The sequence below is a fragment of the Helianthus annuus genome, chromosome 7, assembly GCF_002127325.2.
Source record: "Helianthus annuus cultivar XRQ/B chromosome 7, HanXRQr2.0-SUNRISE, whole genome shotgun sequence".
Lineage (NCBI taxonomy): Eukaryota > Viridiplantae > Streptophyta > Magnoliopsida > Asterales > Asteraceae > Helianthus > Helianthus annuus.
In genome coordinates this window covers 34,997,763-35,069,851 of record NC_035439.2, presented here as the reverse complement: position 1 = coordinate 35,069,851, position 72,089 = coordinate 34,997,763, and the positions used below count along the sequence as shown (strand labels likewise).

Genomic DNA, 72,089 nt, shown 5'->3' with positions numbered 1-72,089 from the left:
ACTGCCGATTCCTGCTTCGCACTTACCAACCTGGAAGCTCCGGCGTAGTCATTCAACCTGTAAAGTTTTAACAATTTTAAGACTTTTCCATACAAACTTAAAATACATGAATAATGCCGATTCCTGATCCACGATTACAAACTTGGGATCTCCGGCAAGTCAGGTTTTTCAAGCAAAGAAAATGTCCACCCAAGCCTGACCAGCCTTGGGTGATTTCAATTCAAATTTTGTTGGGGTGTAAGTTGCTTTCTTTGTAGCGTAGAAGTCTTTTACCCCTTTCACCTTCCTATCAACCATTTTTCCGAAAATTTTCTTTACATTCCCATTAAAAGCTTTCTCAACATCAAAATTATCCTTTTCAGAATAATCCTGATTTGAGATATCAGTCTTTCCAACTTTTCTTTTAAAATTCTCAGTCCTCAATGGTGGAAAGTTCTCGTCATCCATTGAAGGAACTGAGTTTTCATCACTCTCATCAAACTGTGGCTCCTCTGATTTTGTGGAATCAGATTCATCGCCAGATTTTACCTCAGATTTCTTAACAACCCATTTTTGGTTGTCAAGTTTTACACTTCGCTTGTAAAATCTCTTCGAACATTCACCAACTTCAAATGTTGAATTTTTGAAAACTTTAAATTGTTCAGGTGGTGGTTCGGTTTTATCAACAACAACTTCTTTCAATTTTCCAGAAACTCCCTGTTTTGTGTTTGTCGCTTTCGGACAGTTCCATGCAATGTGACCAGCTTCATTGCATCGGAAACAGGTTCTGATTTCTCTCTTCACGTAAGCTCCATTCTTTCTCTTCTCGGCTAGAAATTCTTGATTTGTTTGTTTCCAGAATGAGCTTTTTGCTTCCTCTTCCGAGCTTGTTCCTGAAACAAATTTTGTATTTGTTTTAGAAAATTTTCTGTTTTTATAGTTTTCTGGTGGAGTAAAACCAAGTCCTTTCTTTTTGTAGCTACGATTTTGGTTTGGTTTCTTTTGAAAACCCGAACCAGAATTGTAACCTTTTTTCTTGTTTAGACGTTGTTGAACTCTTGAGGTGTAAAATTTAGGTTTTACAATAAGATTTTCATCTTTTATTTCAGAAATATTAATTTCTTTTAGTTTGAAAAACCTTTTAATCATTTCTGATTTAACACCTCTTATTGGAAACTCTTTATCAAAATATAATTTGTCAGAATCATTCAAAGTATATACTACTTCAAACTCTTCATTATTCAAATTAGATTTTGACAACAAAAATTCTATACTATAAACCCGTTTTCCCGATGATTTCGAACTCTTTTCAGACGAACTCGAACTCCTGACTGACTGACACGAACTTTCGGACTCGGACTTTGACTCTGACTCCTCATCCTTATCCAACACCTGATCGACCACTCGTTTTATCAGTTCGGACTCATGATCTGTATCGGACGCTGTGAACGTGACGTCAATATTCTTTGGTAAAACATCGGTTATCTTGGATTCTAACTTAATATTGACCGCCTGTTTCAGTTCTTCCTCGTTAGGTTTTCTAGGCGAGTACCCTTCCCAAATCGGAGGCGGACACTTATTATAACAGACACCCTGTTTCTTACCAGTATCCGTTCTCTTCTTTGGCTGTTCATCTTTAAATGCCTCGAAACCTTCAACTGTTGGATAAATTCTATCGATTACGTAGTCACAACCTTTGTAACTTTGCAGCAATCTTCTGATTCTTTCATTCTCAGCTGCTTCATTCTCCAACTCTTTTTTTAACTTTGCACATTCTTCTATGTACATGTTGATCTCTTTCTGCTTTGTCATCATTGTTGCATTTAGCATCTTCAAAGCTTTCTCTCGTTCAGAGTTAGTCTTTTCCAGACCATTCACATGCCTATTCAATACATCATACGACTTTTTCAAGTTTTTTACATCAAATAACAACTGTTCTTTCAACTTTTCTAACTCACTAAACCTCGCGTCTTTTTCTATACATTGTTTACAAGACTCTAAACACGTAAGACAAGGTTTTGTGACTTCAACAATCTTTTCGATCTCTATGATTTTTTCAACTTCAACAACTTTCTCAGCTTCAGTCACCTTTTCTGCTTCAATAATCTTCTCATTAACACTATTATCATCAGTTGGTGATTGATCAAACTCTACTAATTTGTCAGAACTATCATCCGAAGAACCAGAGTTAGATGATGTTTGATCAAAAACGAATGCTCTTTCGGAACTTTCATCTGAAGAACCAGAATCAGTTGATGTTTGATCAACAACAATTGATTCTTCTGAACTTTCATCGGATGAAACAGATTTTTCTTCTTGATTCTTCTTATTCACATCATTGATCTCCATTTGTTCTTCAAGCTTCTGAATGAATTGACAAATTGACAATCTAGAGTATTCTCCATTTCTTTTTAAATCCAACAGATATGTACCCCATTCTTGTTGAGGTATGGAATTGGCTAATCTCTTAACCCATTCATTTGGATTTTTCTGAATACCCTTCTCAGACATTAAGCGAACAAGATGACTATACCTCTCAATGATACTCTTTGTACTTTCTCCTGGACAACCTGAAAACAAATCAAATTCTTTCTTTAATACATTTATTCTATTAACTGTTTCACTAGTCATATTAAAGAATTTTAAGTCCATGATTCGGAAACACGTTTATCGAGACAGTCACTTAAAATGAAATATCAAATTCAAACTAGATCCCCTTTCAAATGAAATGATTCACCTCGTGAAACACCTGAAACAAACAAACAAAAACACAATCAGTTTAAAACACTTGTCAAAGCAACTAAATCAAACTGATACTCTGTGCGAACTGAATCACTCGAACTGATGAATATTTTGTGCAGACTGAGGGTTGACAGACTGTGCGGACTGATATGACTCGAATCAGTTTCAAGCAATCAGACTCAGTACGTGTGAACTGATGGACTTTCGGATAACGTGATAGACCTTTGAAAATTGTGAACTCCAAACCGTACAAACTGGAACAAATTTGAATACAAATAGACTGAAACACCTCTTGTCATCTGATAGCTTTGAACTTGGGCCGTAACTGGGCTTGAACCAACACAACCAAATCCTTTACCCAAGTGCCGACAATTATATATTATAAGACTATGAGCCGACAAGATATATGTTTCAATCTTCATTCATTGGACCGCAATTATTTAACATGGGATAGGGCCTATCGATTTTAATGTGGCTGATCAAAAACAAATCATTTGATTGGACCGATACCCCTTAGTGGGTCGGTGGCAACATTAATTCAACAACTTTTAATGGACGGTGAACAAAAGCCTGTTCCATTTATATCATTAACCTGAAACCCTTACTGACAACAATCAACACTTTTACATGCTCATTGGACCACCCCCTTCCATACACATAAACTGAGCCGCAATTTGAACCACACACTTAAACTGATTACAATAATTTGGCCAATCAGTGATTCACAAAAATTGAACCTATGTTGAGAAGTGACATAAAAGCGAACCACGATTTGTTTTTTATGAGCGAACCTGTTTCTGAAATTTTAAGCGAACCAACTTATTGTTTTGGAGCGATCCTCAACTGTTACACCTAAGAGCGATCCACCATGTGTTCGAATAAGCGATCTAAACAACTAATATGGAGCGATCCAGAAGCTAATACCTATGAGCGATCCATACACTGTCCATATAAGCGATCCAACTCAATTTTGACCAAAAAGCGGTTCACATCTGTTCAAATAAGCGAACCATACTTTTTGACGAAAAACCGAACCGAAAATCCTTGATTTCTCCTAAACGGCTAGGAGTTTCGATCTGAAACTTGGTAGGGTTTTAGATCAGATATATGCGCACAACATATCCAAAAATTAGCCAAAACGGACCGTGAAATCTTGGTCTGACGTAAGAAAGAAGGTGTAGAAGAAGAATATGTGACGAAATCCAGCAAATTTCAATAGAACTCCTCCTCCTGAAGCTCTGATACCACTTGTAGGACCGGTTTTTACGCCGTTCAATTTGACGAAAAACGATGAAAAACGTGAAAAATGAGTAGAAGATGAAGAAATCGATGAAATCGGATCTGATTTGACTCTGAAATCGCTGAAATCTGTACGAGAACGATGTGTTTGATTAAGCAATCGAGCTCCTAGCTCTGATACCAATTGTAGGACCGGTTTTTACGCCGTTCGATTGCGTTACGAACGTTTCACGTGCGGAATCCGTGAACGAACGTGACCGAACACACGATAACGTACTACTAATGTGATTCCATTGCTGAATTTGACGTGTACGGTACAAGAATCACAAATACAATACTTTCTCTCTCTACTTTCTCTCTCTAGAAAGTCTTCTCTCCAAGTCTTCTCCAAAGTCTAACTCTAAACCCTCGCGTCTTTCTCTATACATTGTTTACAAGACTCTAAACATGTAAGACAGGGTTTTGTGACTTCAACGATCTTTTCGACTTCAACTCTCTTTTCAACTTCCACAATCTTCTCAATCACTTTGACTTCTTTTATCTCCTTTGCAGCTTTCTTCTCTTTCAGTTTCTTCAGTTTTTCTGCAAAGTAAAATTCAAAACTATCAGAAGATAAGTGAGTTTTTCCAATATTAATCTGTTCAATTTCTTCATCACTATCACTTGTTTCTGATGAACTGTTTTCAGAAGAAACAAATCCTTCATCTTCACTCTTCTCTTCATCAGATAACACTTCCATCCATTCCTTCAGCATTTCTGGCTTTTGAATAATGTGTGCAATAAATGCTTTAACATTTGAATCAGCTGGGATATATTTGTCCCAGCTAAATCCTTCAGCCATTCTCTCATCATCATGATCAGCAACACCAAAATAAGCTTTCCTGTTTGCATCCTCGATCATTCTTCCATGTGCCGTTTGAGGTTCCTTTTGTTGATGCGGTTGATGAGTGATTTGCTGATAAATGGTTTTCCTGTAATAATCATCTTTCCCAGACGATTCTTTTTCTCCTCTTGGCTGCTGATTCTTGCACTCTCTTTTAAAGTGACCTTTCTCCCTGCAACGAAAACAAACAACTTTAGATTTATCAAATCCTAAGTTAGAAAGGTTTGCATCCAAGAAATCAGTTCTCCCTGTAACCAATCTAAACTTTTCAGCTCTCCTCAAAACACTCGCCAATGCCCATTTGATATCCATCAATTCTAGCTCCTCTGCATCAATCTGGTCATAATCTTCTTTTGTCAGCATTGGATTGCCAATTCTTCCGGCAATCAACCCTTCATAAGCTTCCAATGCAGTAACCAGTAATCCCATATGATGCTTTACGACTTCTTCAGAATAATTTTGACCGTTTTGAAGATGTAGAGCTACATTGCACTGAATCGAATGTCCATTTCCAGCAGATGCACTTTGAACACTTGGAGGATTCACTGTTGAGAATCCACTAGTGTTGACTGATCCTTGACTACTGGGCGGAGACTGATTTCCAGCATTAAATGCAGTTTGTATCTTTGGACTGGCTTCAACAGTTTGAACATTTCCTTTATAATACAATTTGATATCTTGTTGATGAGTAGAACTGTTCATTCTGGCAATTTTCTGCTGTTCCAAATCCTGTGCCTCCAGCTTCTCGATAAACTGTGCAATCGACAACCTGCTAAACTGTCCGGAATTCTTCAACATCATCAGATACGTGCCCCATTCCTTTTGCGGTAACGCATCAGCAAGTTTTTCAACCCATTCAGCTGGAGTTTTTGTATTTCAACTGTGACATAGTGCGAACCAAATGACAGTATCTTTCAATAAGAGTCTTGGTCGTTTCACCAGGCATACACGCAAACAATTCAAACTCTTTCTTTAGTAAAGCTGCTTTACTTTGAAGCATCTCAGTACTTCCCTCAAACTTCTTCTTAAGAGCTTCCCAGATAGAGTAAGCATTGTCATCATGTTGAAGCAATACAAAGATATCTTCCTTTACTGCTTGTTGTAACAAATTAATCATCATTTTTTCACCTTTATAACACTCTTTCTCTTCCTCACTGAATTCAGAAATTATTTTATCAACTCTCATTGCATTTTGTGGTCTAACATATTCAGTTTCGATGCTCTCCCAAGCTTTTAGATGATTCGCCTGCACCCAATTCTCGAACCGTTTCTTCCATCCGTGATAATCTTCAATTCCCATGAGTTTCGGGGGCTTTTGCATTGTTCCGGTTTCATTCTCCATGTTGAAGTTCTTAGCAATATCGGATGGACTAGCAGGAGTTGTAGCGAACGCGTTGTAAAAATCAGAATCCATGCTTCACACTTATATCACCTGATGATCTTGAATTCGCCAGACGATCGTGAAATACCTGACGTACACAAATAAAATACAATCAGTTTAAAGATTTATCAATCAATAGAAACGAACTTGTACTCGAACTGATGATTAATTCTGTGCGGATTGAGGGTTGACACACTGTGCGAACTGCTGAACTTTCGGACAACGTGATAGACCTTTAAACAATTTTTGACCTCCAAATCGTACGGACTGAAACTATCTTTCACACGATTTCACGCGACCAGAACACACTGACGAATTTGAACAAGCTTTTAAGCCGACAGAACACACCTGGTTTACAAAACACAACTTGGATTTCCAAACACCTTATGCGAACAAGTAACACTTTCAAACACAACTGATACAAATGAATTTTCAACCTAATGACACATATAGGAAATGAAACACATATAATGACTAACTATTGGGCCGACAAGTTTTTAATGTGTAAAAAAAATACACATAACCTCACACTTCATATGGGCGGCAAATATAAATGTCCTATAGATGTCAAATGATAAAATTCTAGAGGTGGCTAATTTTTTTTTTTTTTTTAAATCCTATTGGGCCATGAAGATTAGTGGTGCGGCATAAGGACAGGGTCAAATTTTATAAAGGTTCGGCAATATTAACCAATGAAACTGGTGTAAATGATGGGCTTCTGATCTTAGTCAACAACTCTTCATATGGGGCGGTGCAACACAAAAACTGGGATTGGGCCTTTAACTGGTGGGCGGCAATGACAATTGGTTCAACTGCAATAAATGGGAGGTGCACTAAGGATGTGATTTGAGTGGTCAACTGGGCGGCATTATTATTATACTACAAACAATAATGGGTCGGTGGGCTGGCTAACAAATTTTTTAGAGATAACAAGTGGGCGGCAACTTGTCAGTGGGCCAAATATTGACTAATGAGCGAACCAAGATGGTGTTTGAAAAAGCGATCCACAACAGTGTTTTTGAGCGAATCAATATTGACTAGTGACACAAGAGCGATCAACTTTGGAACCTTATAAGCGGCCCACAACCTTTGACCTATGAGCGAACCAGCTGTTACACAATGAGCGAACCACCATGTTGATCAATAAGCGAACCATAATCACTATTTTGGAGCGATCCTCAACTGTTACACCTATGAGCGATCCACCATTTCTTCGAAAAAGCGATCTAAACAACTAATTTGGAGCGGTCCTGAAATTTTGACCAAAAAGCGGTTCAAGTCTGTTCAAATAAGCGAACCAGACATGCAGACCTGCAACCTTGACGCGATTTCGAACGAAAAAAACTCGATTTCTCCTAAACGGTTTGGAGTTTCGATCTGAAACTTGGTAGGGTTGTAGATCGGGTATAGGCGCACAACATATCCAAAAATCAGCTGAAACGGACCGTGAAATCTTGGTCTGACGAAGAAAGAAGGTGTAGAAGAAGAATATGTGACGAAATCCAGCAAATTTCAATAGAACTCCTCCTCTTGAAGCTCTGATACCACTTGTAGGATCGGAATCTGACCCGAACGAGTCAATCAGAGGAGTTTGATCAGATACAGGTGCGGAAAACAAGTACCTGACGAAGAAACAGCTAGATCTTCACTTAATTCTCTTTACTGATTGATTTAACACTTTTTACACGCAATTCTCACACCGGCAGCACCTCGGTATGGAAATCTCAAAGTTGCAAATGTGGACCTCTCATATGGTATTTATAGGTAAGGTGGACCTCTTATACGGCATGTCCGTATAAGCGGTCCAGGTAGGTGTGAGGTGGACCTCTTATTCGGCATGTCCGTATAAGCGGTCCAGGTAGGTGTGAGGTGGACCTCTTATTCGGCATGTCCGTATAAGCGGACCAGCACTCTAAAACACCTAAACTCTCCAGTTTTCTCGTAAAACGTGCCCTAATCTATACAATACAATGAAAGACTCGATCTAAGACGAAATCAACAGATGTAGTGCACCAACAGTTATCATAGTGGATCTACGTCTTCTGCAAATCGTTCTGATGCGAAGTTTTCATGCAATATCGCGATAGATTTAAAGAACGCACAGAATTTTGATGAGGAGTCGGCTAAGCAACAGATGGTCTTTTTGGCATCTGTGCTAGAGTCTTATGAAGGGTTGGTAGATGGTAAGATCGGGAACACAAATCTGACGAAAGAAGATTACGATCAGATAGACCCCGAAGAAATGGAGCTTATCGACATTCGTTGGGCAATGGCAAGTGCTGTTCGACGTGCTCAGCCTTTCATGGAAATTACCAGGAGAAAGACGATCGGTGGTCCGTCTACAAAGTTGGGGTTCGACAAATCCAAGGTGACGTGCTTTAAGTGTAAGCAGAAGGGTCACTTCAAGCGTGAATGCAGAAACGCGTACGCAGATGAGTTAGAGAATCCATTTCGAGATGATTACCACAAAAAGGCAATCTATCATCAGAATAAATCCGAGCCGCCTAGATTGAAGCAGGCTGAAGATAACAGAGATAAATCGAGGGCTCTTGCTGTGATTTATGATGATGAGGGGTACGATTGGAGTAAGGAAGTGTTACCGGAAGAAGATGCGGTTGGTTACGCATTCATGGCGAATGATGATGAACCGATTCCATGGAACGATGATCGTACTGATGAGCAGAAGTATTCTTATCGAAAAATGATTGCTGAAAACAGAATCTTGAGGATCTCTCGTGTTTATCTGGAAGCAAGACGAGCAAATAGATGGGATCCAGACAGGGAATGCTATCTTGATCGGTATGGAAACATTGCGATTGATGACAGCACACTTGATATGGAAGCCATCATCAAGGAGATAAAAGAGGATGATGAGTATTGGCAGCACAAGTGGTGGGGAACGCCAACTGAGAAGATGATTGAAGAAGAGAAAGAGAAAGAGAGAAAGGAGAAAGAGGAGAAAGAGATGAAAGAAAAAGAAGAGATTGAGAAAGCAAAGCAGATTGATACTGGCTTGATCGATACTACGCAGGAGTTGACGTCTGAGAACCTGGGAAAAATGGCTGACAAAGTGCTAGCTGCGAAAGCACTCGAGGTAGACCCTAATTCTGTTACTGAGTCAAAGGGGCTGGTCAGTCAAATTGTGTCAACAAATGTGTCAGGTAACAAGATTGATGGAAATGCTGACTGCAAAAATTGCACCAAACAATGCAATTTCTGTAGCACTGTCACGTACCTTAATAATGAGAAAATCAAGAATCTGGCAACGAAAGTTAAAAGTGTTGAGGATCAGATTCTTGGTCGTGACAAAACTGTAGAAACTTCAACCGAACGGATCAAAGAATTAACAACTCAAATTGAAAATGATAAAATTGATCGTGAGAAAATAAAATGTGAAAATGAAAAGTTAATTCTTGAGAACCGTCAAATTTCTGAAAAGTTTGAAAAATTGAAAAGCATTGTCAAAGATAGTGATGATCGAAATGGCAAAACATTTAAAGAAAACGAACATCTGAGAGCTGTGGTGAGAATAAAAGAAGAATCAATTAACAATCAACTGGATGAAATTGCTAAATTGAAACTTAAAGTTCAAGAAGCGGAAATTGAAAATGAAAGAATTCAGTTGAAGTTAAACAGCTATAGCTCAGCAAGCTTTGTTTTGCAGCATATTGTTCCCAAACCTATAGGGAAAAACAAAGCTGGCGAGGATGTGTTTTCTGATGGAACGGGTGTAGGGTTTCACAAAGTTCCACCGCCAATCTTAGACAACTACACAAAAAAGCAGTCTAGTTTGGTGGAAATTGAGGAAGAAAGTGATGTTAAACTTCCTGAGAACATTGATGTCATGTTCACGTCTTCCAATGACGAGGGTGTCCAAAGTGATGTGGTGAAAAGTATGGTAGACAAAGTGCTTAAACCGGATTATGACACTTCTGAGGAGGATGGGTGTTTCTTGGATAAATACATTCCGAAACAAAAGTCCAAGAACAACTTAGATGAAGAATCAAACCTTGTCATGTACAAGATGATGGGTTCGGATAAGTTGTTTTCGGATTCAGAGTTTCCGATCGAGAATGTTAACATGAACAAATTGACAAATGTTTTCAAACTTGTTGAAGTCGAGTTGTCAGCAGTGAATAATCTGAGTCGAAAGACAGATAGGGTTTATAACAAGAAATCGGTTAATCCACCGCGTTTTTACAATAACAGAAACAACTGGTCGGGTGGTTATCAGGGGGGTAAACCGTATCAGAAAAAGAATGTTTCAAACAAGAGGTTTGTCGAAAAGAAAAAGTTTGTGAACAGTTCAAGTTCACTTGCTGATGAAGAAAAAGAATTTTTTTCTAAATCAAACAAAGAATTTTTTGAGAAGAGAGCTTCGCAGGCTCAGTCTGAAGGCTCGAGTCGAGTAGCTGATACTCGTACTTGTTTTAGGTGTGATAAGGTTGGTCACATTGCACGAAAGTGTACATATGTGAAGCCTAAGACTGAAGCTGTGAAAGCTCAACAAAAGAAGGTTGATGTGAAGGGTAAAGCACCGATGTGTGTTGAGAAGAAAGTTGTTGAAAAGAAAAATGTTAAAATTGACAACTTAAAAGTGAAAAATGAACTCGTAAAAAAGTCGGTAACTCAAAATGATAAATTTTACAAAAGGGTTGCAGTAACTCAACAGGTGTGGAAACCTAAAATTAAATCAAAAGTTGAGAAGAAAGTTTCAAATTCTGATGCGAAAAAGGCTGAAGAGACAATTACTGTTGATTATGATGCAAATTTTCCGCCTCTTAAGGCTGAAAATTTCAAAATTCAAATTGCGAGAGTCAAGGTTGCACCTAAGGCTGATGAGGCCTGGGTGGACTCGATGTTTGACTAAACAGTTTGAATTGCCGGAGCTTCCTGGATTGCGAAGCATGAATCGGCATCTTTCTTGAAGTTGTTTAAATGATGATTTGTTATGTGCAGGATCTTCCAAAACTTGTATCCAGGTGGATAATGGATAGTGGAGCGTCAAGTCATATGACAGGGAAGACCGCATTGCTGTATGATGTGAATAACATTAACGGTGGTTACGTGGGTTTTGCGGGTAATCAAGGAGGAAGGATCATAGGTGAAGGAACATTGTCAAATGGCATTATAACGTTTGAGAGAGTTAACTACATCGCTGAGCTGGAGAACAACCTGCTGAGTATCTCCCAGATCTGTGACAGGATGTATACTACTCATTTCACCGACAAAGAATGTTTGATCTTGAAACCAGGATTTGTGATACCTGAAGAGTGGATCATCATGAGGGCACCAAGAGTCAACGATCTGTACGTGTTGGACATGAGCGTCGCTACTACAACCACGGGTCAGGCTCATTGTTTTGTGTCTAGAGCAACGGAGAAAGAATCAAGGTTATGGCACCGAAAGATGGGGTATATTCACCTAAGGAAGATGAATCACTTAGTGCATAACGACTTGGTCACAGGAATGCATGTCAAAGGTTTTCATCTGGAAGGGGAGTGCATAAGTTATGTCAAAGGCAAACAGAAGAAAAAGTCACACCCTATAAAGCAAGTCAATTCAGTTTCAAGACCTTTGGAAAGACTTCACATGGATTTGTTTGGTCCAGTGAATGTCAAGAGTATAACAGGAGATTCCTACTGCTTGGTCGTGACTGATGATTATTCCAGATTTTCTTGGGTTATGTTTTTGAAATCCAAAGACGAGACGTTTGACAGCCTGGTAGCGTTGTTTAAAAGAATTGAGAATTTGTACCAGAGGCCGATCTGTAGAATTCACAGTGATAATGGTACTGAGTTCAAAAACAGTAAGATGGAAGAATTTTGTGATCAAAGATGTGTACTGCATGAGTTTAGTGCTCCGTACACTCCGCAGCAGAATGGAGTTGCAGAACGCAAAAACCGGACGCTAATCGAAACAGCCAGAACGATGCTTGCAGACTCTAAGTTACTAATAAATTTCTGGGCTGAAGTTGTTTCTGCTGCATGCTATACTCTCAACAGAGTTCTTACTGTAAAGAAGTTCAACAAGACGTGTTTTGAGCTACTCAATAAACGCAAGCCGAATTTGAAGTATCTAGAACCGTTTGGGTCACCCTGTACGGTGATAGAGCCTAAAGGAAAGTTTGGTCCGAAGAGCGTTGAGGGAATCTTTGTAGGTTATTCAAGTCCTTTGCGACGTGTCTTCATTCCAAACGAGAAGCAGATTATTGAGGTAGCAAATGTTGAATTTCAGGGGTACACTATGCCGCCACAGAATCCTGGTGATTCATGGCGATATAATTATGACAAACTTTGGGATTTGTTTGACATGAGAGAAGAATCAGAGGAAGAAGAAGATTTCTTTGATGAGCTGGATATTTTGCGAGAGTATGAGTCGCAGCTCAGGTTCCCAGCGGAGTATTCTAGAAGACCTCGGGAAACTTCAAATGACGATGAAGCAGGTCCTAGTAATGTTGGTGAACATGATGATGAAGTTGCTCCTGGTAATCAATCGGAGTTGAATGATGATCAAGAAGCTGATAACATGCCAGTTTTTTACCACGGTGATTCAGATCTTGAGGGGGAGCAGATCCAGTTGTCAAGTCAAACAAACCAAGTTGGTGAACAATATGCAGAGCAAAATATTACTAATCTGGAGGGAAATGTAGAAGTTCCAAGCGAAGTGATGCCGCGAACTCTTTCTTATCATCCAGAGGAGTTAATCATAGGAGAATTGCAATCGGGCGTTCGCACGAGACGTCAAATTGACCAGGGCTTAACATGTTTTTATTCTACAGTAGCACCTTTACAAACTGAATTTTCATTAAGTTGTTTTATCTCGCAGGTCGAACCGAGAACTTACAAAGAGGCGCTTACTGAAGACTCTTGGGTCATAGCGATGCAAGAAGAGTTAAGTCAGTTTGAAAAGTTGGGGGTGTGGAAGTTAGTTGATTTGCCGGATGGTCAAAGAAAAATCAATACAAAATGGGTTTTCAAATGTAAGAGGGACGATAGAGGAGTAGTTGTACGGAACAAAGCTCAACTCGTTGTTCAGGGCTTTAGTCAACAGGAGGGGATTGATTTTACCGAAGTCTATGCTCCTGTCGCACGACTAGAGGCTATCAGAATTTTCCTAGCATTTGCGTCTTGGAAGAATTTCAAAGTATATCAGTTGGATGTCAAATCAGCGTTTCTTTATGGGAAGGTCAAAGAGGAGGTTTATGTTGGTCAGCCGCCGGGCTTTACTGACCCAATCCACAAGAACAAAGTTTATCTGCTGGACAAAGCGTTGTATGGTCTACATCAGGCGCCGAGAGCCTGGTACGAGACTTTGTCTCAACACCTACTCGCTAACCAGTTCATACGTGGAAAAGTGGATGCCACTCTCTTCACTAAAGTCGTTGATGGTCATCTTCTGATAGTATAAATTTATGTGGACGATATAATTTTTGGGTCAACGAATGAGAAATTGTGCAAAGATTTCGAACAGGTGATGAAGCAGAAATTCGAAATGTCATCAATGGGGGAGATGAAATTCTTTTTGGGTCTACAAGTTGAACAACTTCCTGAGGGAATTTTCATTCATCAAACGAAGTACGTGCATGATATTCTAGAGAAATTTGGAATGTCAAATTCTACTCCAGCTGCTACCCCACTTGCGACTAATCATGGGATTCACCCAGATCTCACCGGAGACAGGGCTGATGAAACGTTTGACCGTTCCATGATAGGTTCTTTGATGTATCTGACTGCTTCACGTCCTGGCATCATGTACCCAACGTGCCTCGCAGCAAGATTTCAGTCTAACCCGAGAGCATCACACATGATTATTGTCAAGAGGATATTACGTTACCTGAAAGGTACTCCGTCATTGGGGTTATGGTATCCTAGAAAAGGCGATTTTACGCAAGAAGGGTATTCCGATTCGGATTTCGGATGCTGCAAAGTTAACCCGAAATCAACAACTACAGGATGCCAGTTCTTTGGTCCGAGATTGGTTACCTGGCAGTGTAAGAAACAAACATCTGTGGCGCTATCTACATGTGAAGCGGAGTATGTTTCTGCTAGCAGTTGCTGCTCTCAGATCCTGTGGATACAGCAACAGATGCGCGACTACGGTTTGCAGTTTCTTAACACACCTCTGTTTGTTGATAATGAGGCCGCAATTAATATAACTAAAAATCCAGTACATCACGCTAAAACTAAACATATCGAAATTCTTCATCACTTTATTCGCGATTGTTTCGAGAAAAAGTTGATACGAATTGAGAAAATCCACACTGACGAACAAAAAGCTGATTTGCATACCAAAGCTTTTGATAAAAATCGGTTTCAATACTTGTTAAAACTTAATGGTATGAAATTGCTTTCGGTGTCGGATGGGGTTGTGAGCGTTGATGAGAGTACTGTTGCGGATGAAGACGAGAAACAATCTGCGATGGTTTGTCGGTTTTTTACATGTTTTGGTATTTAGGGGGAGATAGATAGTTATACATAGTTTTATTTTCAGAAAAATACAAAAACAGTAAAAAATGCAGAAATCCAAAAACATGATAAAATTGAAAAAGAGTTTGTGTATATAGGGAAAATGATAGTACATCAGCTAGACAATTACAGTATGCTAAAGATTTGGAATGACAAAATGAGTTAAACAGTCTCAATAACGATGTGTCGATAGGTTTTCGTACATTTAGTAGATTTATTCGGGATATAAACCTAAAATTTCAAACTTGTGAAATTCGTGGGGAACACTACTTGGATATATAGGTAACCCCTGAAATCTCGTTTGAAAGGTCTCGTATTCTGATATACTAGGTGTTTATACTCTATGATGTCTGGGGTATTATTCTGGGACTTCTGCTGAACGGTAGTTCTGACCTAGTCCTTGGCTAATACTTTATCCAAAATGCTTGAAATATAGCATAAAGCCCTCAGCTGATTAGACAATAAAATTGATAATAATCTGTTGTAGCTGAAAAGATCCTCTAAAGGGGACATACTGCAAAGTCGAAACTGATATCTCTCTGCTGAACGGAAGTTCTGACCTTAGATCCCTCAGTTCTCGCATTTAACCCCTAATTTATGTACAGACATCATTGTAGTATTCTTGCCTGTAAGACTGAATATTGAGATTCTGGATACGGGAGTATATTCAAGAGGTGGGACACATGAATTGATCTAAGTTCTTAAGACACTTAAACGGTATCCTGAATAGATTGAAGTTTGTGTGAGAATTTAAGATGGATCAGTATATCGACAATCGAGGTGAATTGTTTAAGTCTGTGTATGTAATGTAGCTTAACGGTACTTGTAATCTGTCTGAAAAGCTGATATGATTCCCTGACACGCTCACCAAAAATAAATCTGTAAATAGTTTACTTTCTACAATTTAAGTTTTCTGTATTTCATTTCTTAGTTTAGATCACATTAAAATTCAAAAAGATTTTATTTCTGCTTTATTTTAGACAAACCAGAGTGGAAAGTTGATTGTCGGATTCTAGAAAGATGAAGCAGGTGCAGGAGATTCTGAGCTGAAGAATGAGGAGAGCTTATATTGTTGGAAGTTTGATTGTTTTTTCAAAGTCACAAACAAGTTCATTAAGTTGATACTTGTTATTTTCAGAAAAAGTTGAAAATGATTTTACTAAATCAGTTTGATTCGTCAAAAGATCAACCAGGGTCATTAAATTGAACTTGGTAGATTAATCAGGTGTTCAGGGTCATTAACTTGAACTTGAAAACTTGAGTGGATTTCTTAGAGCTGATTAAATTTGTTTTTATTGTTTAGAAAAGATAGATTGTAATGTTATTGGTTGAGTAACAGGTTTGGAGACTTCATTATACCCACGGAGGCAAATTGTCAAAGCTTGAACCAGATATCTCAGATCCCAGCATACTGAGAGGGGGAGTCTGTGAAAGGGGGAGTCTGGATCAACAGATAATGGGAAGTTTGAAGTTAGAGCTAGGAGACAATCCTGGAACTTGTGAAAAATGCTTACGAAGAAAAGACAGAGTTGGTGAAAAGATCAAGACTGAAGACTACGGATCTAAAGGCTGATAAAGACTACGTCAACATCCAAGGGGGAGTCTGTAGATGCAGAGGATGTCTGTTGACTACGTCTACATGAAGTTCTAAGTCAAGATTGGTCAACAGGGGTTTAAACTGTCATATTTAGAAAGTTATGATTTGGGTCCGCTTTTATGGTCATTTGGTAGAGGTCCGCTTATAGGGTTCATTAGTGGTCCGCTTTTAAGTCAATATGTAACAGGTCCGCTAATATGACCTGTCATATTAGCGGACCAGTATGTCATATTAGCGAACCATCATGCCTATATATAGGGTTGTTGTATCAGCGGATCTGTAATGCGTATGTGTGTGCTTAGGAGCCGAAACTCGGTCAAAATTCATTCAGAAAGCTAATAAAAGCAGTGGAATTGAAAGGACAAGCTGTTGTAACATCATATGTACTGATTCCGCCTTTATATGTGATGATGAGCTACCTTGACTGACGTTTTAGGGTCAAACAATGGTCCAACATTGGGGCCGGTTCTAGCAAGGGGGGGGGTAAGATGTAAAATGTTGTGGTAAGTGGTAATTAGTAAGGTGTTAGATGTAAAATCTAATGTTTAGTGTATACCATGTATTAAGTAGTGTGTTATAGTGCTCGGGAACCATAACTAGCTCAGAGAAAGTGAAACAATGTTTCTGATAATATTTTAGTGCTCCGGGTAGTGTCCGGTTGTTTGATTAAATACCGTTCCGTTAAAGTGCTAAGTTATACCGTATAGTGTCCTTTATGTAACTTTTTGTGACACATTTAATTCCCGACACTTAGGAAAGCATACAGGACCATTTTGCCATATTTTTGCACATTACTAGCATGTTAAAATGCTGAATTTTGTTAATAAATGCAGAATTCTGCATTTTGAATGGGTTTTAGGCACTTTCCGGCTCCCAAACTATCACCTAGTGACGCAGTTTTATGGTCCTTACTTCCCTACACTCCCTACTAGTGTAGTACCTTATCCCTGGCTCATACTGGGCCTCAAAATATTGTCTGTCTATGTGCTGGCATTGTCAGCATGTTTCTGAATTATCCGCTCACTATGCTAACTATGCTTTGTGCATCAAATTTGTCACTACAGTTTGTGTGTAATACATGGAGTAACAGCATGAATTGTGATGCATGTGTATGTATGTAACAGAAATCAGAAAGCAGTTAAATCATTAGTTGAAATCAAGCACAGTCATTAAGCACAAATTTAATATTAATTAATTGTATGGATACCTGTAATTGTGAGGGTTGTCACATTCTCCCTCTGTTAAGAAAATTTCGTCCCAAAATTTTAGCTCTGCTACTAGATGCAGGGGTCTTGGGGAATAAATGTGGGTATTCCTCTTTCATGCGATCCTCCCGCTCCCACGTGAATTCTGGCCCATGTCGTGCATTCCATTGAACCTTGACGAGTTTGACACTACTCCGGCGTGTCTTGTTAATCTTCCAATCCGTAACCTCCACGGGTTCTTCAGTAAAATGGAGTGTATCGTCAATGTGAACTTCGTCGGCAGAATTGACCACTGTTTCTTGAGTTGGACTCTTTTTCAAATTAGATACATGAAATGTATCGTGAACGCCATTTAGTTCAGCAGGTAATTCCAACTTGTATGCTACGAGGCCAATCCTTTTCAGGATTTTAAATGGTCCAATGTACCGCGGATTCAACTTCCCACGCTTCCCAAAGCGAGCCACACCCTTCCAGGGTGAAACCTTCAACAAAATCATGTCTCCCACCTCAAATTCCAGAGGTTTCCTTCTTCGGTCCGCAAAACACTTTTGACGATCGCGAGCTGCTTTAATGCGCTCTCGGATCTGTATAATCTTATCAGTCGTTTCCTGGACCAATTCCGGGCTAACAAGCTGCCTATCACCCGCGTCAGCCCAGCATAATGGTGATCGACACTTGCGTCCATAGAGAGCTTCGAACGGTGTGGCCTGAATGCTTGCATGATAACCGTTATTGTACGAAAATTCGACCAATGGTAGGTGAATGTCCCAACTTCCACCTAAATCCATTACGCAAGCTCGCAGCATGTCTTCCAAAGTGTGAATCGTTCGTTCACTCTGTCCGTCTGTTTGCGGGGGAAATGTAGTACTCAGATTCAACTGTGAACCAAAAGCTTCTTGGAAGGATTGGTAAATCCTTGACACGAATCTTCCATCTCTATCACAGATAATTGAGAGAGGCACTCCATGTCATGCAACGATCTCTCTCATGTTCAGCTCAGCTAACTTGCTGGTGTTGTCTTTTTCCTTGATTGGCAAAAAGTGCGCAGATTTCGTTAAACGGTCTACTATTACCCAAATCGTATCATGGCCCTTGGGCGTTGTAACAACCCTCACTAAAATTAATATTTAGTATGATAATTATGCAATAAGGAAACCCTAATTAAGTTTAGTATGATTAATTAATCAGTTAATCAATATTAATTAAGCTAACAAGATTAATTAAGCTAAGTAAGGTTTATTAAAAATAGATATATATGGGGTCGTATAAGAACGTTTAATAATTAAATATATTATTTTATTTCCCTTACTCCGTTTTTAATGAAACTTAGGTTAAAACGTAGATAAAAATATGCTCATTCTAAAGACATATTCGTCGTTTTATAAAACGTTATATTTTAAAAGTTATGCAAGAAAAACGAGTGAAGCAGCTGAATTAATATATATAAGCAAGCTAGCTAGCACGTCAAGCAGGTAGGCAGGCACGTCACTATCCCACATCGACAGAATTAGGTTGAGGTGCTTGCTTGCTTGCTTGCTATAAATAGGAAGCTTAGGATTCATTTTTCTTTGCTCATTTCTCTTCTTCTCTCTATACGTTGGTGTTCTAACCAATAATCACCGATACGATATTCTGTTCGGTCGATTCAGGAACCAACTAACGGATGCCAAAGTATTATACTTTATGAATTTCGAGTACTACTTTGTGAGTTCGTTAAACGGATGCCAAAGTGCTATACTTTGTGAGTTCGTTAAACGGATGCCAAAGTACTGTCTGAATAAGACTACATTTTGTGAAGTTCGTTAAGGTTCGAATCTCGTGACTATCGTTGAGGTTTGATTTGGGTTTTTACACAAATACGTATTCCGTTCTGTTAAGCTATATGTTTAACTACCGAAAATACTCCCCACCACACACACGCGAATCACTAATTAGTATAGCAGGGTGCTGCTACGATACAGGGTATTAACTCGATCGCTATTACGATTCATTTTCCGACCGATCAATATATCCAATGGATGTTTAAGTGCCACCCACATTAGGGTTATACTTTGTCGTTCGTCGTTAAATCGATGGATGTTTAAGTATCGCACTTTGTCGTTCGTTGTGAGAATTTGATCTCGTGAGTTATCGTAATTGTTGTATTAAGTTACCTACCTAGTTCGTGTGCACTAGGTTACAAGGCTAAATCAATAGGCTAAGCTTTGCCTGTATAAATCTGCAATATATCAAGGCTTATCTGTAGACTAAACTTTGGCCGTATGAATCTGCATGTTTATAATGTGAGTCATTCTTCTTTTTAAATTGTTTTCTCACAGTTTGTGAGTAAGTATTAGAATACCTCAAATTATTTTCAAGGTTATAATTATAGGGATTAAGTCTTTGTAATCACCAAATTACAGCTGGTATGTGGGGTATTGTGCACATTACTATTTTTATCACTCTAGGTGAGTGAGTATCACTCTATGTGAGTGAGTATTGCTCTGTGTGAGTTAGCCGTCACTATTTGGGGCAACGGGACCCAATAGTGGTATGACCACAGTCACAGATCCGGTCGAGTGACAAATACCCATTCTTGATAATTGGTTGATGAAAACATTGTAATCGCTCTTAATACTGTGAATTATAACAAATCTGTTTTTATAAAACCTGAATGAACTCACTCAGTATTTCCCGCTGACGAAACCTTTTTAAAACGCGTTTCAGGTAATTACAGTATATTGGAGTAAGAATTGGATCCGGCACCGAAGGCATCAAGAAGTGGCTTATTTTATTAATTAAATCAAATTAAGAAATATTGTTTTTATTAAAAGCTACCTTTGAAACAATGGAATTTATTCCATCTATTTAAATAAAATCCGGTGTTTTCTAAACTTTGATATTTTCCTAACTCACGGTCCTGATGAAATTTCCGCTGCAATGTTTTTATAAATAAAAATAATCACCGGTACCACTGGACTGCTCACGGCACCCGATTCCGTCCAGGGTGGGTCGGGGGTCGTGACAGAAGGTGGTATCAGAGCCACTGCTTTAAGCCTATAAGTGTTGTGATAATAATACTTAAGCTTAAATAAAAAGAGTTAGGAGATTTCTATTAAATGGTAGCACAGCTGATAGCAGTTAGACTTGAACAAAAGAAAAGATGCCTGAGTATAAGCTAAGCCACTAGTTTACATAATTAGGTATTATAATAATACCTAAGTAAAACGGAGAATTAGAAACTTAATATTATTTGATTGCACTCCGGATGGTATTTAGACTTGAACTTAAGAATTTTGCCTTAAAATAAACTTTAAGGTAAATTACTTATATAAGTATAATGTAATGGATACTGGTATAACGGTTAGCAGGCAATAGCACTTACTTGCTATTTATTCTTGCTTATTGATATTATTTGGTCTAGAATGAGATATGTTATGGGAATACAAATTTCCTTGATTCTGGATAAAAGCCCTAATAAAAGAGGCACTTTTTAAAAAGATACTATTTATGGGAAATAGAAAATTTTCTCCGGCAAAACTGGGTATAGAGTAGCAGACTCTCCAGCTTGTCCGGACATATTGAGATTACCGCTCCGACGCGAACCGGATAAGACGGGGTAAATGATATGTCAAATCAGTGACAAGATTTCCCTAAATAGTATCATGACGAAATACCTGAGTGGTTCTTGGAAATATGAATCTGTTAAATACATTGACCTGATAAATGGTATGTTTATTTCAGCATGTGAAATATGTGATTATATAGATAGGTATATCTATAAGGAAAATCCAAAAAACCATAAGGATTGACAAATTGAAATAAAGCACAAGCATCCGTGTCTAGAATTCTTTATCAGGAATCTCTTTTCCAATATCAAACATTATTTTGTTTGATCATTTACCTCGTAACTCATACAATGAGAACCCTTTAAAGATGGGATATCATCGAAAGTATAAAAATTTACAATGCACAAGTAAGAAACATATAAAGTTGTGCTAATGCACAAGAAAACACATGAAACTTAAAATATACGTCCACAGACGTTGAAATATATCACACACGACTTTCCAAGGCAAGAACTTTGAAAAGTATAAATTGGGCACGATGACACCAATACTAATTCTGTCAGTAGAAAACTACTAATCAAAACGAAGCACTTTGCCACGTGATCCTACAAACGATCTACATTTCGCTGAGGTACGTTGGAACAAGATTTCACAATCATCGGTGCATAGTCTAACCTGGGTCATAATTATTAGCACTACAAAAGAAGTCATATAGTTTTGCAAATTCCCTATTTCATTTCATTTCATTCGACATTCCTTGGTACTGTCACGTAACAACGGTTATCACACAAAATTCCAGATAAAAGTTCTTATATTCCTTTCGTAGCAATTCTGACTTCTGCCTATAATAAGTTGACTTTCGTGTTCTTTTAATGGTCATCATACCATAAATAATTCTTTCATAATAGCAAATATTGATCCATTTCGTTTCTTGGTAAATCCATACGATACACATGCACTATTTGTTGCGCATGTGGTTCATTTGAGTTATAAGACCCTAGGAAGGCTTCATTCCAAAATTATTGTTTTATCCAACCTCAAATATCATTTCGCTATACTTGATCTTTGCATTGTAAACCGCGTTTTGCAAAATGATTACTCTTTGATATTTGATCGATAAATTTTTTTTTTTTTGAAAAACTCGATTTTCTTTTTGAAGGTTATACATGGTTTCTGTTGTGATCATGTCCGAACTTCCTTATTAAAACTCGTTTTATCCAAACCCAGTTAACTTGCTCTCAATACGTAATCAATTCGAAGTCCCATATGATGGATTGAAACCATCATATTCAAAATAGTCCCAACAAGCACTTCAATTCTCTTGAACCATAACATGCTTGTTTAGTCTTCGAATTCATCAAATCGTTTCTTTGATCACGATCCCTTTGTGAAGACATTTTCAAATTTGAAGATTGCGCTAATCTAGGATTTAATTATTTATTTATTTATATTGAATCCGCTTTGTTGATTTATTTTATAACACAATTGTGTGCTAAGATAATGATCCACCATTTCATATCCTAATTCCTTAGTCCTTACAACCTAAATCGAGCCTTTCGTGATATTTCTTATCTTATCATCATTGATCGAAAAACATTATATAAATTTAATTGATTATATATAGAAACTTCCAATATAGTATTCCTGTATTTAAAATTTTTGTTAAAACCATTAAGGTAAAGAATTTATATTTTTACGTATAAAATTTTGTTTGAAGTATATTCTCATTTAAGTTTATGCATTTATTATTGGTAATTAATATTAGTTTTATTAGTAATAATATATTAATAGTAATAGTGTTAGTATTATTTTTATATACCAGAGTTATTATCAGGGGCATGTATTGAATAGCCTAGCCTTAGTTAGGCATGGACTGGCCACCTATGCTTAAACAAGGCAGCACTAACCAATACCCAACCATGATAATAACCAGTTAAGGAGAAGACATATTTTCATAAAACAAATACAAGAATTAGATGAACGAATAAAATTATTTAAATAACTATCCAAGTAGTCGTGGACAAGACATTTTATAAACAATTGTTCATCTTGATTAATATTTCACAACCATTAAAAATATTCTTTTATATTAAAATATCAAATGTTATTTACGCAAGCCAATACTTAAATATGCTTGATATTAAAATAAACATTTATTATTCTACTTCTATGATTTAAAATACCATAATCTTATAGTTAAACACACTTGATTTTAAAAATAATAATCATAAGTTCTAGAATATTGGGTAAACCTATATCATTATATTGTCAAAATTACCACAGGTTTTGATATTTAAACCTATCTATATTTATTTATTATTCTACCTTATGATAACATAAAAGGAAAAAGGATTTTAATAAATCAAAATATCACCTATCTTTAATCAAACATTTTGATTAAAATCATCTGAATACAATTATAAGACAAAAATACACTAACTTTATTGTCTTTTCATGTATTCTTACAAATCATCCATCTCAGCACATTAGTTTTCTCATATCATAATCTAATATCTGACAAAACATTTTCATGTTTTCATTTTGCTTTGACCCGGTCAATCTTAAGTCTTCCTTAGGTACCAATCAAGGTAAGTTTTCTTCTGACAAAGAATTTTACTAATTTCAAAAAGTTCTTCACATTCATTTTAAGAATCTATAGATCATATATCTTTTGGCTTGAACCCAATCGCCTTGAAAAAATATATATATATATATACCATTTTATCTTATTCGTTTAAACATTTCATCTTTTGAAATATCCAGATTCGCCTCCTTGAAACTCTCAAATTCGAAAACAATAAATTTATTCGGTCATCATTGAATTCTTTCAATCATTACAAACACTTTGTAGCGTCCGAATAGATTTGTAGCCTGTGCTAAACCCTATTCATACGCCATTCGTTTGATTTGTCATATTCTTGGTACAATTATGTACTCAGATTACAATACACTAAATTCTATTGTCCAGTACCATTTAAGTAAACGATATTGACTTTCGGATAATCATTGACAAATCATTTTCCATACTTCCATTCACAAATAGATATTTATCAATTCAGAATCTCCCCTAATTGATCAAAGTAAGTTCATTTCGGATATTGAATCCAATTGTTTCTATAAATCATTTCTATTTTTAAAATTCATACCCCTCAAAATATCTTTTGATTCCATTCCACGCTACATTATTCCTCCTACTTAAAAGAAGAAACATAACTCCAAGAAAATATCATAGTTCAAATCTCGAGGACGAGATTTTTATTAAGGTGGGGAGGATGTAACAACCCTCACTAAAATTGATATTTAGTATGATAATTATGCAATAAGGAAACCCTAATTAAGTTTAGTATGATTAATTAATCAGTTAATCAATATTAATTAAGCTAACAAGATTAATTAAGCTAAGTAAGGTTTATTAAAAATAGATATATATGGGGTCGTATAAGAACGTTTAATAATTAAATATATTATTTTATTTCCCTTACTCCGTTTTTAATGAAACTTAGGTTAAAACGTAGATAAAAATATGCTCATTCTAAAGACATATTCGTCGTTTTATAAAACGTTATATTTTAAAAGTTATGCAAGAAAAACGAGTGAAGCAGCTGAATTAATATATATAAGCAAGCTAGCTAGCACGTCAAGCAGGTAGGCAGGCACGTCACTATCCCACATCGACAGAATTAGGTTGAGGTGCTTGCTGTCACACCCCGAAATATCAGAGCTGGCGTGACTGGACCGGTATCTTCATTGCACAGCGGAAGGGTTTGAGCTAAGACTTCTTGAAAATGAACGCCGCTAAGTACTCGAATTCCCATGGGTTCTCCTATTCCAACCGTTCCATAGTTTTGAAAATGCAACCTGAGAAAGAACATGCGAAAAATCAACATAAAGTTGAGCGAGTTCATAGTTTGTTTTGAAAAGATTTAAAATAAATCTTTTTGATAACCGGTTTTAAAGTTGTTGAGAAAATATAGTAAAATTATTTTCTTGGCATGATATATGAAAAACTGTGAGGCTAGCCCACAATAGTCTTTGTGCATTGCACGAGAGAGAATGGGTCAAGCCCAAACGAACCTTTGTAAGCAGGATCAGCGCTTCCTCTTACTTAGGTATAACTTGAAAAACGTTACCGAAGTTTGTAATTCATGTATTTGTGAGCTTCCATCAAATGAATCTTATGAATACATGAAAGTTTTAGTGTTGTAAATGGGTATGTAAAGCGTCTATGAACAGGTTGATCGTTAATGTTTCGCGAGGACATTAACGTATGCGGCGACATAGGAATTACTCAACCTGTGTAGACGGTTTTAGTGTCGAATCACCTCGACTGTGTCGAATCACCTCGACTGTGTGAATCACTTCAACTGTGTCAAATAACCTCGACTGTGTGAATCACCTAGACTGTGTCGAATAACCTCGACTGTGTCGAATCCCCTCGACTGTATCGAATCACCTCGATAATGTCGAATCACCTCGACTGTGTCGCCCGTACCCATTAGAAAATCATGCACGTTTCGTAAATATGCGCGTGTTTTGTAAAACCGGTATGTTTGATCGAAATTATTCGTAAACCATTTAAGTTCCTTGAAATTCATTCGCAACACGGTTTTGAAATATGAGTTTTCGTTCATCGAAAAGTTGTTTATTTTTGCAAAACTTGCATGTCTTTCCACCCCCGAAAACATTTATAAAAATGTAAAACAGTAAAAAGTGGGGGTTATGAACTCACCTTGTTATTCCTGTGCAAAGCTAGCCTAGCGTGATTCCGTAGTGCCGTTCCTAGAACGTGAAGTAGCTAGCGTGCAACTATGACGTTCCTACGAAGGAATACTTATAAGTTTTCGAATTAAGTCGACGTAGTTAAACTACGTGCCCGAGCTCTACCGGGTCGTTAATAAAACGACACTACGAAGGTGTTCTCATTATGGTTCAAAATAACCAACTATGATTATTTGATCTCCTTTATATTCGGGATAAAACTAAGTCTTGAAAACGACTTACTTTTCGAATGGTTTAGACTATATATATATAGACATATATAAATATAAATATACTTATATGAGGTCGTGTTAGTCGTCGCGACTAGAAGGCGTAGACGAAATAGTAATATGACTCTTCGTAGTTTTCGTAAGTCGTAAATATATATATATATATATTCATGAAGTCTTGACGTTTGAAATGAATATAACCAGTATACTATTGTTATAAAACATTCAAAAGTATTCACGTCGTCGACATTTGAAATAACTATAAACTGCTATATCTGTTTTATAAAAGCGTGCGAAGTCGACGCGTGAAATAGATCCTCGGATTCGCGATGAATATAAATAATAATATTTATTTTACAAAAGTATTCGAGGATATTTCGAATTGTTGGCGTTTTAAAATGAATGTAAATAATTATATATACAAAAAAAAAAACTTACGGACTACGCCATTTGTAATAAATAAAAACGGTTATATTTGTTTGATATAAGTATACGAGTGTGCGACGATTGAAATAGAAATAAACAATTATATTTGTTTTGTAAAAGGACCGAATTTCGTTAGTTAGTATCTCGTTTTATAACTCGTGAAATGTCGCCAAAATAATTATATAGATTTATCTTTATTTTATAAGAAGCATTCGAAATTCGATAAGTGTCGTTTTAAGATCATAAATTATGTGTCGTGTTTTGGGATTTTTTTTTTTTTTTTTTTTTGAAAAACGGACAGAGTTTCCTCTGTTTTTGGAATAACCTCGACAACTCAAGTTGTCGTTATTTGTCAAAATTCAACCATTACTCAACAAACATATATAGGTAATTTTTGTCAAGCGCCAAAACATAAAAAGAATAATTAATGTATAAACGTTATTTAATCGGATCGAGCTCGGTTCACGTAAACCGACTAAAATATATACCAACGTATGTATAAGAAAGTTCAACGCGTTGTTAAACTTTACCGGGTCTTGCGTTGACTGAGTTTGACCCGACAGTTGACCATCTTTGGCCAGTTTGACCAACGTTGACTTGTTGACCGAAACCCGCACTTGAATCTGACCGAGTTGCACCATACCCGAACCCGAACCAAAATCTGAACCGAACAATACCGTTGACTGTTGTTGACCGGGCGTTGACTGCCGTTGACTGAGTTGACTCGAAACCAAACTCTATGATGTAAACCCAGAACCGAACATAACTCGAACTTGAATCGAATCAAAACAAGACAAAAAAAATAGTAACCATCTCCCTCGTCGACACCGGTTGGAGACCTCTGACGTCCCTCGAACCAACACAGCCGCCGCATAGCACCGCAAAAATAAGAAAAGAAACGTGAGGGAGAATTTTTAAGAAACAAGTTTTCAAAATCTGCAAATCGAACGAAAAGACGGGTGTTCTTACCGGAAACTTGTCGGTCAGTGACAAGGACCGCCGCCGTGAGCGGCGTTTATCGCCGGTGACGTCGGCTCCCCGTTTTCCAGCTCAATCTCTCTCGATCTCTGTCCCTCTGTGCTTGAACCAAAAAATCCGACGACACCCCACTCGCCACCACTGCCACTGTTGCTACAGAACCACCTCCGCCGCCGTGGACGACGGTGTTGTCGGTCGCTCCTTCTCTTTCTGCTCTCTCTCGCTTGAACCGACGCTCACCACCACCCGATGGTGGTGGTCGTTGCTCAACCTGCCGAAGGGGGGGGGTGGCCGATGTTGGGCCTGTGATTTGAAGGAAATAAGATGAAAAAGGAGAACAGGCTCCATGTTTTCTTGTGTGTGTGGTTCTTGAGTTGCAAACAAGAATGATGAGAGGGACAAGATAGCGGCTGGCAACAAAATGAGGGGCTTCTAGGGTTTGAAAGCTTTTTATAGTTAGGTTTAGGTTAGTGGGCTTTTGGGCTTGGGCCCGAGGCCCACAAGCCCAATCTCGCGTGTTTTAAGTGGCCCATAATTTCTACAAGACCCGTTTTCGAATCCCGAATGTCGTAAAAATGTCGTAAATTATTGTTTTAAAATAAGAAGACGCAAAACAGTGTCGGTTGTCGCATTTGACGCTCTCGTTCGTCGCTTACGCTAAAAGTCGCGTAAAATTGTGTCGTTGCCGTTTTAATCCGTTTTCCAATCCGGTTTCGACTACGGATATTAAAATTTAATTACGAAGCTAAAATATATCGTAAAAATTTAATATTTGTCGGCGTTGTCAGTACTTTGTACGGTGTCAGTTCGTTGTCGCTTAATATCCAGCAGATTTCCCTTAATTCACCATACGCGTTCTGAAACGTCCGATAAGCGTTCCTAGGCATAACAAGGGCCTAATTAAGTTAATACGTGCCTTAAACACTATTTATTATCACCTTAAACACTTGTTAATTGCGTAATTAAAAGGCGTTAATTACCGGTTGTCACATTCTCCCCCTGTTACAGAAATTTCGTCCTCGAAATTTAGTCTATGTTGTCTCCTCAGAGTTGTGTCGTTCGCAGGTAAGTCCGAACAATGCCAAGGTGAATAAACGCGTAATCAAAGTAAGACTTATTCAAATTATTTGAATGTAAAGACATTTTGCATAAATGAGAACCTAATGGTTCAACTGAGTTTTTTCTAGGAACCTATGTCAAGTGAACGAAGCGTAGCGATACTATCACCAATGTGACCAAGTTGATAGAGTTCAACAAAAGAGGAAATTCAACCAATGGAATTCCAAATGAACGTTCACAAACTACAAATCAATTTTTGAAACAATAGAATTCACTAGCAACAGAAACTGGTGTTGGTTGTTGTATGATTGAAACTCGAGTTTAACAAGTTCAAATAAATAGAGTCATAAAAATGATTTATCAACAATCGAACCGTTAAATGAAAAAATTAAGGTGTTGGCAGTACCGAGTTGCAAGGATACACCGAAACGAAATACAACCGAACCTCGTGTATCATTGTCTTAATACATAATTGCATTAAGACTATTCAAACGATGAGTCAAACGAAAAAAAAACATAAATAGTTTCCAATGAAACGGTTGACCGTGATTAGCACAAGCTACAAGTTTATACCGACACCACAGGGTGTCGTAGTGAGTGAAATAATTCAATAATAATGGTGATCAAGAAAGTATCACCGTGTTTTGCATGAAGCGCTCGATCATGATTAGCCCAAGCTACGAGTTTATACCGACACCACAAGGTGTCGTAGTGAATGAAATAATTCAACAATAACGGTGACCGAACAAGCATCACCATGTTTGAAATCTGATGAAAGGTTCAATGAAGTAGATCTGAATATTCGGCTCAAACAAATCTAATAGGATTTTCGATTGAAAATGAAACAAATAAATAATGTTTTTGAGCGAAGATGAAAAGTAATGAATACCACAAAAAGTTCGCTCGATGGTGAAAGAACTGCTAAGAGGTACACCAGAATATTCAACACGAACTTGTGTACCATTATCCTAACACACAATTGCATTAAGACTGATTTAATACAACAAATCGAACAAGCGGATTTAATATCAATAAACAAATAAATAATTAAATTCATACATGAGGTGAGCAACAAGATTAGCGCAAGCTTCAAACTTGTGAAAAACGCCACCACAAGGTGATCGTGATCAGAGAAACGATTCAATAAAGTCAAAGACCAAACAAGCATGTTACAGTTCAAAACAAATGAAGTACTTGTTGGGATTAAGTTGAATATGATGGCCTCAATCCATCATATGAACCTTGAATTGAAGGTATATTACGAGCAAGTTCAAACAATTGAACTTGGTTTAAACACAGTCCAACAATGGATGCATGTATCAACCAGAAGATTTCGACATGGTTACAACGAAAACCATGTATGTGGCTTGAAAAGAAAAGAGTTTCAACGAGTTTCGTTGACTCGATATCAAAGAGTCAACATTATGCAATAATGTAGTTTATCCAAATTACAATGCAATAATCGACATAGCGAAACAATATTGAACGTTGATAAAGCAACAATTTCAAGTGAAGCCACATGCGTAACGAACAACGCATGTGTAACATATGAATTTGTCAAGAATGAAGCAATTAAGTGTTCGTTATTATGAAATAAAATCTTCGTGATGCAATGGCCATTAGGGGGAGTAGAAATGCAAAATCTACTCAGTATATGCAAGAAGTCGAAATTTCAACAAAAGAAATTTAAGGACTTTACCTGGAATTTCGCGTGATAACCCTCTGTTAGTTGACATTACCATGGAATGTCGAACATAGTGTAATCGCCATAAATGAAATAGGGGGAATGTGGAGACATGTGACTTCTTTTGCAGCGTCAATAGTTGTGAGTCTCTTTAGACTAAGCATCGATTGTTGTGAAATCTTGTTTTAACGTACCTCAGCGTGACTCGTGTCATTTGCAGGATCACGTGGCAAAGTACTGCATTTCGGTTGTTGTTCTCTCGCTATCGAGATTAGCATTGTTGTTGTCGTGATCGTTTGTGTTTTCCCAAGGCCTTGCCTCGAAAGTCGTGTGTGATGTACTTCGACGTCCGCTGACGTATAGTTTAAGTTTCACGTATATTCGCGCACTTGCGTTTCGTTCCGCGTAGAATGTGATGTGCTCTGACATCCGTTGACGTATAGTTTGAGTTTCATGTATCATTGTGCACTAGCGTTTCGTTCCACGTAAGTTACCTGCTCGGGTAAGTGAAATAGCATAGAAGACATAACATAATGGTGTTTGCTCGAGTTGTTAGTCACGGTTTCTAAGTGAGGACTTTTAATGAGTTTCGAAATAGGTTCCCAAAGGTCCTAAATGCATGTTATTCAAAACTCTCAAAGTTTTGATTTTTGTGTGTAATTGTTTCGTGTAACGTGTATCAACACAACACTTGTGTATGTTTAAAACCAAAATTGTTGACTCATTGTTTTCAGCAACGGTTGGAACCCATATTCGAGTCTTAAGCGTTCTGTATGTGTTCAAGTCTTGATATCTAAGTCCCCAGAGGATAGTGAGGTTAAAGCCTAGGTATCTCTACAGAAACCTAATTCGCTGAAACCTATAGCTCTGATACCAATCTGTCACACCCCGAAATATCAGAGCTGGCGTGACTGGACCGGTATCTTCATTGCACAGCGGAAGGGTTTGAGCTAAGACTTCTTGAAAATGAACGCCGCTAAGTACTCGAATTCCCATGGGTTCTCCTATTCCAACCGTTCCATAGTTTTGAAAATGCAACCTGAGAAAGAACATGCGAAAAATCAACATAAAGTTGAGCGAGTTCATAGTTTGTTTTGAAAAGATTTAAAATAAATCTTTTTGATAACCGGTTTTAAAGTTGTTGAGAAAATATAGTAAAATTATTTTCTTGGCATGATATATGAAAAACTGTGAGGCTAGCCCACAATAGTCTTTGTGCATTGCACGAGAGAGAATGGGTCAAGCCCAAACGAACCTTTGTAAGCAGGATCAGCGCTTCCTCTTACTTAGGTATAACTTGAAAAACGTTACCGAAGTTTGTAATTCATGTATTTGTGAGCTTCCATCAAATGAATCTTATGAATACATGAAAGTTTTAGTGTTGTAAATGGGTATGTAAAGCGTCTATGAACAGGTTGATCGTTAATGTTTCGCGAGGACATTAACGTATGCGGCGACATAGGAATTACTCAACCTGTGTAGACGGTTTTAGTGTCGAATCACCTCGACTGTGTCGAATCACCTCGACTGTGTGAATCACTTCAACTGTGTCAAATAACCTCGACTGTGTGAATCACCTAGACTGTGTCGAATAACCTCGACTGTGTCGAATCCCCTCGACTGTATCGAATCACCTCGATAATGTCGAATCACCTCGACTGTGTCGCCCGTACCCATTAGAAAATCATGCACGTTTCGTAAATATGCGCGTGTTTTGTAAAACCGGTATGTTTGATCGAAATTATTCATAAACCATTTAAGTTCCTTGAAATTCATTCGCAACACGGTTTTGAAATATGAGTTTTCGTTCATCGAAAAGTTGTTTATTTTTGCAAAACTTGCATGTCTTTCCACCCCCGAAAACATTTATAAAAATGTAAAACAGTAAAAAGTGGGGGTTATGAACTCACCTTGTTATTCCTGTGCAAAGCTAGCCTAGCGTGATTCCGTAGTGCCGTTCCTAGAACGTGAAGTAGCTAGCGTGCAACTATGACGTTCCTACGAAGGAATACTTATAAGTTTTCGAATTAAGTCGACGTAGTTAAACTACGTGCCCGAGCTCTACCGGGTCGTTAATAAAACGACACTACGAAGGTGTTCTCATTATGGTTCAAAATAACCAACTATGATTATTTGATCTCCTTTATATTCGGGATAAAACTAAGTCTTGAAAACGACTTACTTTTCGAATGGTTTAGACTATATATATATAGACATATATAAATATAAATATACTTATATGAGGTCGTGTTAGTCGTCGCGACTAGAAGGCGTAGACGAAATAGTAATATGACTCTTCGTAGTTTTCGTAAGTCGTAAATATATATATATATATATATATATATATATATATATATATATATTCATGAAGTCTTGACGTTTGAAATGAATATAACCAGTATACTATTGTTATAAAACATTCAAAAGTATTCACGTCGTCGACATTTGAAATAACTATAAACTGCTATATCTGTTTTATAAAAGCGTGCGAAGTCGACGCGTGAAATAGATCCTCGGATTCGCGATGAATATAAATAATAATATTTATTTTACAAAAGTATTCGAGGATATTTCGAATTGTTGGCGTTTTAAAATGAATGTAAATAATTATATATACAAAAAAAAAAAAACTTACGGACTACGCCATTTGTAATAAATAAAAACGGTTATATTTGTTTGATATAAGTATACGAGTGTGCGACGATTGAAATAGAAATAAACAATTATATTTGTTTTGTAAAAGGACCGAATTTCGTTAGTTAGTATCTCGTTTTATAACTCGTGAAATGTCGCCAAAATAATTATATAGATTTATCTTTATTTTATAAGAAGCATTCGAAATTCGATAAGTGTCGTTTTAAGATCATAAATTATGTGTCGTGTTTTGGGATTTTTTTTTTTTTTTTGAAAAACGGACAGAGTTTCCTCTGTTTTTGGAATAACCTCGACAACTCAAGTTGTCGTTATTTGTCAAAATTCAACCATTACTCAACAAACATATATAGGTAATTTTTGTCAAGCGCCAAAACATAAAAAGAATAATTAATGTATAAACGTTATTTAATCGGATCGAGCTCGGTTCACGTAAACCGACTAAAATATATACCAACGTATGTATAAGAAAGTTCAACGCGTTGTTAAACTTTACCGGGTCTTGCGTTGACTGAGTTTGACCCGACAGTTGACCATCTTTGGCCAGTTTGACCAACGTTGACTTGTTGACCGAAACCCGCACTTGAATCTGACCGAGTTGCACCATACCCGAACCCGAACCAAAATCTGAACCGAACAATACCGTTGACTGTTGTTGACCGGGCGTTGACTGCCGTTGACTGAGTTGACTCGAAACCAAACTCTATGATGTAAACCCAGAACCGAACATAACTCGAACTTGAATCGAATCAAAACAAGACAAAAAAAATAGTAACCATCTCCCTCGTCGACACCGGTTGGAGACCTCTGACGTCCCTCGAACCAACACAGCCGCCGCATAGCACCGCAAAAATAAGAAAAGAAACGTGAGGGAGAATTTTTAAGAAACAAGTTTTCAAAATCTGCAAATCGAACGAAAAGACGGGTGTTCTTACCGGAAACTTGTCGGTCAGTGACAAGGACCGCCGCCGTGAGCGGCGTTTATCGCCGGTGACGTCGGCTCCCCGTTTTCCAGCTCAATCTCTCTCGATCTCTGTCCCTCTGTGCTTGAACCAAAAAATCCGACGACACCCCACTCGCCACCACTGCCACTGTTGCTACAGAACCACCTCCGCCGCCGTGGACGACGGTGTTGTCGGTCGCTCCTTCTCTTTCTGCTCTCTCTCGCTTGAACCGACGCTCACCACCACCCGATGGTGGTGGTCGTTGCTCAACCTGCCGAAGGGGGGGGGGTGGCCGATGTTGGGTCTGTGATTTGAAGGAAATAAGATGAAGAAGGAGAACAGGCTCCATGTTTTCTTGTGTGTGTGGTTCTTGAGTTGCAAACAAGAATGATGAGAGGGACAAGATAGCGGCTGGCAACAAAATGAGGGGCTTCTAGGGTTTGAAAGCTTTTTATAGTTAGGTTTAGGTTAGTGGGCTTTTGGGCTTGGGCCCGAGGCCCACAAGCCCAATCTCGCGTGTTTTAAGTGGCCCATAATTTCTACAAGACCCGTTTTCGAATCCCGAATGTCGTAAAAATGTCGTAAATTATTGTTTTAAAATAAGAAGACGCAAAACAGTGTCGGTTGTCGCATTTGACGCTCTCGTTCGTCGCTTACGCTAAAAGTCGCGTAAAATTGTGTCGTTGCCGTTTTAATCCGTTTTCCAATCCGGTTTCGACTACGGATATTAAAATTTAATTACGAAGCTAAAATATATCGTAAAAATTTAATATTTGTCGGCGTTGTCAGTACTTTGTACGGTGTCAGTTCGTTGTCGCTTAATATCCAGCAGATTTCCCTTAATTCACCATACGCGTTCTGAAACGTCCGATAAGCGTTCCTAGGCATAACAAGGGCCTAATTAAGTTAATACGTGCCTTAAACACTATTTATTATCACCTTAAACACTTGTTAATTGCGTAATTAAAAGGCGTTAATTACCGGTTGTCACACTTGCTTGCTTGCTTGCTATAAATAGGAAGCTTAGGATTCATTTTTCTTTGCTCATTTCTCTTCTTCTCTCTATACGTTGGTGTTCTAACCAATAATCACCGATACGATATTCTGTTCGGTCGATTCAGGAACCAACTAACGGATGCCAAAGTATTATACTTTATGAATTTCGAGTACTACTTTGTGAGTTCGTTAAACGGATGCCAAAGTGCTATACTTTGTGAGTTCGTTAAACGGATGCCAAAGTACTGTCTGAATAAGACTACATTTTGTGAAGTTCGTTAAGGTTCGAATCTCGTGACTATCGTTGAGGTTTGATTTGGGTTTTTACACAAATACGTATTCCGTTCTGTTAAGCTATATGTTTAACTACCGAAAATACTCCCCACCACACACACGCGAATCACTAATTAGTATAGCAGGGTGCTGCTACGATACAGGGTATTAACTCGATCGCTATTACGATTCATTTTCCGACCGATCAATATATCCAATGGATGTTTAAGTGCCACCCACATTAGGGTTATACTTTGTCGTTCGTCGTTAAATCGATGGATGTTTAAGTATCGCACTTTGTCGTTCGTTGTGAGAATTTGATCTCGTGAGTTATCGTAATTGTTGTATTAAGTTACCTACCTAGTTCGTGTGCACTAGGTTACAAGGCTAAATCAATAGGCTAAGCTTTGCCTGTATAAATCTGCAATATATCAAGGCTTATCTGTAGACTAAACTTTGGCCGTATGAATCTGCATGTTTATAATGTGAGTCATTCTTCTTTTTAAATTGTTTTCTCACAGTTTGTGAGTAAGTATTACAATACCTCAAATTATTTTCAAGGTTATAATTACAGGGATTAAGTCTTTGTAATCACCAAATTACAGCTGGTATGTGGGGTATTGTGCACATTACTATTTTTATCACTCTAGGTGAGTGAGTATCACTCTATGTGAGTGAGTATTACTCTGTGTGAGTTAGCCGTCACTATTTGGGGCAACGGGACCCAATAGTGGTATGACCACAGTCACAGATCCGGTCGAGTGACAAATACCCATTCTTGATAATTGGTTGATGAAAACATTGTAATCGCTCTTAATACTGTGAATTATAACAAATCTGTTTTTATAAAACCTGAATGAACTCACTCAGTATTTCCCGCTGACAAAACCTTTTTAAAACGCGTTTCAGGTAATTACAGTATATTGGAGTAAGAATTGGATCCGGCACCGAAGGCATCAAGAAGTGGCTTATTTTATTAATTAAATCAAATTAAGAAATATTGTTTTTATTAAAAGCTACCTTTGAAACAATGGAATTTATTCCATCTATTTAAATAAAATCCGGTGTTTTCTAAACTCTGATATTTTCCTAACTCACGGTCCTGATGAAATTTCCGCTGCAATGTTTTTATAAATAAAAATAATCACCGGTACCACTGGACTGCTCACGGCACCCGATTCCGTCCAGGGTGGGTCGGGGGTCGTGACAGGCGTCCTTGGCAATTTCGTTATGAAGTCCATCGAAATCTGTTCCCATTTCCATTGGGGTATTTCAGGTTGTTGCAAGAGACCTGAAGGCTTCTGGTATTCGGCCTTTACCTTGGCGCAAGTTAAACATTTGCCAACATATATCGCAACATCGCCTTTCATCCTTGGCCACCAAAAAAAATCCTTTAGATCTTGGTACATTTTATCCGCTCCTGGGTGGATCGAGTACCGTGACTTGTGAGCTTCATCAAAAATAACATTTCTCAAACCACCAAACAAAGGAACCCAAATTCGTTTCATGAAGCACAACGTTCCTTCCTCGTTTGGTACCAACTGCTTCTCCATCCCACGGAGATATTCATTCTCAATATTTCTTTCCTTGAGAGCTTCTCTCTGCGCGACACGAATGCGCAACGAGAGGTCCGTTTGAACAATCATTTCCAAAGCCCTAACCCTTATGGGCTTGATCCTTTCCTTTCGACTTAGGGCATCGGCGACCACATTCGCCTTCCTCGGGTGATACTTGATCTCACAATCATAATCATTCAATAGCTCTACCGAACGTCTTTGCCTCATGTTAAGCTCTTTTTGATCGAAAATGTGCTGCAGGCTCTTGTGATCAGTAAAGATTGTACATCGCGTGCCATATAAGTAATGTCGCCAGATCTTCAATGCAAATACCACCGCGCCCAATTCCAAATCATGCGTGGTGTAATTTTTCTCGTGGACCTTTAACTGGCGAGAAGCATATACTATAACCTTCTGACGCTGCATTAGCACACATCCCAAACCTTGACGCGAAGCATTGCAATATACCACGAAGTCGTCAGTGCCTTCGGGTAGAGATAAGATTGGCGCGTCACAAAGCTTGTTTTTCAACAGCTGAAAGGCCTCTTCTTGCTTGTCTCCCCAATCAAACTTCTTGTCTTTCTGAGTGAGAGAGGTCAAAGGTTGAGCGATTTTCGAGAAATCCTCAATAAACTTGCGATAATATCCTGCCAAACCTAGAAACTGTCAAATATCGGTCGGCGTCTTCGCAGTCTCCCAGTTCTCGATAGCCTCGATCTTTGTGGGATCCACATGAATTCCATTTTTGTTAACTACATAACCAAGAAACTGGACTTCGCGTAACCAGAACTCGCACTTCGAGAACTTCGCATACAACTTCTCCTTTTTAAGCAGCTCTAGAATAGCCCTTAGGTGCTGTTCGTGCTCTTCTTTCGACTTCGAGTAGATCAAAATGTCATCAATGAACACAATCACAAACTTATCGAGGTACGGTTTACAAACTCTGTTCATTAAATCCATGAATATAGCTGGCGCGTTTGTCAGACCAAACGGCATAACCAGGAACTCGTAATGTCCATAGCGAGTCCTAAAAGCAGTCTTGGGAATACATTCCTCCTGTATCCTTAACTGGTGATAACCTGATCGTAGATCGATCTTTAAGTAAAAACTTGAACCTTGTAATTGATTGAACAGGTCATCGATCCTTGGCAAAGGATATCTGTTCTTGATTGTCAACTTATTCAGCTCCAGGTAGTCGATACACATGCGAAAACTACCATCCCTCTTTTTCACGAACAAAACTGGAGCTCCCCAAGGTGTTAGAACTTTTGAGATCGTTGATACTTGTGCTGGATTAGTTTAGTAGTAGTTTGTAGCAAATTAGAATGTACAAGGGCTTGTTTTGTAATTCTCTAATAGTAATGTTCCTGACCTAGTGTAGATAAGATTCCAGCAAATTTATAAATTTGCTGGCAGATCAGAAACACCCTATAAATAGTCCAAGCCTTGTAACCAATTCAAGCTTTTGGCTCTTGAATGAATATTGGTGTTGTTACTTTCTCTTGTTGATCTAGTGCTCAAATCTGATATCCAAGGTTGTTTATTGTTATATCTTATTGTTTGGATTCAATACAACACTTGTTGTATTCATTAATCCATTAGCTTCCCTTCATCTGTGATATTTCTTAACTTTTCATATCTCAAACACCTAATCAATAGGTGTTATGGGTTAAAACAACCAACCACTGTGATCCGGATACGTTTTGGGATCTACAATTTGGTATCAGAGCCTTTGTGATCTTGGTTGTTGTGTTCTTGTTGAGATTTTTCATTGTTTTGAAGGTTTTTCAAAGTTTCAAGGTTTTTCAAATTTTTGAGCTTAAAATGGATTGATTTGGTGTGTTTAATCGATAAGTTGTTGTAATACTTGATTAGGGAGTCATTTTGGACATTTTGATCCATCAAAACGTGGTTTTTGAGTTGTTTTTGAGTGATTAGAGGGTTTTTGTTCGTGTTAAACCCTCTGTCCAGCGAAGATATCTTGAAGCCAGCGAACAATATTTGAATATAGCGAATTTATTTTTTGAAGCCAGCGAACTCAGCGTTGAATATAGCGAACTAAATCAAATCGTTGAGGATTTCATCGCATAATCGCTAATTTCGCCGAACACCATTCGAGCGAAATTACTGATCATTAGCGATATAGTGTCCAGTGTCCCGTAAGCGAAGTTATCGAAGGCGACTTCGAGAACTGTGATACTGAACCACAGCATTCTTATCACGGTCATCGGTGAAATTAACCTAACATCTGTCTGTGTTGTGATTTGTCAGCGAAGTTACCTTGATCGCTCGTGCAGGACTGCTCAAAACTCCAGCGAAGGTCGAGGATCGGTCAGCGAAGGTCAAGGATCAGTCAGCGAAGGTGAACAAGTGTCTTCAATTACCAGCGAAATTAAGCGTCTAGCCGGTTAACCTGTGATCTGTCAGCGAATTTAAAGACTGATCAGCTCTAATTTGTCTAAAACAAGCAAAGATGTCGCTAAATCAACTAAGTCCAATTGCTCAAGCGGAACTTGAGACTGGAACTACCACTCGTCCACCAAAGTTGAAAGGGGCGGAAGACTTTAGCACTTGGAAAACTCGCATTCAATCGTTCTTCGAGTACACGGACTACAATTTGTGGCTCTCAGTTACCGCTGACCCCACATTCCAACGGTAGTTCGAGGAGATGCAGTAGTGGCTAACAATGACGCTACTACCTTCACTGATGAAGACAAGGCTCTCATTCAACGTGATCGTCGCGCACACGCTGCTCTAACCATGGCTCTATCAACCAACGACTGCAACATGTTTGAGGAGCACCGAACTGCAAATGCACTCTGGAATGCATTAATTGAGTACTATGAAGGAAATGAAGAACTGGTCGAAAGCAAGAGAGATATGGTGCAGAAACAATACGACATGTTTTGCGGAGTTCGTGGAGAAAGTCTCTCTGATCACATTAGTCGCTTTCTGAACATGATGACCAAAATGAAGAAGGCGGGAAATCCTATCACAAATCGTGCTGCAATAAAGAAGCTGCTTGATTCACTCCCCAAGGAATGGAGCCTACAATGCATGATGATCAAGAAGGATTTCCTCAACAATCCAAATCCTGTCACTCTGTCAGATCTGATCAACACCCTAAGAGCCTTTGAAATGGATGTCAACAAAAGAGAGATGAACACTGCTGGATATCAACCAAAGTCAACTCAAACCTCAGCTGGATTGAAGAATGTGGCATTTCTTGCTTCAGGGGGCATCACTCCACAAGCTTCTGACTTAATTTACGCGAACGCTTCCGCAAGTGCATCAAAAGCCCCACAACTTGTTGAGAAGACTATTACTGTGGATACTCAAGCGTTGAAAGTATCCACTGAAAATGTGGCACTCTTCAACACATTTCTGAGCAGCTACGAAGCCCTAATGTCTGGGGAACTGAAAAAGGAGATGTTCACTGCTGAAGACATGTATCAAGTTGATCCAGATGATATGGAAGAAATGGATCTGAAATGGCAAATGGCCATGATCACTTTGAGGTTAAAGAAATTTCAAGACAAGACAGGCAAGCGTTTGGGTCTTGGAAAAGCTGGCTTTGACAAATCTAAGCTGAGGTGCTACAACTGCAAGAATCTAGGACACTTTAAGCGCGATTGTCCTCTGTTGAAAGAAGGAAACAGTGAAACCACTCCTGCTGTAAAGCAAATCACAGTTGAAGAGAACAAAAACAATGCATCTCCCAGCACGCCAAAAGCTTTAGTCGTTGAAGACTATGATTGGAGTGAAGAAATCACTGAAGCAAAGGAGCAAGTTAACAAAGCCCTGATGGCCAAGATCTCAGGTGAATCATCTACAAGGTAAACAGTATTCCACTCAGTTTTAAAGAAAAACTATGCTCACCAGCATGCGTTGACGTCGTGGCACATTACAAATTCTTAAACCTAGAATTTGAAAGGCAAAAAGACAAAGCTTTAAAATTTAACAACGAGCTTAAACAGAACGAGGCTGCATATCAGAGAAAGTTGAACTCAACTTTAGCTGAAATGCAAACTCTTAAAGAATTTGTGTTTAGAAAAGATTTTATCATTAATGATCTTACAGAAAGGTTAGAAAAAGCTTTGAACGAAAAGAACAAACTTCAAATTATAATAGATAAATGGAATGTCAGTCAAAAGGCCTTTACTGACATTAAACATTTCCAACGACCAACGTTTGTGAAAGACGGGATTGGGTATAAGGATAGGCACGGAAATGAAAGAAAACTTTTCTTTCCACCACACAGCAAAAACTACGTGCCTATGCCGACTCCTCATCCCGAAAATGATCTCATTAATGAAAAGGCCTCTGTTGATCAAAATGAATTTTATAAAAATGAGACAATCGCTAACTGTTCTAAAAGCAATGCAGATCCCATTGAGTGTAAAGAAGATGTGTGCGATGAGGATGGAGACTGCGGCGGGTCAAAAATAGGAATCGGATATTCAGGCGACAGTTATTCCACCGTTAACTGGTTCGTCTGGAATTGTTCTAAGAAAAACAATGTTAAGGATGAATGTAATAATTTAAGTAGGATGGATGACTGTAATGGCCAAGTGCCTAAATTTAAATCCTTGGATGACTGTAAGGGCCATGTGCCTACATTTGAGACCCGTGATCATGAACATTATGTGTCTGAATGTCATGATTTGAATTATGCGTGTTGTGATGATAAAGTTGCTTGTGAATCTCCTGTATTTGTGCCAGAATTAAAAAGGAATAGTTTTGGAAAATTCCTTACAAAGGAAATTCCCGAATTTATTCCTTCCAGAACAGGTATGACAGAATCAGAAAGGAGCGTCACTGAAGACCAAGATAGTGAAAATTCAAGCGTCACTACCACAGAAGACGAGCAAATATCAGAAAGTTCAAGTGAAGATCAGGCAACTAGTGATGAAAGCTCGAGTGTTTAAGTTATGAAGCTATTGAAGACCAAGATTCAAAAGGCACAAACAAAGATCGAAGCTACAATGAGTCAAATTACGAAGCAAGTGAAGAACAAAGCTCGAGCGAGGACAACACGTCTGAAAACTCATTCGATTCAGACAGTGATGAAGAACTTTCAGAAGATGAAAGCAGAGTGGACAAGAAAATGAAGAAAGCAGAAAATTCAAGACTCTCATCACATACATCATCTTCTAACACCAAACGACCCAGACATAAAAGATGCTTTCGCTGTGGTCATTTAGGACATACAGCGAAACATTGTAAAACCAAAAAATTTTCCAAACCAAAACATGATTTTCTTACAAACGTCACATATCAATTAAATTATCTTAAGAAATCTGTTAAAAATCTGGTGGAATCAACTGCCTATTTTTGGAAACAAAAAGAGGTCAACGTGGGTCAAAACCACGACAGATTCGAAATGAAGCAAATTTGGGTTCCTAAATCAAACTAATTTGTATATTTGTATATTTGTGTATATCAGAATAAACTCCAGAAATGGCTTCGAATGCTCATGGAATACATCTGGCATGTCGACAGCGGATGTTCAAGACACATGACTGGATTGAAGGAACTGCTGAAGAACTTTCGCTTCATTGATGGTGATTTCGTATCTTTCGATGGAGACGAAAAGGGAGGAAAGATTGTTGGAGTAGGAGATGTGGTGTCCGAAGCCCTCACGCTGGAGAATGTCAACTATGTTCCAGAGCTGTGCTACAATCTCATGAGTGTCTCTCAAGTCTGCGATAAAGGAATCTCGGTGCTTTTCAATGACATGGAATGCTTGTTCCTGAAGCCCGGTTATGTTGTTCCTGCAGAAATGATCATGCTCACTGCTCCAAGACAGAACAACACATACGTGCTCAACATGAAAAATGCCAAGACAAATGACAACTTGACCTGCTTAATCTCCAAAGCTTCAGAATCGGAGTCACTGCTTTGGCATAGACGACTGGGCCATGTTAATTTCAAAAATATGAACAAACTCTCTAAGTTAAACTTAGTTAGAGGTCTTCCAATTAAAGAATTTCCGTTTTCTGAAAAATGTATTGCATGCGCCCAGGGAAAGCAGCATAAGAAACCGCACAAGTCCAAAGCAGTGAACACGATATCTGCACCACTTCAATTGTTGCATATGGATCTCTTCGGTCCTATCAGTGTTAAAAGTCTTGCTAAAAGTTCTTATTGTTTGGTTGTAACAGATGATTTCTCTCGGTTTTCATGGGTATATTTTCTTGAAGCAAAAAGCAAGACAGCTGAAGTTTTAAAATCATTCATTCCGCTGATTGAAAACGTGACCAAGCTAAAAGTGAAGTCTATCAGAAGCGACAACGGGTCCGAGTTCAAAAATCAGACCTTCATATCGTTCTGTGCAAAAAAGGGAATTCATCTCCAATACAGTGCAGCCAGAACTCCCCAACAAAATGGAGTTGCTGAACGCAAGAATAGAACGCTGATCGAAGCTGCACGAACCATGCTGGTCGACTCAAAGCTTCCAATTATTTTCTAGGCAGAAGCAGTTAATACAGCATGTTACGTTCTAAACAGGGTACTCATCGTGAAACCTCATGGAAAGACAACATATGAACTTCTCTTCAAAAGAAAGCCACTTATTGACTTCTTCAGACCATTTGGTTGTTCGTGCACTCTTTTAAACACTCAAGAAAATCTCATCAAATTTGAAGCAATGGGTGATATCTGCTACTTTATGGGGTATTCATCCACACAGAAGGCCTACCGTGTTTACAACAAACGAACGAAGATGGTGATTGAATCTTACTATGTTGACTTTCAAGAAGGAAATTGCACCAACACCGGAAGTACTCCAGATTGGTTCTATGATGTGGGTGTGATCTTCAACAACTTTGAAATTCCGGAGATAGTCCCAGAAAATGAACCTGTTGAAGACACTCAAGTTGAACCTTTGTTTGACTCATCCGACATTGGTTAGACTCCATTTACCACTCGTCTATCTCCATCAACTGCTGACCTGATTTTGGCTGTGAATGATGCAACTGATGACACTTCGCCTGAGAACACCCAAGAAAACGGTGCTTCTTCTTCACAGGCGAATGTAAATGAGCCAACTCAAGAAGATGATCCACCAGTGATTTATGTGGATGAACACTTCACCAACCTTCCGCAGCAAATTAAAACTCTGACAAATGCCGGATACAAGACAAATCGAAATCATCCTCTTGAAAATGTTATCGGAGCAGTAGAAGAAGGAGTACGTACACGCGGGCAGTCGTCTAGCATCAACAAAGGTCTCTTCGCAGCTTTTCTATCGCAATCAGTTCCACGAGACATCGAAGACGCTATTCAAGACTCCAGTTGGGTTCAGGCAACGCAAGAAGAGCTGTCTCAGTTCAGGAAACTTAAAGTTTGGGAACTAGTAGATTCCTGAAGGAAGGTTTCCAATTGGCACTAAATGGGTCTTTCGAAACAAGATGGATGATCGTGGAGTGGTGATCAAGAACAAGGCCAGATTGGTGGTGCAGGGTTTTCGTCAAGAAGAAGGAATCGGCTACGAAGAAGTATTTGCTCCAGTTGCTCGACTGGAAGCAATCAGAATATTTCTGGCTTATGCATCGTATAGAAATTTCAAAGTTTTCCAAATGGATGTCAAGAGTGCTTTTCTTTATGGGAAAGTAAAAGAAGAAGTGTACGTTTGCCAGCCTCCAGGGTTCGAAGACCCACATTTTCCTGGAAGATACTTCAAGCTGGACAAAGCTCTCTATGGTCTTCACCAAGCTCCACGTGCTTGGTACGAGACTTTGTCCACATACCTGTTAGAGTGTGGATACACCAGAGGAAAGATCGACATGACTCTCTTTACCAAAAAGATTGGGGAGGATGTAATGCTGGTTCAAATCTATGTCGATGATATTATCTTCGGGTCAACCAACGAGGCACTGTGCAGAGAATTCGAGACTGTCATGAAGGCAAAATTCGAAATGAGCATGATGGGAGAGCTGAATTTCTTCCTAGGGCTAGAAGTGAAGCAAAAGGAGGATGGGATTCTTATTCATCGGGCAAAGTACATTCGGGATATTCTCACGAAGTACAACATGAACGATTGTAAAGTTGCAAGCACCCCGTTCGCCTCTCAGACAGAGCTCACTCTGGATCCTCAAGGAAAATCAGTAAACAAGTCCTTCTATCGCTCGATGGTCGGTTCTCTGATGTATTTGACGGCTAGCAGGCCGGACATCATGTGGGCAGTCTGTCTTTGTGCTCGTTTTCAAACGAATCCCAAGGAATCCCATGAAATCGCCGTAAAGCGCGTCTTCCGCTATCTCAAAGGAACTCCGAAACTAGGTCTTTGGTATCCTAAAGACAGTAATTTTGATCTTATTGCATATTCTGACAGTGATCATGCAGGTTGTAAAGTAGATCGCAGGTCTGTATCAGGAGGATGTCAATTCTTGTGGAATCGTCTGATTTCATGGCAAAGCAAGAAGCAAACAACGGTGTCCACCTCAACCGCTCAAGCAGAATACACCGCGGCCTACAGCTGCTGTTCACAAGTTCTCTGGATACAAAATCAGTTGCTGGATTATGGAATCAACATCATGAAGACTCCTATATTCATCGACAACGAAGCGTGTCTAGGAATTGTGAAGAATCCCATACACCACTCAAGAACAAAGCACATCGAGATTCGAATTCATGCAATTCGAGATGCTTACGAGAAGGGATATATTCAAGTGGTGCCAGTGGATACAACACAGCAGCGGGCCGACATCTTCACGAAAGCCTTCGATAAAACCCGATTCAACCAGTTGGTAACCTGGTTGGAAATGGTCAATTTCCTTGACTGGAAATGAATCTTGTGATCAAAATGTGTTGTTAAAAAAAAAAGAAAAGAAAAGAACGTTTGTTGATAGTAAAACAAGTATCGGAAAGCGTTGCTCACCAAAAAGATTTTCTTATTAAAATTTTATTTTCGGGCAAATGGACTCATGAAAATAAAGATTTTAGGGGGGATATATTCAGAAAATCCAAACGACTGCTTATATCTGACTCCTGCGAGAGGAAGTGATAGAAAATTGCTAACACTTTGTCATTTCTTGCAAACACATAAAACCAAAAGAAATCGGGGCACCAAGCAACGACGTGTCGGTAGATTCAGCAACACCAACGAGTAAACTGCTGTCAGGGAGCAAAACATAATGTCTACACAAGAATTCTGGCTTTTCTCAGACATTACGCATCTCAGTGGGTAACACGTTGCGGCATATGGCTTAATGGTCTTGAATCTTGCGTTGATAGATTGCCAAAATCTGAGATTTCGGGTCTTTATATTGGTATTTCATTCGGAGGATATCATAGTCGTTCTTCTGCTGCATCCAGATACACGCTATGATATTCTTTTAATAATAAGTGCCTTAAAAAAAAAAAAAAAAAAGGCCAAACCCTTTCTAATAAGCGCCATTTTTGGCCAAAATCCATAATAAGCGCCATTTTTGGCCAGAATCCTTTGATAGATTAGTTTGGCAACTCTGCTGTACGGTGGTACTGACCTGTTAGCCGAACTGTCTGTCTCAGCCCTCGAAAGCTCTTGGGATCTCTGTTGTACGAAAGTACAGACCTGATCTCCGTTCTATCGTTGAAGAGAATGAAGCCAATATACTCACCTGTTATGAAGAATCTTTGTGCATACCTTGATCGCGGGGGTATGTCCTTATGTGGGACTCACAAGGGCGTAATGATTCTATTCTCAATAGCTTGTGTGGGGGCCATCAAAGACTTGTCAATATTACCGAAAACATGATAAAAGCGCTCTCCGAAGGCATGTTGAAAGAAGGATGCATGGATTTAAGTGGACAAACATACTGGCAGTTTTTCTTGTGCCCTGGTTAGTAAAATAATAATAATATATTAAGAATTTGGCAAGTGTTGGCAATATGATCTTCTGCGTCGGATATTTCAAGGAAATCCGCATTAAATGGAACCTCCCAAAGCAAGAAATTTGAAGTTCGGAGTCAAAATGGCCCAAATTTTTAGCATTATTGTAAATATTTCGAAATAAACAATGTTTTAAACAAAAATGGGCACGTTTTATGAGAAAGTTTGAAATCAACGAGCGAAAATAAAATTGGTTGAAATTTATCTCCTGGCGGCGAAATTAAGATACCAGCGAACTTATAAGTTCGCTGGTTATCCTAATTCGTACATATATATGAAATTTTTTTGTAACCGTCAGTTAGTTTTCAAATCTTTTCAAACACAAACCGGTTACTACATCTTCTCTATCGCTTAACTCCGATTTTTATCATAAACTCAACACAAGATTCATTTCCGATCAAGAATTTCAGGTAATCTCCTTCACTAAATCTCGGTTTTTCATCTCTTGATTCGATGCATTCACTGCCTGATATGTTGGGTTTGTCTGATCAATACATTGTGGGTTTTTTTTTTTAAGTTTTGATTTCATGAAGGGTTTGGTAGTTCTTGATATAATGTAAATATGTGGGTTATGATAGATGATTCAAGTAGAAAAAAGAGCTTTATCCGTCATTGAAGCAAATACCTACGCTCAAATCTGTGTAGAATCCATATCTGGTCATGTGAATGTTAACTGTTAGGGTTTTGTTGCTTTAAAAGGGTTTAATAAGAAATTCTTGAAGACAACGAAATTAACATGATGGCAGCGAAGTCAGCGAATTTAAGTAGGAAAGATCAAAAGTCTCGAACGCGAGTTCGAGCAACCAGCGAACGATCTATTTAGCTCGAGTAGCGATCTAGTTCGGTACCTTCGCTGGTAAATTGTTTCCGGAGACAAGACCTTGTCCTCGTTTAAGTTCGCCAGCGAAATAAAACCTAATCAGAATTTGGCTAACCAAACAACTAGCGAACTTAGCGAAGACACGAGCTTGGTTCATGAGCGATGATAGCGACAATCAAAAGTCTCGAACGCGAGTTCGAGCATCCAGCCACATAGTCTAAATCGCTCGGATAGCGATATAGGTTATGGTCTTCGCTGGCAGGTCGTTTCCGAAATTAGACCTTGTCATCGCTATGTTCGCTAGCGAACTTAGACGCTGATCTAGCGTTTTGTCTCGAGAACTAGTGCCAGCGAAGACATCTCATGACTTGGCAGCGATTTTAAGTCAATTTTGCTATTTTTTTTTGTAATATTACATTTTATTTAATTGTGCCTAAATTTGTTTAAATACTGTTTTGTGCATAGTTTCATGAGTAAACTCTCAATTCTAACTTGGCTCGTTTTTCGTGAAATGTGCAGTATGGTGAAGAATCTGGAATGGGATAAAACGCTAAAGCACAATCAAAGTATAAATCTAGACGAAGTGCCTACTGATTTTGAAGATGTAACCAGATAGGTGCGTTCCAGCAGGATCGGATATGCTGTGGAGACATCTGTTATAGTCTACAATATCCACATTCAAGATTTCTGGCAAAACGCAAAACTAGAATCCGTCAACAACAAACCAGGGATAGTATCGACCGTTCGCAACAAGAAAGTAGAGGTGACTGAAGACATGATACGCCGGATTCTAAAGTTTCAAGATGATGATCAAAATCCGCTAAGTCTAAGTCAAGATGATATCCTGGACGGCTTTAGAGGGATGGGTTATGCTGGAGACTTCCGGCACAAAAAGGAAATCAAAAGAGGCGGACTCACCAGAGATTGGAGATTCATCGTTCATGTGATCTCTATGAGTCTGGCTCATCGAAAAGGTGGTTTTGATGGTTTGAACTTGGAATGGTCGGCGGCCATGCTTAATTTATGCCTCAATCAGAAGTTTAACTTCTTGGGCTTAATATTCAACTACATGCGTGAAAATACAAGTGGAGCTACGTGGGCGATGTACCCTAGATTTATTCAAATGCTTATCAATGATCAACACAAGGATCTTCCGAACGACGGAAACCCTTACAAGTTTCATGTTCCCACCAGCCGACAGTACACTGAGATAAAGACCAATGAATGGGTGCTGTTGCATGATTGGATGTACCGAGCAGAAAGATTACCAATTGTCAAGGAAGCTTACAAGAAGTACAAAGAAGCGGTACGAGAAAAACAACAGCGAGCTGCCCAAGCTCAAGCCGAAGCAGCCTCTAAAGAAGAACGTGCTAAAGGTAAAAGAAAAGAAAAACAGACAGCTGAAGGCGAACCACCCAAAAGAAAAAGGGGGTCGGAAAGCACTGAACGATTCATGGAGGCAGGCATAAGGGCAGGCGAGTCAGAAGAGCAGCGACAACATATTAAATATTTGAAAGCGATTCATGCTCTGCAAGAGAAAGAGAAAAGAGAGAAGAGTTTGAAACGAAAAGAAATATCTCCCTCAGAGAGACCAGAGACGGTACCTGAGGAAGTTCAAAGAATGCATGATTTTGTTGACACCTTACTTGTCTATCCCGAAGATGTCCAAGCAAGTGAAGGAATCTCCAAAGTCTCCCCTGTAAAGCCAACAAGGATTTCAAGGCCTCCGGTGCCTCCGCAAAGGGTTCGCCCCTTTCAAGAACTGTACGACAAGTTAATCAAAGACACCGGGCCTTCAGCGGCAAAAGAAATTTGTTTGTTGAAAAACCAAGTGAATGACACCAACCTCCTCAGGGAAAAGATCAAAGATCAGAGGAAGAAAAACAAAGAAATGACTGCATACATGGCTAAGCAGTCCAAATTCATCAGATTCCAGCAAGCAGGGCTGGAGAAAATGTATAGAATGATGCGAAGTATGTGTGAGAAAACGAAAATCAAGCCAATGTTCACGTTTGATGAAATCTTTGACTTCGATGCCTTCATAACAGAAGAAACAACCAGAAAAGAAAAGGAGGCAGAGGCAAAGAAAAGGCGTCTGGAGTCGGTTGACAGGGTATCTGAGGGAGACGAAAGTGAGGAAGAAGCTGTCGATCGGGAAGATATGCCATCAAAGTTTATTGAATGGGGTCTTGAGGACGAAGTTCTATACGAGCAAGAGAATGGAAAAACATTTGCTCCCGAGCACCCTGAATGGTTCAAAAAGGAAAGAGAACGACTTCTTGATTTCCATCAAGTTATCAAAGTTGAAAAGTCTGAAGCTACCGATAAGATTATCAGTTGAATGTATGATAATCTTAGAGGAATGTTCGTGGTAAAAAGACGCGGTGGAGTTATCCAGTACTTTCAAACTGGATTTGATCTGTTCACACTTCCGAGGTGGGATCTCAGAGAACTTGGTCGTTTAGATATACTAAATCACAAAGAAAGAGGAATCGGGAGGGATTTCGAACGCATAATTGCCAAAGAATGTAACAAGGGCTTCCCAAATCACGCTCCACAGCGTCCAAGACGCAGGGTGTCAAAAACAACAATCGATCCAGTAACTGGAAAAGGGAAAGTGATGTGGGTAATCAACCCAGCTAAAGTTGTCACACGGATCAAACTCCCAGAAGAAGCTCATGTCGCTCTCACAAATTTCAAGAAATGGTTTTATGACAGCAAGACCGGTGAAGCTGTAATAAGATCAAACGAAAACGTGGATATCCGCATTCTAGATCCGATGGATGTCTTCATGTTTGGGCTCTCAGATCTGACAATTCTAAACGCCAGCCGCATAAATGTAGGAGCCGGAAACGCAAATTTGGAGGAGGCGGCGTTATTTTCGAGAGTAGTGGAGCGAGCATCGAGGCTGAAAAGAGATATGCTGGATTTGGTTGATAAAATGGAAAAGAGGAAAGAAAAAGATGCAAAGAAACAGGAAGCAAGAAAGAAAAAGAAACACGAAAGAAAGAAGGGCGGATCTTCTGCTTCTACTGCTGAACCAACCACCGCATCACCACCTCCGGCCTCATCCACATATGAGGCCACTAAGGAGGACCAACCAACTTGTGAAGCTACTGTTACTCAAGAAACTCCGGAAGCTCCAACCGAGATAGAGGCACCACCAGAAACAACAACTAACGAAGAAAATCCAACAGAGCCCGAGAAGCAAGCTACTGAGAATCCAGCCGCCACAACTGAAGAATGAGAAGACAAGTATGCAACGATCTAGGGGGGATATTGTTAGAACTTTTGAGATCGTTGATACTTGTGCTGGATTAGTTTAGTAGTAGTTTGTAGCAAATTAGAATGTACAAGGGCTTGTTTTGTAATTCTCTAATAGTAATGTTCCTGGCCTAGTGTAGATAAGATTCCAGCAAATTTATAAATTTGCTGGCAGATCAAGAACACCCTATAAATAGTCCAAGCCTTGTAACCAACTCAAGCTTTTGGCTCTTGAATGAATATTGGTGTTGTTACTTTCTCTTGTTGATCTAGTGCTCAAATCTGATATCCAAGGTTGTTTATTGTTATATCTTATTGTTTGGATTCAATACAACACTTGTTGTATTCATTAATCCATTAGCTTCCCTTCATCTTTGATATTTCTTAACTTTTCATATCTCAAACACCTAATCAATAGGTGTTATGGGTTAAAACAACCAACCACTGTGATCCGGATACGTTTTGGGATCTACACAAGGCAAGAAGCTTGGTCTGATAAATCCCTTGTCTAACAACTCCTAGAGTTGCGTTGATAGCTCTTGCATCTCAAAAGGTGCAAGTCGATAAGGTTCCTTAGCTACCGGCGCGGCGCCTGGAACTAAGTCAATATGAAACTCGACTTGCCTTTGAGGCGGCAATCCTGGAAAGTCTTCTGGAAAGACTTCAGGATATTCCTTCATGACTGGAATGTCTTCTAACTTCAGCTCAGCGACTTCTTTATCAATGATGTGTGCCAAGAAGGCAACACATCCCTTCTTCAAACATTTTCTAGCCTTCAAACAGCTAATCATCCTTAAGGGCGTATCGCGCTTCTCTCCATGTACCATAATTGTTTCTCCATCCGCCATTGGAATGCGAATGGTCTTCTCGTGACATACAATCTCGGCTCTGTTACTTGACAACCAATCCATCCCTACTACCACATCGAAGCTTCCCAACTCGACTGGCAGTAGATCCAGTGTAAACTCGTGTTCTCCCAGCTCTATTACACATCCTCTGATGAATTCATTCGTTTCAACTAGCTTTCCATTAGCCAGTAAAATTGAGTACGGAATGTCTAATTTACTAGCAGTTAACCCAAGCATTTTCTTAAACTCTAGCGATACAAAACTATAGTCGGCACTAGTGTCAAATAGTACAGATGCAAAGCGTTGATTAATAGGGAACGTACCAGTAACGACATTTGGATCCTGGCGCGCTTCCCTCGCACCAATGTTGAAGACTCTTCCTTGTGCCTGATTAAGCTTTGGGCATTCCCTCTTGAAGTGCCCCACATCTCCACAGTTAAAACATCCTGGTCCTCGACCGTTTCCGTTCCCATTACCATTACCAGCTCGATTATTGACTGCTCCTCGGTTACTAGCTTGATTCCCCTCCATTCCCTTTCCATTTCCGCCATTTCCTTGCGGACGGTTTCCATTCCCATTTCCATAATCCCTTTGATTGCCACGACCAGCACCAGCACCAGCCCAGCATGTATCTCTTGAGTGACCAGTCTTCCCACAAGACTCACATTTTCTTAATCTGCACTGGCCGGAATGTTGGCGCTGGCATACATCACACTTGGGCAGAACGCCCATATATCCTCTTCCCTTGACTTCAGCACCAGTTATTGCTTCAACCAGTTCCTGCTAGTGCTGCTGGTACCCTTTTTAAAATTGGAGAACTTCCGTTTGTTCTCTCCCGAGGACTCCACATGAGTCTCCTTTTTCTTGGGGTCAGAGTTTGAAAACTTGTTTAGCCTGATGGCTTCCTCAGTTAGTGACATGCTCAGATCGATGGCTTCAGTAATTGTTGCAGGCTTTGAAGTGGTTACCATGCTCATAATCGGAGGTGCCAACCCCCAGATGAAATGCTCCACGCGTTTGAATTCAGGCGTAACCATGTATGGTACCACATGTGACAGATCATGAAACCTTTGTACATACTCGGTGATCTTCGGGCCGTCTTCTGTATCTCGGCCCTGGAGCAATACTTTTTACGCATGAGCTCTTTCAGCTCGGTCCAAGTCATAGCGTAAGCTGCTGCCTCTCCTAGGGTTTGGACTTGGAGATTCCACCATGAGAGTGCTCCATCAGCAAACAACCCGGAAATGTAGGTAACTTGCTACTCTGGTGCGCATTTGCTCATTCGCAACACTGAGTCGGTCTTTTCTGTCCATCGAACATACGCCACTGCACCCCCGGTGCCATCAAAGTTTAGTGGTTTACAGTCTAGAAATTGCTTAAAAGTACAGCCTGTACAAGCAATGTTATTCACAGGAAATATTAGCAATTGCACATGAAATGTCCAAATGTAATGTAATGTGTCTCAAGCGACTTAAACATTACCATTTGGTACGTTGTTCCTTGAGGTACCCCCGCTAGTCTCCGCGCGTGAGGCCTCATAGTCAGCTACTGCTTGCGAAATTCTTGCTTGCAATTCGGCCTCCGTAGTGGGCAGACGGTTTTCCCTTCGTGGTGGCATCTTCTATAAGAAGATTGTATTGGTCAAGTCATAATATATATAATGAGTACGTAACATAAGCATGTAATAATGTTCATCAACCTCATAACACATAACATCCCATGTTATAACATAAAACAAATAATTCAACAACGCATATAATGAGAATACTGCGATTGAGCTATCATATAACCAAGACCACAAATACAGTGTTTACAAGTTTCACAAATGTACCGTACATCAAAAGAGACTAAGGGTCACATCACCCTCGTCTGAATCGTCTAACCATATACAACAACTAAAAATCAAATGTCAAAAGTCTTAATGTCAAAATGTGGTCTTCAAAATGCTGTGCAGTCAGGCTTAATAGCTGTCTTCTCATCAAAAGTAACGCTACCTGCAACAAACCAAAAATCCTCAAGCTGATGGGGGAGGAAGAGGAGGTGGAAAGAAAAGCAAACGGCGCAAATACACCAAATCCTCCTCGAGTGCATGCATAAAACGCATCAAACAAGCGATCTGCTGCTCCATCGTTAGGAATCGGGTGTGATAATCTGGATAAGGAAATGATGGAGCAGGTGGAAAAACGGTCTGTGGAGGATCAGCAAAAGATGGAGGATGCGAGATCCTCTCAAGCTCCGCGACTCTCCGGCTCAACATATCCTGCTGTAACTGCAAGGATATAAGTATATCATCTGTCGTATACCCAACATGAAAAGGATGGTATGGATCTGACAAAGGCATGACATTGGGCGATGACCACATAAATGGCTCGCCCGAGGGTGCTGACGAAGGAAAAGCAGCGTGTGCAGTAGGTGCAAAAGGGGGCATAAATGGAAAAGTTGCTGTTGTAAGTGGCATGTGCTTGTGCTGCTGTGTAGAAGGTCCTTCCCCTGGACGGGGAGGAGGAATGTCCTGGAGAAAAGTGATGGGTAAATCCATGCGATGGACATCAGATACGTGCGGGTGAAACTGTGGAACATCAAGAGGGGCAAAACAGGTGCAGCAGGGGGTGTGACTGGTAGGACAAAAGGAGGATAATCGTCGTCCTCAATCCACCCATTACGGGTGTCAGCATATCTAGGATCGACATGTGTGGAAAATGGTGCACGGTCAACAAACACAGGGGCTGGGTCGGGCAGTGGTGCAACAACAACAGGAACATCAGTAACTGGTGGTGCAACAACTGGTGCATCAACAACGGGTGGCGCCACGACTGGTATATCAACGTGATCAGGCTCTGGTAAAGGATCAGGCAAAAGGGCAATAGCTGGAACATCCATAGGGTCGTGAGCAAGAACCGGCTCTGGTGCAATATCCGGCTCTGGGTCAGCGAGAGGGGGCCCAGCGGGTACAAACTCAACCTCAGGATCCGGGTCAAAGTCATGGGGAACAATGGGTGCAGTAGACATCGCCATGTCTGAATCAGTGCCGGTGGAGTAGTGTTACACGCCCTGGGCGTGAAGAGTAGCGGACGCTACAGACTCAAACGAGTCTGGACCAGACGGATCGGATAAGGCCTCCTCAACAGGAGCCTCGATAGGTGGCAAAACAATGGCATCAACAGCAGGAACCTCAACCACAGGAACAACAAGGTCATCAACGGGAACATCAGCAAGTGGAATATCGTCATCCATCGGGGCCCCACCATCCTGGTCACCCTCCGGGGGACCCTCGATGAATAGATCGATGTCATCATCAGCTAACTCGTCAAGTGGCAGATCCTCAACAGGAACTGCAGCGAGAGGAAGAGGAGCAAGGATCTGAATGAGAGGTAGATCCCCGTCGAAAAGACCATCAGCTAAAGGCATATCGTCCCAAAGTCCGGTAGGCCAAATGGCTGGAAGTCATCCTCGTCGGTACTCGTGGTGTCCGATGTATAGACCTCGTCCTCAGGGACAATCTCGTCGTCCGATACAATCGCTATAGGATCCAGTGTGTCTGACACTCCAGTATCAGAAGAAGATGACATCGTGTCTGTAACACAACGACACATATGCACATATATCAACATGTAATCAAATAACCATGTAAGTCACAACAATGTAAGCAAGTCATCATCCTAGTCTTCTCCAGACTATCCCACCCAGTCTCTTAGACTGAACTCCCTAGTCTCTCAGACTAACTCCCTGGCCTCTAAGACCAAACCTTCCCAGTCTCTAAGACTAACTCCCTGGTCTCTAAGACCAACTCCCAGTCTCTAAGACTAATTCCCTGGTCTCTAAGACCAAAACCTCCCAGTCTCTAAGACTAAACCTCCCCAATCTCTAAGATTAGACCCCTCAGTCTCTAAGACTGAACCTCCCTCAGTCTCTAAGACTGAATTATAAACATAAATTTTAAAATGTGTATTTGTGCCTTTTTGTTTGTAAAAATGTTTGTTCCCTGGATCTGGACGTTTTGTGTATGCAATGTAAAAATGTTTTCATGAGAGCCCTGGTAATCATAGTCTAGACTCGAGAAAAAAACCTAGTTCGCTATGATCGAGGCTCTGATACCAAGATGTCACACCCTGACTTTTGCGGAAGCATGGTTAATTTGGTGTGACTTCTTAATACCATAGCAACAATCATAACAATGCTATATGATAAAAACACACGATGTTCACCCATTAATATAGTTTAGAAAAATACCATAACATACTTGTCTTGAAACATCAACCCAAAATAAGTTACAAACCATAACTTGTTTAAAACGTGTTCATAAGGCACAACAAAAGACTTTAAATAAAACGAGGTTTAGAGACATGTAACCCGTCCAGGAATAGGTTACACCTCTCAAACCCCACAACCCTGGATGACATCTTTTATTCAGCGCAGCTAGACACATGCATACCTCGCCAGATCCGCTAGTTCCCTGAAATACATGTAGTTTGAAAAATCAACAAAAAGTTGAGCGAGTTCATGTGTATGTGAGTATGTATAAACCTTTAAACTATGTCTGTACGTATGAAAGTCCCTGGTATGTAGCAATTAAGGAAAAAGAGATCACCAATGGGTTGCAAAGCCAATGGTATGTGTGAAAAGGTGCAGGAAGACTCAAACCTAGCAAATTTGTTACCGGGCCTCGGCTGTAAGACACAGTCACCACTATGGGCCGCCCCGGCCTCAAGGGTGTGGGCTCGCTACACCCAAATAGATCTATCACTCATGTCCCTCGGTCCTAACAACGAGGATTGATGGCCTTAAGTGTTGTACCCACCCTTCACATGATCTAGTAGTAACCCTCCTTAAGCTAATCATACCATGTAATAAACGTTTGTAATACTCGTAACATGTATTTCACCCCCGAAGTATAAAACTGAAAACAGTTAAAAGAAAAGGGGGACATGAACTCACTGTAGTGCGTCTCCTGTGCTCGTACTCAAACCTTGTCAGCTACACGATAACCTACACCGTACTAATATCTATTAGACGAACGGGTTGTGCCTTGCTTTTGTATTTACTGGTTTGAGTTACGTTACTTTGATATTATTCCAAGTTATAACTTCTTGTTAAAATAATAATAATTATTTTAACTTAAATTTTGTTTTTAGGGTTTTGGAATATTAGTTAGGCAACTATTTCGTATTCATACTTCTCAAGTATTTTATATGCGTATTTCCTTCCCAAGGAATGGGGTATTTTATGAATTTTTGTAATTTAAAGTCTTGACATTATATATTCCTAAGTCCCACTTTAGAAAAATATATAATAACTTATTTGTCAAAAATAACGTGTTTCCAAGAAAATATATATTTTTTCCCAAAAATCATATATCTTCTAAATATATTAGGAAAATATATTATAACTTCCCAAAAATAATACATTTTCTACTTGTCCAAAAATATGTTCTACTTTGTGATAAAATCATATTTTTCGTATCAAAATAATATCCCTCATAATATTCTTGTAATGGTATTTTTGTTAAGTAATATTATTTCACCTTAAAATAATGTATCTATTCCACATCACATTCAAATATTCACACAAGGGTTGGAATATGAAACATATTCTTCTAAGTATATTTATATCCATTTTTATTTATAAAATCATCCTCCGATACTTTGTATTTTGGAACAAAACCTATGGCGAAGTTTATTTCGGAAAACAAAGTTAAAACATATTTGTAAACACTTGTTAGAAAAATATTTTCTAAGTGTTGGGATTTTTAGAAAATTTCGCCATAGTCTCCTTTGTAAATGGAGGTGTCCATGCTAATAAGCATATCATTTTCTTTTTGAAAAATCATTCAAATCAATCAACAACAAGTCACTAAGCAATATTACACTTACCAAGTGCAAAACTATTCCTATTCAATATACAACATGAACTTGATGTTTTATAAGAACGCGTAGTAACTTAGTGGGGTGTTTAGTGGGTTTAGTTACCCTCCAAAGTGTGTTTACTTTTGTTAAAATCTCATTCTCGGGATTTTTAGATGTTCACAACTTGTGAACATATTTTACAAAAATATTTATTTACCACATTTTCATGTCTTACTAGCATCCATATACTTATTCATTTCCAAAAATAGTGTAAGAATCATGATTTTCCAAAAACCGTCTTTTAACTTTGGTTTGTTTATGTTTAGAAAAACCATTTGTAAACCTCGGATCCATACGATCATCAACTCACTTTGTTTGCTAATATTTCAAGAAATCACCTTGTTATCAAGTTCATGCCTAAATATGAAGGTGATCTTTTTATGCAAACCCCTAATCACCCTCTAACTTGTTAACTCATGTTTTCAATCATGATTTAACAAGTTTCATATGATGACTAACATCACACTACTAGTAATCATCAAGCAAACATCAACATATTTAATACAGCCACATTTTATCATTATTTCATCTTGTTTCATCTTTTGAAATCTTATGTTTCATGATTTATGTTCATGTTCTATTAGTGTTCACATGTTTTCATCATAATATATCTATTAACCACCAAAATATGAAGTAAATAAGAGTTAACAAGAAGCTTACAACTAGCTTAAAGCTAGGGAAGATCAATGGGGAAAAATGAGTGGATAAAAGCACACAAGAGAGGTCCTTGATGATCCGTGAGTTCCACACTTCGTGATTCACCTTTGCGCACCTTGTAGTAACCTTGGAATGGATGAAGGAAAAATCGAAAATGGTGGGGTGTGGGGGGGTGTTCTCGGCCGAGCTATGGAGGAGAGGGAGAGAAGAAGTTATTTGATGAAGATGCTTAAGTGATCTAGATCTTATATCCACCAGGTTCTAAAATCCTTTGGTTAATGTGTCTTCCTAAGTACATACATAATCATCTGTAATCTCTAAAGAGATTACATTGGGATTGTGCAAGATTTAAGAAATCTTGTGGTGTGGGGCCCTTGGGGCCGGTTCTAGCAAGGGGGGGGGGGGGGGTAAGATGTAAAATGTTGTGGTAAGTGGTAATTAGTAAGGTGTTAGATGTAAAATCTAATGTTTAGTGTGTACCATGTATTAAGTAGTGTGTTATAGTGCTCGGGAACCATAACTAGCTCAGAGAAAGTGAAACAATGTTTCTGATAATATTTTAGTGCTCCGGGTAGTGTCCGGTTGTTTGGTTAAATACCGTTCCGTTAAAGTGCTAAGTTATACCGTATAGTGTCATTTATGTAACTTTTTGTGACACATTTAATTCCCGACACTTAGGAAAGCATATAGGACCATTTTTCTTTATTTTTGCACATTACTAGCATGTTAAAATGCTGAATTTTGTTAATAAATGCAGAATTCTGTATTTTGAATGGGTTTTAGGCACTTTCCGGCTCCCAAACTATCACCTAGCGACGCAGTTTTATGGTCCTTTCTTCCCTACACTCCCTACTAGTGTAGTACCTTGTCCCTGGCTCATAATGGGCCTCAAAATATTGTCTGTCTATGTGCTGGCATTGTCAGCATGTTTCTGAATTATCCGCTCACTGTGCTAACTGTGCTTTGTGCATCAAATTTGTCACTAAAGTTTGTGTGTAATACATGGAGTGACAGCATGAATTGTGATGCATGTGTATGTATGTAACAGAAATCAGAAAGCAGTTAAATCATTAGTTGAACTCAAGCACAGTCATTAAGCACAAATATAATATTAATTAATTGTACGGATACATGTAATTGTGAGGGTTGTCACAATCAGAACAATCTAGAACATTTAAATCCCCCTTTTTTTGTCATTTTCTCGTTTGAAACCCTTGTGATCCTACAATTTGGTACGATTTTATATGTTTATGCTCGTGGAGATGAAGGTTGGATGTGGAGGCGCTTTGAAGTTGAGAGAGGGATTGAATTTTGAATGTGGAGCCATAATAATGTAGGTTATATATGTATACGGTTTGAATTTTAAATTTAGAGCCAAAATTTTGAAATTGGGGTGTGTTTTGATTGTAGAGTTTTGAATTTATAACATAGGTTGAATTTTGGAGATGGGCAGTGGTTTGATGGCAGAGATTTGAATTTTAAATTAACCTTTATGATGTAATAATGAGATAAGAAAAGGCTTGTTGGACAGCCTCTATGGCTGTCACTAGGGGTGGCAAAATGGGTGGGTTGGGTAGGTTTGGGTAATGGGTTAGGATGGGCATGGGTTAGAATGGGTTTGGGTTAAGATGGGTTTATTAAGAGATGGGTTAGAATGGGTTTAGGTCAAGATGAGTTTTTGTCAAAAAAATTCAAAAAAAAATTCAAAAAAAAATTAAAAAAAAACTTTGGGACTGTAGGCCATCATCAGAAAATTAAAAAAATTAAAAAAGTCAATGTGTAATAGTTCCAAGACTAAACTGGACTGTTCCAAGACTGGAAAAATTAAAACTTTCTCACCATGTGGGAAAAAAATATTGACAGTAATGTAGGAAAATTTCCAGCAGGCAGTAATGAAGGAAAAAAAATATTATGTAAACAAATATGTAAACAAGAATATGCTAATAAGTGATCACCTCTAAAAAGGATATGCCTTTTACAGTCACAGAAAGAGTAATAACCAAATATGTAAACAAGAATATCAATATTCACCCCAAATGTTAAGGGATAAATATACACAACCTATAATAAAATAAACATGGCGCCTAAAAGAACACATTTACAGAAGAAAACAAACACTTGTGGTCTATCAATTGTGTCGCTACATTCACAACTAATATATTTTTTCCTTCATTACTCTCACAGCAGGCAGTCCCAGAAAATTTCCAGCTATTGAATATCGCACAAGTGCAGTTGAGAAAACAAGTGGAAAATAAAAAACAATCAACATAATATATACTTACCTCCATTAACATAGTCCAGTTCACAGTCTCCTGAGCATCTTCCATTATTTCATAGGCTGTTACACTACCAAGAACGATAAAGGATATTATTTTATCTCAAACGGGTCAAATAAAAAGAAGACCAGTTTTAACCCGTTTGGTATGAACGAGCTGATCTGGGTGGTGTTTTATCTTAAACGGGTCAAATAAAAAACAGTTGCAGTTTCAACCTGTTTACAACTTGCAATATCGGCATCTTTTTCATCCCCTTTGCTTTTTCATCCACTGACTCAAACAAAAAGCTAGGAACCTCTCGATCGTCTTCATTAACCAGGCAGCGGTAAGTGAGCACTGGCGTTAGGCATGGAAACAACCTGCCATAAAATGATCCTGGCACGCCCCAAACATAACAAAATACTACTGGCATTTAATCAATCATATAATGTACCATAATGTAAGCAAATACTATTAATAGAGTTGTTAAAAGAATTTTAATACATATTAAAAAGCTCCCTACTGCAAAAAAAAAAAGACACGAACTGCAATATCGGCATCTTTTTCATCCCCTTTACTGTTTCAGATCACCTTGAATATATCCTCCACCCTGAATAACGATCAAAACATGACCAATATTTCACCCGTTTAAAATTAAAATTAAAATATTTGTAAGGTCAACCTGTTTATTACAATATGCTTACAACCCGCCAACCATTCACAACTTGATTACAACCCGCCAACAAGACACGATTGACACCCCTAGTATTTAGACCAGAAAAGAGAAGCGTAGCCCGAAAAAGTGATTGGAAGATAATGTTTGGTTGCGTAAAAAAATATTTTCTAAACGTGTACTACTTTATCAGTATGGTAGTCAATATTACCTAAACGTGGCTATCATCATATGTCGGATACAATGATTCAATATCTTCTACAAGTCCTTCCTCGATATCATTCTCGTTTTCATCATCTGGATATGCAAAAAGAGTAAAATATTAATTAACATTCTATACATAGTGAAGTCATAAATAGAATGAACTTAGTACCTTCTAAATCAAACAACCAATCACGAGTGCATAGCAAATCCTCAACATTCAATGAGAGTAATGAAGATCAATATTTACTTAGAACCCGACCCCCAATAAGAAAAGATGATTCTGAGGCAACGGTAGTGATTGGGATGCTCAATATATCACGAGCCATGAGAGACAATTGAGGATATCTCCCTTGATTATCCTTCCAATACTGTAAAATGTCAAGTTCTTCTTTTCTATCAAGTCGAGCCTCCTCCAAATACATGTCTAGTTGTGATTTTTTTTTCTCAACATTCCTAAATTCACCTGTAAATGACTCAAATCCATCCAAATCATCAGACGTATCAACACAACTATTTGAACTCCTGGCTGTTGAAGAAGTTGTTCTTGACAAAACACCATACTCCGTATGATATAGCTTATGTATCCCTTTGAAAATAATATCTAATTTCTCTTTACATACTTTCTCTTCCATGTTAAGCTTTTTGAAAAAAAAAAAAAAAAAAAAAAAAACTCAACAAGCTCAAACTTATATCGTGGATCTAGAACAACCGCAAAAGATAATATCATGCTATAGTTTTCCCAATATTTATCAAATTTCTTTTTCATTTCTTTTGCCATGTCACTTATCACCTTATCAACATTGTCCATCTGATCTTCAATACACTTTTGAATCTTCCACACATTATAAAAATATAAGTCGGAAGTAGGATAAGAGTTACCAGAAAACAAAGTTGTGATGTTATAGAAAGGCTTCAAAAATTCTGTGATTGTTTCCACCCTTGTCCATTCCTGTTCTGATGGGAAAGTCTTATACCTCGAATCAACAAGTGCTAGCCGCTCATATGCATTACGATAGGCCAATGCACTATCGAGCATGAGATAGGTAGAATTCCATCTGGTTACAATATCTTGATGCACTTTTTTCCCGCATCGTAATGACAGTTGGTGTATACATTCTGCAAACTTGTACTTTCTATCAAAACTTCCTCTAACATACTTCACCGACTCTCGAACCTTTTCAATGGCTTCTTCAATCACCTTTAATCCTCCTTAAACAATAAGATTTAACACGTGCACACAACAACGCACATGCGTAAAATCCCCATCACAAAGTAAAACACGATTCAAACGAAAATGACTGTTTAAACAATCTACTAAAACATCATTATATTTGGAATTATCTACTGTGATCGTAAACACCTTTTCCTCAATACCCCAATTTCCTAAAAAATTAACCATGTACTCTGCTAAAAGCTTGCCACTGTGTGGAGGTGGTATAACTTTAAAGTTTAGAATTTTTTTTCTTAGAACCCAACTATCGTCAATATAATGAGCCTCCAATGCCATATATCCATCAGTTGGGATAGAGCTCCATAAATCAGTGGTCAGGCATATTCTACTAGTTATCTTTTGCAACTTTTCTTTCAGTTTTGTCTTCTCTCTATCATATATTTTTAAAACATCCGCCTTCGCTGTGTTTCTTGTTATAGGAGTCACATCTCGATGTAAAAATTTATGTAAATCTCGTGTCCCCTCATGTTCAACATAACTAAAAGGATAGTTGTGTTTAATGATAGAACATGCTAATTTTTCCCGATACATTGCTTGATCTAAAGGAGCATGTTTTCTTGGTGTTCATCAATGTAGAAACACTTAGGTAAGTGACGTTTCATGGTAGTTGTTCCCTTGTTAGCCTTAAACACCTTTCCACAACCATTACAACTCGCTTTCTTAATCCCAGTCCAGGTGGTATTTTCTCAAAATAATTCCAAACTATTCAGTGGTCTTTACTCGAACCGAATGAACTAACTTCATATTCGAACTCGGGATTAGTCGACATAATTTGTCTCCTACAAACAAATAAACACATATACTCTATTAATCATTCTCCATAGAATCAATGATAATCGACTAATTCTAAAATTCAACTTAACAAAATAATGATAACAAAAGAAAGTACCAAATCCAAGAAAAACCCTAAACCACTTGAACTGCCACTAGATATACAAACTGTAAAATCCATAGAATTTGATATCTAAATGCCCTAAGTTCATTCTTTGATACCCACAACATCAAATATAGAAAAGTTTCAAGATTGGCAATAAAATAAATAATTCCCCTCTGAATTCTATGGAAATCATTAAACTGGATCACATCCACATATGAAACAAACAAACCTAATTGATGAAACAAGAAACAAAGCAAAACCCTACTTTAAAACCACTTCAACTTCCACAATCTATATACAAATTTCAATATCCAAAAACCTAAATTGATCAACAAAAACCCAAAAAAATAGCAAAAAAATTCCAAATTTGACTCACCCCCTTCAAGATTTGAATACTAAAACCCTAAATTCTTAATCAAAACATTGAATTTCTCCAAACCCATAAAACAATTTTGATAACTTACTCAAAACATTTGCAGATTCGTCTGTATGAAGATTCGTTTGCAATTAATTCGTCTGTATGTAGATTCGTTTGCCAAGGGTGGAAGAAGCTCGAAAAAGGAATGATCCAAACAATGTGATTCACTGTATGGAGATTCGTCTGTAGACGAATCGCATCAAAATAACCACTGGACGCAGCAGAAACGAATTTTAGATTATGTCTGTATGAAGATTCGTTTGAAGACTTGAAGTTGATGCGTGTTTTAGGTTTAGGGAGTAAAAACCCATCTTGACCCATGTGAAAATTTTGATGGGTATTTTAAAACCCATTCTTACCCATCTTGACTAAATTCCCAGCCAATCTAACTTATTTTCTTTTTTAAAGAGACTCAAAATAACTCAAAATATCATGGTTAGGTTTTGTTTGCCACCTCGAGCTGTCACCTCAACTTTTCTTATGTGATTGCATTTTCTTCTTTTATTGATAGTATATACAGTATGGATGTTTTATCTTTCACATCTCTCTCATTTATAAATAACAAATACTAATAAAAATTACATTTCAGTAAAGAAGATTTAGACAATAACTATTCTCTTTGCTGCCATATGATCAACCGGCGCGGTGTATATCAAATGGTATCAATCATTATCCGTATTTAAAAGATCGGCTTCACTTTCATCAGGTTGATTAGAGGGCATTAAACCTCGCCATCTTTCAGTTTCAAATCCCTCAACGACAACAACAGCTACAACTCATAAAAAAACTAAATTAAAAAAAGATAACACTATATTATATTAGAGTTAATTACTGTTTTCGTCCCTCTGGTTTGTCAAAAATCACTATCTCAGTCCATTAGTTTAAAAATTGCGATTTCAGTCCATGTGGTTTCACTTTTGTAACCATTTCAGTCCACCTCGTAACCATTTCCCTGTACTTAACGGAATAAATGGATTGAAATTGTTACGAAATTGATACCACAGGGACTGAAATGGTTACGAAAGTGAAACCACAAGGATTGAAATCGCAATTTTTAAACTAATGGACAGAAATAGTGATTTTTGACAAACCATAGTGACGAAAACAGTAATTAACTCATTATATTATAACTTAATGTTACGAGTATTGGAATAGTGATCCATGCACGCGCCGAAGAAACTTCATCGGTCATAGTCCATGGTAAAGGATTCCGTTGGTGATTGTTTGATTCTGATTTGCTGCTAATATCGATCGAATAGTAGTAAAAATGAAGTTTAAGATGAATATTGAAGTGAGATTGGTGCAAAGAATTATGTTGCTTAAATAGCATTTATGTCTACTCTAATGTTCGAAAATGGAACGTTGGACAACGGGAGTGTCTGTGAGCATCCACCGATCGAGAGAAGTTTTTAGCAGCACTAAAAGGGGGAGGCGTGTTTACCGCCAGGGCCTCAGGATACCGCACCCTCTCCCAAAACCAAGCCAACCCCTTTATCATTCACACATTCTGAAATCCCTTTATCATTCACACATTCTGAAATCATAATGTGAAGGTAGTTTAAAAAAAAGGACGTAAGGGTGGAGGGTATAGTCAATCACCATAGGGTGTTTGAGTGAAATCCTACCCAATAATATTATGCCATGTCCCCCATTCTACACTCAATCACTAGGTATGGTCAAACACCCATCAATTAAAAAAAAAAAAAAAACTTGATTGGTCTCTCCTCTCTCTCTCCTCTCATCTCAACACAATCGGTGACTACACACTGAATTCCCCACCCTCTCTCCAACTCAAACACCCAACTCAAACAGGTGGGGGTGGTCACCGATCGGTGACACCCACTCCCCGATCAAGTCACCGAGGATTATACCCTCCAGCCTAACAGCTTGTCTACTTTTTCAGTGAATCGGTTTCTTCGCATCAACCAAACCACTTCTGTTCCGGTCTAGTTCTTGTTTGGTCCCAAACCAACCAGGCCATAAATGGAAACACTAACATGGGGTGTTACACTTTGTAAATATAATAAAAAACCATGGCATTCATGTTTTAAAAACTCCAGAAAATAACAGTACCAAACCAAGAACCAGATTTCAGTTCTATCCTAAATAGATCTTGAACAAGTTTTTGAAACAAAAAAATCTAGAACCGCAAACCAAACGGTTCGGCTGTTGGTTTTGTCAGGTGGGACTCTTGTCGATCCGGTGGCATGAACTGTTAGCTCTTCGTTTGCTAGGTAGTTGTTATAGATACTGCGATTGTATTCTCTCGCGGTTTTGTTCCCACCATAGCTTTGCATGCCCCTCCCCAAACTTTTCTCGACTGCATACACGAAAGCAAAAAATGTATAATGTTATCAGGATATCAACCAGTGGCGAAGCTTGAGATTTCTGATGGGGGGTCGGAAGTCACCGGATCTAAAATTATACCTTAAAAATTATAAAACCGGGGGGTCGAAAACGTATATATCTAAAAAATCTATACGAAACGTACATACATAACACTACTGAGCTAAAAGTTCGGGGGGTCGGGCGCCCCTCCCGGCCCCTTCAAAGCTACGTCCATGATATCAACGAGCCTAACAGGTCAAACGGAAGCCAAACAGTAGTTCAGAAACAGAAAATGGTTACCTGAATCTGACACGGCGGAGCTCACGGGTCCCGTCTACCAACTGTCTGATAGTAATATAAACACCAGGCTCGTCTTCCTCTATCCATTCTGAATCAATGTCACTAGCATTACTGACTGAAACAGATGCCTCATCTCTAGAGGATGTTGTAGTCCTTGATGCATCCATGGGGCCCGCATTGTAATGGTAGTTGCCACCTTGATCCGGGGGTCTATAGTAGTTCCTTGACGGGTTCATCATTGGGCTGTCCCTTACTGATCCGAACCTTGAATCAGACGAGTCTCTCTACACAATGGTAAATATAAACACTCAGAATTCTTCTAAATCAACACAAAACATTTTCTTATAATTTTTTAAATAATTAATGTGTAACATTTGATATTCTCCAAAATCTGTATTATTACAATGGTAATTTAATCCTCTTAGTTAATTTTTTTATTAAATTTTACCCGCTTGACCCATTAGAGAAAAACGATAAACCCAAATCGACCCGTTCACTCATGAGCGGGTCAACAAGTGTCAAAATAGGGAGTGGAATGGATCATTACCCCATCCTCGGACCGAGAGGGCGTGTCAAGAGCTTGACAATTGAACCTTTGAACATTATAAAGCTCCATGATTCGGTCATAATTCTCTCCCCACCACCTCTGTGCTTGCCACTTATCAAACATCTCGCGGCTGTTATGCATTAAAAAAATCTTGAATAAAAAAATAATAATCATAGCTAAGGATCTAACGTGTAGAATGTCATTGTAGGACAGACAAGATTTTTCGCTCATTAAAACATTGTTCGTGTTGATATGAAAAGGACCATATGATATGAGTATTTGGTCCCCATTCGGCTATCTTCAAAATGGGACCAGAGTGTTAAGTTTTGGACAAGTACATGCCATCTAGTAGCGGGGACCCGTGTTTTCATAAAAAGTTATTTATACACATTACATGTGTATACCTTTCTAGATCTGCCTTTAGGATCTCGTCTTAGAACTATGAAATATTAATAAAAATACAAACACAAAAAGTCTTACTTGAAGCGTATGCGTTTGAGGTCATTTCCGCCATTGGGCAAGGATACAAAGGTAATTTGAACACCAGACTCCACCTGAGCCATCCATTCTATAGGCTCATCAGCATCGTCATCCAAGACCAAATGACCAGACTGTCGAGGCGCTTCATAGCCTCCACCAAAGTCCCAAGCAGGGGTCGAACTTGAACCCCCGGGTTGCGTATACGAATAGTCTGTGTAGGGCCTGTGTCCTCCTTTCTTGAAGCCGCTTGGCCCTGTGGGTGGCTTCCCTTTTGAAGAACCAGAAGCCTTGATTGCCATATCCTTCATCTGTTGTACATTATTCGGTCATTAAACTAGACACAGTTTCAAAATACATTGTATAATAATTACTGAATCATTTATATATATGGAATGGTTAAAATGAGAAATCCCCGAGTTGCGAGAACCATGAGAACCCCATGAAAAAAAATGTTTAAAAAAACTTTTTTTGCCAAACTTTTTAAAAATTATGTAACTTTTTCAGAAAAAAAAATCATATGCGAAACTTTACATCAGTGTAAAAACAATTTACATAAGCGTAACCCACGCAAAATATTTTTTTCTATGCTTTTATAAATTTTATTTACAGTAGTGTAAGCGATAAAAAAAACCTAGCGTAAATGAACGCTAGGCAATTTTATTTTTTTTTACAGATTTCGTAGTTAGATATTCATCTATGTTTGTGGAAAATGGTTAAAATATCATACATATACATATATATATATATATATATATATATATATATATATATATATATATATATATATATATATATAGCGTTTTATTGTTGCGGTTTTTTTTTTTTTTTTGCACTCAGGCATGGACAATTTTTTTGCACTTATGTGAGAGGCAAGCCCTTTGTGCCTTTAGTGCTTCTTGCAACCGACTACCTACAATCTAAAACAAGTCCACTTAAGTAACATCTTACTTAACAGACAAATAAATTGCCATTCAAAAAAAGAAACAACAGACAAATAAATAAACCTATGGACAAGGAATGAATATAGTAAATTTTCTTTCGGAGTAACTTAAAGTGAAAGATGGTATGGTTTTTTTTCTGGTAGCCATAGTTATACAAACTACACAAGCAAAAGGGTTAGCATTTTAAAAGAGAGAAGTATCAACATATTGACCAAGCCATTACACAACCACTTTCTGATAAAGTTGTATTTGTACCATAATTTCTTAAAAAATAACATTGTTTATGATCATAAACATCATCATCCTATAAAAAATATGGTAAAGTGGCATGCAATTTGGTGTACTTTTAAGGTGTATGTTGTCATGTTGAGTATTCAATACATATAATTTAAACATTTCAAGAAGTTTTAAAGGTTTATAAAAAAATGTTGGTCCTATGAATTGTCATAGGTGGTATTAATATCCACCATAGGATGGGATGGAGGTAAATCTAGAAAATGACTAATGCAGCAGCAAAATGCAAAAGTAGACACATGAGCTTTCTTGGGCAGTTGAAGAATTTGATTTTTGTGGGCTGTGGAATATAATAATTGCACCTACTAAATCTTTTAATTTCACCAGTTCAAATTCAACTTTTGTATATTTAATAGCCTACCTTTTACTTTAGACTGCTGCATTTATAATTAATATACTACTGCTTTTATTTTACACAAACAACTTTAAAAATGTACTATCTATGAAATGTTTGTTTAACATATGCTTAAGAAGACAATACAATATTGCACCCTTGTCCAAATAAATTCATACATTTTAAGAAAAATTAAGAATACACTTTAATCATTTTATATAGTATAAATTTCTGTAAGAAATGCAAACTTAAGGGCTGGATTTCTTATAAATTAGATTTTTGGACTAAACTAGTTAAAATAGACAAACCTCCCTTTTATATAAAAACTAGGGCTGTAAACGAAACGAACGTTCAGTGAAAAGTTCATGAACCGTTCTGCGGGAAGTTCGTTTATGTCCGTTCGTTTAATAAACGAACGAACATGAACAAGAAATTCGGTTCGATAAGTTAAATGAACGGTTCAGTGAAAAGTTCATGAACCATTCTGCGGGAAGTTCGTTTATGTTCGTTCGTTTAATAAACGAACGAACATGAACAAGAAATTCGGTTCGATAAGTTAAATGAACGAACATGAACAGAGGTCTCTATCGTTCAATTGTGTTCGCGAATGTTCGGTAAGGTGTTCGTGAACATTCGTGAATTTGCGTTCGTTTATGCACGTTTGTTTGTGTTTTGATTAAAGATTTTTGCACTTTCATAATTTTATCTTTTTATATTGTTTCATTTTTATTTATTTATTACCCTAACAGTTAAACTAGGAAACCATATGCCACCTTGTTTATGCACCATTCTCCTTCCCTTTCTCATATTTACATCGAGGAATCCGATCAACCTTTGTTCCACATTAAGGATTCAAGTTCCAATGCTACTCTTTGGGCCATCCACCATTATCCTTCGTCGCGTTCGCCAAATTTATTTATGTTTATTTGTGTTCGTGAACCGTTCGTGAACAAGCTCATCTCCTTAATGAACGAACACGAACATAAAATCTCGTTCGGTAAGCGTTCATGAACTGTTCGTGAACACATTTATTTCCTTAACGAACGAACACGAACAAGGCCTTGTTCGTGTTCGTTTGGTTTGTTTACAACCCTATTAAAAACCTTGGAACATGTATTTAAAACCGACTGAAACTAATCTCTAATTTACATTGAGCAATTTAATCTTATATTATATATAACTCTTATACTTCTACCAACTACCAATTTTTATACTTTTTAATTCGAATATTGTAAAAGAGTAATTCTACTTTTATGCACAAATATCTAATTTCTTAAAAATTTATTTGAATTAAGATAAAATCATAAAAAGATGGATAAAAATGTTTATTTGTCTGAATAAATAAATAATTATATATTAAAAAATCATAGAAAAAGCACAAGTATGTAATGTGTTGGAAAGTGAGAAGGCAACCTGCGTGGTGAGGTTTTTGACGGCGTCTTTACTGCCACGCGCCCTCACGTCCTCTCCTTCATCCTCTACCTGCTGCTTTGAGCAGGTTATACACGTCAGCATCTCCTTTCTTCACTCTGCATCATCATTTCAAAAAGTTTGCATTCATCGAACCGGTTTTCGATGTTCAAAAAGAAAAAGAAGGATGAAAGCGAGATAACATCACTTTGATCTTCCTTGGGACCAACGAAAAGTCGCAAACAACTTCCGGGATCCCAACACAACTTTGATCATTCATCGCAAATCTCAGACAGATTTTTTTTTCTTTTGGAAAAAGTGGATCAACCTCTAGGCGTACCCGAGGTTCAAATCCACCGGCCCGTAATACGGTACCTCTCGGTCGGTCTGGCCTAAGCCCTGTGCAGGAACCCCACTGGCCCGGAATCAAACCCGTGATTGTGGGTAAACCTTCACACCTTTTACCAGCTGAGCTGGTTTTCATAGTTTTACGGTTCAGTTTTGAATTTTTCTTTACGATTTTATAAAAGAAAAAAAAAGTTGTTTAAAAACGTAGTTCTGAGTTATATTTTAAAGAAATATAATATAATAGAAATTTAATAACTATATATATAAAAATTGGTCGGTTTTTCAAACTGTAAAGCGGCAAACTGTTAAAACCGAAGGGCAAAACAGACGGTAATATTTGAAAACGAACAAAATTACCTTTGAAAATGACTCGTCTATGGCTGGCCCACACGCTCTCTTCTGTCTCTTCTTCCTCTTCAAAAATATTTGTTCTTGTCAGATATATTCCGCCATATATCCTCTGCAAATCCACAAATAGCAACTACAAATAACTACCAAATCTATAATAATAATAATAATAATAAAACCATAAGAGTGAAATTTTGGTTACCAAAAGAAACTTTAAGGAAGAACTCCGGCCGGCAAGACTCCGGCGATTTGGGGAATATGGTTAGGTTCCATTGATGAAAAAGTATGGAATATTGTAGAGTGGCGGAATTGCAGGAGCAGTGGGTGTGGCATATATATAGAATGTATTATTACGTGCGTGAAAAACAGAGAAAGAAATAAAACCAAAAATGGTGTAGAGACAATAAAGAAGAAGCCTCTCTGGTATTTATAGAAGATGGCAGGTCCACTTTATATTTTGGGTTTACATTGATAGAATTCGTTTATTTTTTAAATTAGTTTAGAAAAATATGTTTCAAAATGTCCTTTTTAACATTTTTGTGTGCCAGAAATAGTCCCTCAAATTATATATAGAGCGCTAGCTATCACAAAAGAGTAATTACAAAAATCTTCTTTTATGTTTTTATCTTATGGCAAAGTGTGTCTTGTTTTTAAAGTTGATAGGATTCATACTTTATATATGCAAACCCTAAATCATTATTCTTCTTTACATCTAATTCAGTTAAATTTTAATGTTAAATAATGATATATTGGTAATTTTACTAATTTATATAATATATCTCTAAGAAATAAGCAAAAAAGAATTTTAAAAATATAAAAAAGAATAAATTAGATCATCTCTCTTATAACTCTCATTCTTTTTTTTTCTCTCTTAAAACTCTCTCTAACTTCCTGTTCCAACCACCATCATAAACAACCCTCTATTTTTTTTCTGTTCTCCCCAACCACCGCCACCTGACTACCACCACCCCGTCGCCGCTACTTATCTTCTCCAACCTCAGATCTGTAACATCTCCGCCGCCGCCAGATTTGTAATGACATGGCCTCCCTTTAAACACCTCCGCCACCGCCTCCCTTTACGCCTCATTTAAACAGCTCCAGCTTCACCACCACCTCCCTTTAAACACCCCTCCACCAG

At 38.3% G+C, this 72,089-nt stretch overlaps 2 protein-coding genes and 3 long non-coding RNA genes across 5 annotated transcripts; all 5 read right to left on the bottom strand.

Annotated features, from left to right (window-relative positions):
• Positions 1 to 24,666: 24,666 nt before the first annotated feature.
• Positions 24,667 to 27,716, bottom strand: LOC118480139. The gene is made up of 3 exons (XR_004861775.1): positions 26,987 to 27,716; positions 25,772 to 25,859; positions 24,667 to 24,900 (listed from the first exon to the last, which is right to left on the bottom strand). It is a non-coding gene; the product is annotated as an uncharacterized LOC118480139 (long non-coding RNA).
• A 3,343-nt stretch (positions 27,717 to 31,059) lies between these two features.
• LOC118480144 lies at positions 31,060 to 34,166 on the bottom strand. The gene is made up of 3 exons (XR_004861785.1): positions 33,326 to 34,166; positions 32,088 to 32,175; positions 31,060 to 31,216 (listed from the first exon to the last, which is right to left on the bottom strand). It is a non-coding gene; the product is annotated as an uncharacterized LOC118480144 (long non-coding RNA).
• Positions 34,167 to 53,417: 19,251 nt separating this feature from the next.
• Positions 53,418 to 54,418, bottom strand: LOC110880651 (36.4 kDa proline-rich protein-like). The gene is made up of 2 exons (XM_022129132.1): positions 53,999 to 54,418; positions 53,418 to 53,915 (listed from the first exon to the last, which is right to left on the bottom strand). The coding sequence occupies exons 1-2, from the start codon at positions 54,416 to 54,418 to the stop codon at positions 53,418 to 53,420; spliced, it is 918 nt and encodes a 305-aa protein (XP_021984824.1).
• Positions 54,419 to 60,645: 6,227 nt separating this feature from the next.
• Positions 60,646 to 61,585, bottom strand: LOC110880802. The gene is made up of 3 exons (XR_002559459.2): positions 61,265 to 61,585; positions 61,103 to 61,188; positions 60,646 to 60,828 (listed from the first exon to the last, which is right to left on the bottom strand). It is a non-coding gene; the product is annotated as an uncharacterized LOC110880802 (long non-coding RNA).
• A 4,055-nt stretch (positions 61,586 to 65,640) lies between these two features.
• Positions 65,641 to 71,355, bottom strand: LOC110884073 (protein Brevis radix-like 1). The gene is made up of 7 exons (XM_022131736.2): positions 71,154 to 71,355; positions 70,961 to 71,063; positions 70,259 to 70,374; positions 67,277 to 67,584; positions 66,797 to 66,926; positions 66,250 to 66,533; positions 65,641 to 65,941 (listed from the first exon to the last, which is right to left on the bottom strand). Exons 3-7 carry the CDS (start codon positions 70,358 to 70,360, stop codon positions 65,863 to 65,865), a joined length of 903 nt encoding a protein of 300 aa, XP_021987428.1. The 5' UTR covers positions 70,361 to 70,374; positions 70,961 to 71,063; positions 71,154 to 71,355; the 3' UTR covers positions 65,641 to 65,862.
• Positions 71,356 to 72,089: the final 734 nt, after the last annotated feature.

Excerpts from the sequence above, each read along its gene's own strand:
- LOC110880651 (XM_022129132.1), bottom strand. The coding sequence starts at position 54,418 with ATGGCGATGTCTACTGCACCCATTGTTCCCCATGACTTTGACCCGGAT. Across the intron at positions 53,916-53,998 it reads TCACACCCCCTGCTGCACCT|GACATTCCTCCTCCCCGTCC; the intron begins GTTTTGCCCCTC and ends ACTTTTCTCCAG.
- LOC110884073 (XM_022131736.2), bottom strand. The coding sequence starts at position 70,360 with ATGCTGACGTGTATAACCTGCTCAAAGCAGCAGGTAGAGGATGAAGGA. Across the intron at positions 66,927-67,276 it reads CTCAAACGCATACGCTTCAA|CCGCGAGATGTTTGATAAGT; the intron begins GTAAGACTTTTT and ends AATGCATAACAG. Across the intron at positions 65,942-66,249 it reads CTCCGCCGTGTCAGATTCAG|TCGAGAAAAGTTTGGGGAGG; the intron begins GTAACCATTTTC and ends TCGTGTATGCAG.